This window comes from Arachis ipaensis, chromosome B4 (genome assembly GCF_059453495.1).
Source record: "Arachis ipaensis isolate K30076 ecotype BB chromosome B4, ASM5945349v1, whole genome shotgun sequence".
Lineage (NCBI taxonomy): Eukaryota > Viridiplantae > Streptophyta > Magnoliopsida > Fabales > Fabaceae > Arachis > Arachis ipaensis.
Window position 1 is genome coordinate 51909146 of NC_142439.1, and position 72089 is coordinate 51981234.

At 39.2% G+C, this 72089-nt stretch overlaps 2 non-coding genes across 2 annotated transcripts; both read right to left on the minus strand.

Moving 5' to 3' along the window:
- Window positions 1-41976: 41976 nt before the first annotated feature.
- LOC148567555 (small nucleolar RNA R71) lies at window positions 41977-42080 on the minus strand. The gene has a single exon (XR_015881659.1). It is a non-coding gene; the product is annotated as a small nucleolar RNA R71 (small nucleolar RNA).
- Window positions 42081-54664: 12584 nt separating this feature from the next.
- LOC148567556 (small nucleolar RNA R71) lies at window positions 54665-54768 on the minus strand. The gene has a single exon (XR_015882789.1). It is a non-coding gene; the product is annotated as a small nucleolar RNA R71 (small nucleolar RNA).
- Window positions 54769-72089: the final 17321 nt, after the last annotated feature.

Genomic DNA, 72089 nt, shown 5'->3' on the forward strand with positions numbered 1-72089 from the left:
TTCTTAGCCCCATAGCCATTGTTCTAATTGTTGCTTGAGGATGAGCAAGCATTCTAAGTTTGGCAAGGGAAAGAGGAAGAATAGAGAAAAAAAGACAACAATAATGAAGATGAACTACAAGGTTGTAGAGTTTTTTTTCCTCTCATTTGTTTCCAGCACTTAAATTGCATGATTGTCTTCATCTTTTCTATTTACATGTGTGTATGAATAAAGCATAGCTTGAATATTGATTTATAACATGTTACCATGACATTATGACTACCAACTTGAGTTTTGTGAATTAAAAGCAGTAAAGTATCATGATCATAAACAAACAAGGCATTAAAGAAGAGTTTAGCATGTGCATACAAGTTTTGGAAAGCTAGTATGATTAATTATTGCTCAATTGCATTGGATTTTATTTAATTGAAGTTTTCATCTAGGACATTTTGTGAAATCTTTTGAAAATCATGAAAACTTTGAAGAAGCAAATACAATTAAAGAAAGAAAAGAAAAAGGGAAAGAATGAGAAAGCTGAAGGCTCTGAGTACCAATGGCAATTTATTTGTTAAGTACTTGTGGTGTTTATGTATCAAGCCAAATGCTTGAAAACAAAACACTTAGAAGTCAAGGCTAGGCTCAAGTGCAAAAGCACTCCCTCAAAGCTCAAGGTTCTGAGCATCAATGATTAGAGAGTCAAGAAATGAAAAGAAAAATGAGCTTAAGGAAGTCCTCTAATCAAATGCTTGTGGTGCTTATGTATCAAGTGGTAATACTTAAAAACAAAGCATTTAGAAGTCGTAGCTTTGTTATCAACTCATGGGGCAAAGCACCCAAAAGGAGAAGCTAAATAAGAAAATCAAAAACTTGTTTCAAGGAAGAAATATAAGAGAAAGATTTCATAAATTGAGCTAGATGGAAGCATCAATCATTTACATTTCTTTTGTGATTGTAGCATGCTTAGAAAACTAGCTTACCATGAAAATTGAGTTGCTACTCTTCTTACCTTGGATTGTCAATCTTTAATGCATGATTCTTTTCTTGCTTGGGGACAAGCAAGGTTTAAGTTTGGTGTTGTGATGACATGTCACCATGTCATGTTTTTCGATGCTTTTTCATACAAGAAATTGATGATTTGTGCTTAAATATTGAATGATTTTGTGCTTAAATGGTATATTTTCTTGATCTTTTAATTTTATAAATCTTGTAGGAAATAAGAAGAAAAAGAAGCAAAGAAGCACAAAATAAGCTAAAAAAGGAGAAAAAAAGAGCTTTGGGGAACACTTTGAAGTTGGAGCACACTTTGGAGCCTTAGGCCACGCTTTTAAAAGCGTGGTCCATGACCAAATAAAAGGAAAATAGGCAATCAGCACAAAGCTCAGCTCACTTGGAGAGCTGAGCGCTACAAGAGTGCAAAATGAGCTTGGAAAGCAAAATTTTGGCTAAGTTAAAATCTGGGCGCTCACAACATGACCATGCCTCCTTCAAAGGGCTATAACTTGAGCTACAGATGTCTGATTGATGTGCTTTTAGTTGCGTTGGAAAGTCGACATTCAGAGCTTTCCAACGATGTATGGAAACCCATATTTGGCTTGAAATTGAGGCACGAACGAAATGCATCTTTAAGGGTTAAAAATAAGCAAAAAAATCAGCAAATGCTTCCACCAAGGTTCGAAGGGGGAGACACAAGGAAAACAAGGAAAGCAAGCAAGGAGCGCTCAGTTCACTTTGTGAGCTGAGCTTTATCAGGCTCCCACTCAAGAAAATGCAAGGAAAAGGCTCACAAGAATGCCTCCACCAAGGTTTAAACTTGGGACCTCCCCTTGGAAGTACCAATGCTCAGCTCACTTGGAGAGCTGAGCGCTACTCCTTGGTGCAAAGCAAGCATCATGACACGGTCCAGGAGCACACAGCGCGCAACAAATTTGGCACCAAGGCACCAATGCTCAGCTCACTTTGTGAGCTGAGCTTTCCCCTGATGCCTCCCCCAAGCAACAGCACGCTACGCAAGGCCTCCCCACACTAAATCTCAAAGCTCAGCTCACTTTGTGAGCTGAGCATCCTCCTGGGAGAAATTTTCACATGGGCCAAAATTCAATTAAAATTCTCTTTGAACACAATTCTTCATCAATTGAACCAAGGCCATCCAGACCCACTCTTTCTCAAATCCAAAGCAATCTAAGCCCATTATCATCACTCAAAGGCACAAGGATCAATTAGATTAGGAATTTCATTTAATTGTAATTTGTTTTTCATTTCATTTTTATTTTCATTTTGTAAAGCCTATATAAGGCATCATTTTCATCTTTGTTAGGGAGCTCGATTAGAAAAGAGGCTAGCTCCAATAGGGAATTTTGCACTCTTTAGTTTTCATTTTGCTTTCTATCTTAGTTTTCTTCTCTGTTTTGAATTTTTGGATTGAGATTGGAAGGAATTCTGTTTTCATTCTCCATCTACAATTTCTCTTGTTCTTCTTTTGCAATTTACTCTTCCATTTTCATTTTGCAATTGTTCTTGTTGGATCAAGGAAGGATTTGAGATCTAGACTTGTTTTCTAGTCTCTTCCACTCCTGAGATCTTGAAGCACTTTTAAATTGCTGCAAATTAAGCACTGCTTTTCGGTTTTAAATTCTTCAAGAAATTTCCCTTTTCTGTTTAGATCTGTTGCATGATCTTGCACCTTTTACTTCTATGTTTGATTGCTATTTACACTTTCCTGTTGAATTTTAATTTTCAGCACCCACTCCCCTTTATATTTCATGCAATTTACATTTCTTGTCATTTAAGATTCTTGCAATTTACATTTCTTGCTCTTTAAGTTTCTGTCCAATATTACTTTTTGCACTTTAATTCTTCTTGTCATTTACTTTCTGTTGTTTCAATTGTCACTCAAATCACTCAATGTTTGCTTGACTAAACTAATCACCCACTAAAAATGCTTGATCCATCAATCCCTGTGGGATCGACCTCACTCTAAGTGAGTTTTACTACTTGATGCGACCTGGTACACTTGCCGGTGAGTTTTAGGTGTTTTGGAAAATTTAGTTTTCCACTAAAATACCATCACCATGATCTTTGAAAAAGCTCTGTATGACCTTGGTTCAGGGATAAACCTCATACCCCTCTTTGTAATAGAAAAACTGGGAATCTTTGGGGTGCAAACTACTAAAATCTCATTAGAGATAGCAGACAATTCAAGAAAACAGGCTTATGGACAAGTAGAGGACGTGTTAGTAAAGGTTGAAGGCCTTTACATCCCTGCTGACTTCATAGTCCTAGATACTGGGAAGGATGAGGATGAATCCACCATCCTTGGAAGACCCTTCCTAGCCACAGCAAGAGCTGTGATTGATGTTGACAGAGGCGAATTAGTCCTTCAATTGAATGAGGACTCCCTTGAGTTTAAAACTCAAGGACATCCTTCTGTAAACATGGAAAAGAGGCACAGTAAGCTTCTCTCAAAACAGAGTCAACAAGAGCCCCCACAGTCAAACTCTAAGTTTGGTGTTGGGAGGCCACAACCAAACTCTAAGTTTGGTGATGAACTCCCATATCCAAACTCTAAGTTTGGTGTTGGGGAGTATCAACAATGCTCTGAACATCTGTGAGGCTCCATGAGAGCCCACTGTCAAGCTATTGACATTAAAGAAGCGCTTGTTGGAAGGTAACCCAATTTTTATTTATTTAATTTTAATTTATTTTTATTGTTATTTCATGTTTATTATGTTCATGATCATGTGGAGTCACAAAATAAATATAAAAATTGAAAACGGAATCAAAAACTGCAGAAGAAAAATCACACCCTGGAGGAGGATCTCACTGGCGTTCAACGCCAGAACAGAGCATGTTTCTGGCGTTGAACGCCAAAAACAAGCAGCATCCTGGCGTCCAGACGCCAGAAATGCACAGTGAAGAAGAGCTGGCGCTGAACGCCAGAAGCAAGCATCTGGCTGGCATTCAACGCCAGAAATATGCTGCATCTGGGCACTGAACGCCCAGAACAAGCATCAATTCGGCGTTTAAATGCCAGAATTGCATGCAAAGGCATTTTACATGCCTAATGGGTGCAGGGATGTAAATCCTTGACACCTCAGGATCTGTGGACACCACAGGATCATCTCAGGATCTGTGAATCTCACAAGATCCCCATTCATGGTCATCCCTTCTGTTTTCCATTCACCACTCACATCCATACACATATCCCTCCATCTCCTCCATATCTTCTTCTTCTTCTATTCTTTCTTCTTTTTCTCGAGGGCGAGCAATATTCTAAGTTTGGTGTGGTAAAAGCATAAGCTTTTTGTTTTTCCATTACCATTAATGGCACCTAAGGCCAGAGAAACCTCAAGAAAGAGAAAAGGGAAGGCAAGTGCTTCCACCTCTGAGCCATGGGAGATGAAAAGATTCATCTCACAAGCCCATCACTTAGAAAAGGATGGAGCAAATAAGAGAGCCTATTCATGGAGCTCAAGACACACGTGAGGAAGCTCACCATCAAGAAATCCCTGAGATACCTCAAGGGATGCACTTTCCTCCACAGAATTTTTGGGAGCAAATCAACACCTCCCTAGGAGAATTAAGTTCCAACATGGGACAACTAAGGGTGGAACATCAAGAGCACTCCATCATCCTTCATGAAATTAGAGAAGATCAAAAAGCAATGAGGGAGGAGCAACAAAGACAAGGAAGAGACATAGAAGAGCTCAAGGACATCATTGGTTCCTCAAGGAGAAAATGCCACCATCACTAAGGTGGATTCATTCCTTGTTCTTAAATTCTCTGTTTTTCATTTTCTTTATGTTAAGTGCTTATCCATGTTTGTGTCTTATTACATGATCATTAGTAATTAGTAACTATGTCTTAAAGTTATGAATGTCCTATGAATCCATCACCTCTCTTAAATAAAAAAATGTTTTAATTCAAAAGAACAAGAAGTACATGAGTTTCAAATTTATCTTTGAACTTAGTTTAATTATATTGATGTGGTGACAATACTTTTTGTTTTCTGAATGAATGCTTGAACAGTGCATATGTCTTTTGAAGTTGTTGTTTAAGAATGTTAAATATGTTGGCTCTTGAAAGAATGATGACAAGGAGACATGTTATTTGATAATCTGAAAAATCATAAAAATGATTCTTGAAGCAAGAAAAAGCAGCAAAGAACAAAGCTTGCAGAAAAAAAAGAAGAAAAAGCAAGCAGAAAAAGCCAAAAGCTCTTAAAACCAAAAGGCAAGAGCAAAAAGCCAATAGCCCTTAAAACCAAAAGGCAAGGGTAAATAAAAAGGATCCCAAGGCTTTGAGCATCAGTGGATAGGAGGGCCTAAAGGAATAAAATCCTGGCCTAAGCGGCTAAACCAAGCTGTCCCTAACCATGTGCTTGTGGCATGAAGGTGTCAAGTGAAAACTTGAGACTGAGCGGTTAAAGTCAAAGTCCAAAGCAAAAGAAGAGTGTGCTTAAGAACCCTGGACACCTCTAATTGGGGACTTTAGCAAAGCTGAGTCACAATCTGAAAAGGTTCACCCAGTTATGTGTCTGTGGCATTTATGTATCCGGTGGTAATACTGGAAAACAAAGTGCTTAGGGCCACGGCCAAGACTCATAAAGTAGCTGTGTTCAAGAATCAACATACTGAACTAGGGGAATCAATAACACTATCTGAACTCTGAGTTCCTATAGATGCCAATCATTCTGAACCTCAATGGATAAAGTGAGATGCCAAAACTATTCAAGAGGCAAAAAGCTACAAGTCCCGCTCATCTGATTGGAGCTATGTTTCATTGATAGTTTGGAATTTATAGTATATTCTCTTCTTTTTATCCTATTTGATTTTTAGTTGCTTGGGGACAAGCAACAATTTAAGTTTGGTGTTGTGATGAGCGGATAATTTATACGCTTTTTGGCATTGTTTTTAGTATGTTTTTAGTAGGATCTAGTTACTTTTAGGGATGTTTTCATTAGTTTTTATGTTAAATTCACATTTCTGGACTTTACTATGAGTTTGTGTGTTTTTCTATGATTTCAGGTATTTTCTGGCTGAAATTGAGGGACTTGAGCAAAAATCAGATTCAGAGGTTAAAGAAGGACTGCTGATGCTGTTGGATTCTGACCTCCCTGCACTCAAAGTGGATTTTTTGGAGCTACAGAACTCAACATGGCGCGCTATCAATTGAAATGGAAAGTAGACATCCAGGGCTTTCCAGCAATATATAATAGTCCATACTTTGGCCGAGTTTAGACGACGCAAAAGGGTGTTGAACGCCAGTTCTATGCTGCAGTCTGGAGTTAAACGCCAGAAACACGTCACGAACCAGAGTTGAACGCCAGAAATACGTTACAACCTGGCGTTCAACTCCAGAAAGAGCCTCTGCACGTGTAACATTCAAGCTCAGCCCAAGCACACACCAAAGTAGGCCCCGAAAGTGGATTTCTGCATTTAAACTTAATTCTGTAAACCCTAGTTACTAGTTTAGTATAAATAGGACTGTTTACTATTGTATTTAGCTATCTTGGGATGTCTGGTTCTTAGATCATGGGGGCTGGCCTCTCGGCCATGCCTGAACCTTCACTTATGTATTTTCAACGGTAGAGTTTCTACACTCCATAGATTAAGGTGTGGAGCTCTGCTGTTCCTCATGAATTAATGTAAAGTACTACTGTTTTTCTATTCAATTCAACTTATTCCGCTTCTAAGATATTCATTCGCACTTCAACATGAATGTGATGAACGTGACAATCATCATCATTCCCCCACGAACGCGTGCCTGACAACCACTTCTGTTCCACCTTAGATTGGATGATTATCTCTTGGATCTCTTAATCAGAATCTTCGTGGTTTAAGCTAGATTGATGGCGGCATTCATGAGAGTCCGGAAAGTCTAAACCTTGTCTGTGGTATTCCGAGTAGGATTCTGGGATTGAATGACTGTGACGAACTTCAAACTCGCGAGTGCTGGGCGTAGTGACAGACGCAAAAGGAGGGTGAATCCTATTCCAGTATGATCGAGAACCTCAGATGATTAGCCGTGCTGTGACAGAGCATTTGGACCATTTTCACAAGAGGATAGGATGCAGCCATTGACCACGGTGATGCCTCCAGATGATTAGCCATGTAGTGACAGCGCATCGGACCGTTTTCCAGAGAGGATGAAAAGTAGCCATTGACAATGGTGATGTCCTTACATAAAGCCAGCCATAGAAAGGAGTAAGACTGATTGGATGAAGACAGTAGGAAAGCAGAAGTTCAAAGGAACGAACGCATCTCCATACGCTTATCTGAAATTCTCACCAATGATATACATAAGTATTTCTATCTTTATTTTCTGTCTATTCATTATTTATTTTCGAAAACTCCATAACTATTTTATATTCACCTGACTGAGATTTACAAGGTGACCATAGCTTGCTTCATACCAACAATCTCCGTGGGATCGACCCTTACTCACGTAAGGTTTTATTACTTGGACGACCCAGTGCACTTGTTGGTTAGTTGTATCGAAGTTGTGAATGAAAAAAAATTTATTAAGACGTGCGTACAGAGTTTTTGGCGCCGTTGCCTGAGATCACAATTTTTTGCACCAGCGTCGCTGCAATTTTCTCCATTCCGCGCGCTCGTGTGAGCCATGCGCGCGCGTCGGTGTTCGCTGGTTATCTCCTTAGTTTCTTGTGTTCCTTCTATTTTTGCAAGCTTCCTCTCCATTCTCTAAGCCATTCCTGCCCTATGAAGCCTAAAACACTTAACACACGGATCACGACATCGAATAGTATAAGGGGAGAATTAAAATATACTAATTAAAGTTCTCTAGGAAGCAAGTTTTCAACCATAAAACAATACTAGGAAGGAAAATGTAAAATCTTGCAATTAGTATGAATAAGTGGGTAAAGACTTGATGAAACCACTCAACAAAACATAAGATAAACCATAAAATAGTGGTTTATCAACCTCCCCACACTTAAACATTAGCATGTCCTCATGCTTAGCTTAAGGAGATAAATCAAATGAGTAGAGAAAAGTAAGACTCTTGTGTAACAACCCTGATTTTCGAATATGCAAGATCTTTTCCGAAGGAACGAAATCCTCCGGAAGATCAGTAAGGGGAGAACCTCTGATATATCATCAAGTATCTCTATCCTCATTTTTATTATGTCATCTTTTAAGATAGAACCTTTTCTGAGGCACGCTCGATAACGTAGTCACGAAAAACCAAGTTTTTGAACCGTATCGGTTAAGAGTTTTGATTCTGTTTTTCATAAATAATCTCAGTTTGACGAACCGGACTCGATTCATGAGAGGAGAGAGATAATAGTATAATATTATCATTATATTAGTATTAGAAGCTTCCTGAATAATATTATAAGGTTACCTGGTCTGTTTTAGTTAAAAACAGGAAATCAGTTTAACCGGGTTCACAGTTTACTGGTGCAGCATAGCACCGGCACTCTCTGATGACTTTATCAATGCTAAGGCCTCAACATACATGTTCTATTCTCATAATAAATATGTTACTAGTGTTATTTATGCTAGTAGCTCAGAAAATAATTTTTAGAGATGTTTTTACAAGTGTTCCGATACATCTAGTTTTAGTAGTTATACACTTGAGATATTTTAATATTATTTTAACCCACCTCCAAGCCAACCAATCAAAACTCACCTTATACCCCCAATACCCCCAAGGCTGCCTCATTTTCTCATTGTGGCCGAAATTGAAAGGAGAGAAAAGAGAGAAAACTTCATGAACACTTAATCTTCAAAGCTTGATTTCTTCTGAACTAAAACTCAAATCAAAATTCTGATTTCACCAAAATGATCCTCTCTTCTTCCTCTACATAACCATATAACATATCAAGGCTGGAAATAAGGTGAGATGGCTGTCTCCCTCCCTCTTCAATTCGGTTTTCAAGGAAAACCATGCAAAACATGTGTTTTCTTGATGTTTTTCCTTAGGAATCATGCTTAACTTGACTTGAGGGCCAAGAAACGTGAATTTACAGCAAGTCTAAGGTTAGAAATCACTTCCTAACATGCTGAGTGAGATTTGGTTAGTTGAGAGTTTTTGGATTTAAAGTTGTTCTTGATGTGATTTAGGAGGAAAAAGTACTTAAGGACCACCTGAAAGTCTAACCGAATTAGGAGCAGCAAAACCAGGTAGGGTGTCACGAAATTAATCTTGATTATTTGTGTTTGAGTTGTGTGAATGTTGTATAAATTGGCTGTGCTAAAAATTGGTTGCATATATGATTGATTCTTGGTGAAAATTTGGTGAAATTTTGATGAAATTTTATGAAATTCAAGCTTTAAAGTTCATGTTCTTGGGCAGCTGGAAAAACGAAACCCTAAGCTTAAATTGAGGTTCAATTTGTGTTGAAATCATGTAGAAAAGATGGGGTTTTAGTGGCTGCTAATTTATTATGAATTATAGTAAAAATCGGTTGCTGAAAAGACTGAAAAACGGGTAAAAACAGAGAAAGAATCTGACAAATTTATGAAGAACATGAAGAACACTTTGAGTGTGATGAAGAACAATGAAGAACACCTTTTTGATCCATAAAAGGGCAAGGAAGTAAATATTTTGGTGTTTGGGGGGTTATTTTGTAATTTCTGAAAGTTAGGGTGGTAAAAGTAGAAATATTAAAAGTTACGGGTGGTAAAAAGTGAATTTTAAAGGTTAAAAGTAAAAGTAAGTTAATTTTCGAAAATTTAATGATAAAATAATAAAAAAATAAAAAAATATTAAATAATAATATTTAATTAAAAATATATTTTAATAAAAATAATAAAATAATGCGAAAAATGCAGTTTTCTGTAAAAGCTTTAGAAAGACAACTTTTAGCGCAGAATCTCATAATTACCTTCATAAAACACTTAGGGAGTGGTAATAACATGTTAGTGAGGCAAAGATAAAATAAAGACAAAAATTTGAAGAAAAGATAAAAGTCAAAGAAAAAGTCTGTAAAGTTTTAATGACAGAAAAACAGACAGAGATTAGTGAACGAACTAGGGCAACATAGTTAGTTCTTGAGTTCCGACTAGGGTTAGGTATAATATGAAAAGTTAAACTGTTTCAGTATAGACTTAATGAACCTATACTTGGAACAGACTAACTATTCATACCGAAATTTACATAAGCTTTAAATACATATGTTAAGCAGAGAAATTAAAGGAGAGTAAAGAAACACAGAGAACAGAGTAACAAGAGAAGAATAAAGGGATACAGAGAAAAGAGTAATCAGAGCAAAGTAAAAAGACAAAAAGAAAAGAGTAATGTGATAAAGAGAAATGGTTTGAGTTAAGATGTTGTAAAAGTAAAAGCTGTAGAGTTTGTATAGCATGATTGAACAGAGAAAGAAAGAGGTACTGCATAAGAATGTGAAAGTGATAATGAATAATGAGAATGTTAATGAATGATGATAATGAGAATGATTATGTAAGAATCTGCTGCAGAGAGGCAGTCAGATAGATGGTGGTACGACCACTGAGAATGCTTTCCTGGGATACCTTGCTATAATGCTTTGCTGTAAGACAGAGGTTGCTTACAGTGAGTGTGTTGTTGCTCCTGTAAGACAGAGGTTGCTTATAGTGAGTATGTTGTTGCTCTTGTAAGACAGAGGTTGCTTACAGTGAGTCTGTTGGGCGTATATCGGCTAATAAGTGCCGCCCTGCAAGACAAAGGTTGCTTGCAGTGGATATTGCCAACAGGAAAGCCTTATCTAGACAGAGGTTGCTGGGTAACGTCGGGAGCGGGTATGTAACCGACAGATGAGCTCATTACCTGCACTAGGGCTAGACATGCATCATACTTGGTTGCGCATTTACTCTGTTATGGTTGTTGTTTGAATGTATGATTTCTTTGTTTGTATTCTATTCACTGTGTCTATGTTTTATTTTCTTGTATTCTCTTGTTTTTGTTTTGCTTTCTATTTTCTCTGTTTTCTCTAGTTTTCTGCTTCTTCTGTTTACTGCTTCTCGGTATTCTGCTATTTGTCTGCTAAACAACACAGAATTAATGAACGTAACTAATAACCCCGGTCCTACTAAGAACTCCCCAGTTCTTACCCCTTCTCTCTCCCTTCCCCCTTCAGATGGAAGCATGAGTACCCTTCCGTAGTTTTCTGATGACTGTTCTGCAAAGAGGATTCCGCTCTAGGTAGTCTTCTGAGTCTAGAGTGAACTCCGTTGCCTGTTTATATGTATATAATGTGAGGCCGGCCAACGTCTGCACCCTACTTATCTTCAAACTTTAACCTAAGTCCTCCGTACGATGTTGCTGTTATATGGCCACTCGATGAAGTACTTGAGAGACGCTCTTTGATGACATATGATCGTGCAGAGGATTAGTAGACGACCTTCCACCTTTTGATGACGATCCACCTGACTTGAGTTTTGAAGACCTAGAACGTACTTTCCCTCGCTTTAGTAGTTTTGAGGGACTAGGTGAGTATAGAGTCTAGGCTAGCCTGGGCGCCAGCTTAGGGACTTCTTGAACAGGTCAGGACCTGGGATATTGTATGTATATATATGTATATAGTTATTATCTAGCTATGTCTAGGGGTGTTCTAACTAAAAGTCTATACTCTAATAAAGGCTGGATCACCGAATATTGTCAACTGCTTGTGATGTATTTATGTGTGGTTTTTTATAATTGTTTTATATATTATCAGTTGTGAATTGATTATGAATGATACTGTTTGTTAATCCAAATATTTTTTTAAAAAAAGTACCTCGTAAAATAACTACGCTTTTAACAACGAATCAGGCTCATATAATAAATAATTGATAATAATTAGGTAGACAAGTTGGTAGCGCTCAGTTTCTAGTATGATCATGACGTACCAGAAATTGGGTCGTTACATCATGCAATGCAATTCAACCTATGTGTATGAATGCAACTATATGATAAAATAATTTTGTCTACTTAGTTAAAATAAACAAGTTCTTCAAGACAAAAATAACTCAAAATTCACTAATTCAAATTATACAGTAAAAATAAGTAAACTCGTAGGAAGACAGCTCATGAAAGCAGGAAACATAGAATTAAGCTTTGAACCCTTACTGATGGTGTATATGCACTCTAGTCACTCTAGTGTATAAGGTAATCACTCTATTCTTCTCTAATCATGCTTTCTAAACCTTGTTTTTCACCTAACCAATCAACAAATATTTAATGTACCAATGCAAACATCATGAGGTCTTTTCAAGGTTGTAATGGGGCCAAGGTAAAGGTGAGGGTATATATATGGCTAAGTGAGCTATAAATTGAATCCTTGATTATCCTAAGCTATCACCTAACATACATACTCTATTTTCTTCTTAAATCATCCTTAGCTACCCAAAATTTTCCTACTTTTGTTTTACATACTCATGCATAAACTTTTCTCTTAACTTGTATCACACATACATTGATTTTTAATGAACTTAATTTAGCATTGGGGTAATTTTGTCCCCTTATTCATTTATTTAATTACCTAATTATTTGAATATTTTTGGATTTTTTTATTTTTTTATTTTTTTTTAAACAAACAGTAAAATAAACATAGCTTATCAATGCACATGGATTTTATAATTTTTCTAGTTTCACATGAGTAGGTACCCAAATTCCCAATATTTTATCAAATTAAAAACATAACACATTCCCTTGTTAACCAATGTTCCCACAGTTTTCCATACTTAATTGATACACAATTTCTATCTTAAGCTAACCAAAGATTCAATTTGGGGAATTACTTGTTTTTCTGCTTAAGGTTAGTAATGTGGTAAAATATAGAACAAATGGGATTAAAAGGCTCAAATTGGCTAACAACGGTAAATGGAAGGGTAGGCTATTTAGGGTAAGTGAGTTAATAAAATAATGGCCTCAATCATATGCATGCATATAACACATTAAACATTGGACATATAGGATGGAACAAAATATAGATCACAATCATAGAGAAGCAAACACACAAGAATAAAAAATTTTATGGTTAAATAATGTAACCATTTCATTAAGCTCAAGTCTCACAGGTTGTGTGTTCTAGGTTTTAACTTATGTTCCAAATACAACTTCTAAACAAGTTTAACACAAGAGTTTTGATTTAAATTAGTGAAATTTTTCAAAAATAGGGTCTTAAAAAGAAACTTATTGATTTTCAACCAATTAGAACATGCATGTAAATAACCTATTACTATGCAATTTTTATCCTATCCTAACAAAAGAAAAATAAATATCCTATTTTATTGGTACTAAGAAAGAGTAAATACCTCCGAAAGTCAGGTACTGACCGACCTCCCTACACTTAAAGCTTGGCACTGTCCTCAGTGCCATTAGTTAGGAACAAAGGGGGGCTAGTAGCAGCATCTCCACAATCGGGACCGTCATGGCTCCCTGTGCTAGTAAAGGAAGTGAAGTTCGGGGTGTCTGGTTCTTCTTTAGGTGGGTGGTTACCAACAAGGAGCTCCTTGAGGTATGTGAATCGGCGCTTGTTACAGCGCTCTCTTTGCTTTCCTTTCCAGTCAAGCCGATTTAATCTCTCAATTATCTAATGGAGCAGTTGGTTTGTTGAAGGTGCTTGTGATGTGAAAGGAGAGGGAATGTCTTTGGCCGGTTTTGCAGGCCGGCTAGCAGTGGCTACTGGAGGTCTGATATACTTCCCGTTAGGGACGACTTGATCATCTCGTGGAATCATGGTCTTGGTATCCCCAGCTTTGTAGGAGACTCTGGCTACTGAGACTATATCTGAAACCAAGGCAGGAAAAGATAGGTTGCCCGTAATCTGTACGTGTCCCATAGCATGCCGAATGTGTCTTCATAAATTGAAGTGTTGGTCAGTAAGGATACACCAGAGTGGAACAACCATGTCTGCAGTGAAGGAGGACTCATGAGTGCTCGAAAAAACGTAATAGGACATAATCTGTACCCATACTCGAGCCTCCAAGGTGAGTGCTGAAGCCAATATGCTCTTGGGTTGAGATCGATGGTATCCATAGATCCATCTGCTGCGAGGTTGTGCTATAACTCTGAGAACGGCGTCCCAGTCAAATTGGTATGTCTGGTGTTTGAATGAGGCTTCTTGAAATGCGTCCAATCCTTCTGGAGCAGGGGGAGATCTAAAGCTCGTTGAATGGCCTCTTCTATTATGTGAACTTGCTTCTAACGGACATAGACAGACTGCATGGTTGGTATGTGAAAATTGGAGTAGAATTTAACTACCCATGAAAGATTAACCTGCCGTGGCTGTCTCCGTAGGAATCCCATTGTCTTCGCTCAATGCAGGGCTCAACAACTTCAACAATGTTGGTCGGGAGGATGAGAAGGTGCTCATTGTTGTAGTTTTTCTCATCCAGGATGGGGAACATCTGCTCACAGTAGCGGTTAGTGAATCGCGCAGTGTCCTTTGCTGGAAAAGATTTTTCTTTTTCATCGACCTTAATGATCCTCTTGATTTGTTTTATTGAGGGCTTTACTGCTGTTGAAGATGGCTCTACCACTAGTGCTCTTTTTGTTCCTTTCCTTGCTGGTGGTTTGGGAGTAGCTTTCTCTTTACCCTCCTTGGTGGCCATCCTGAAAAGGGAAAAAGAAAGTAATAAGTAAAGCTAAGGATTCAAGCAAGGAAGAGGATGGTATAGGTGATAATCAATGCACGGTAAAGAAGGATATCGTTACCACATGGTCATGACTACATGTGAAAAGTTCATCAATGGAAATATAGCAAGTGCATGTGATGGCAACTAAATGCAAGATGTTTATTGGCATGGTGGCAAAGGCATGAGTAGCATAGATCAGGCATTAAATGCTCAATTTGATTATCAAGTCTGTTAAACTAACAACCTGTTTGTATTGACAATTATATTTTAAGAATAAAATATGAAAAGGGGTTTTGTGAAAAACAGGCATTAGAGTAGTAGATAGACTAATATAAAAATAATGCACAATGCCATACGGGCTTTTTCACAAACACATAGCATGCATGGTGAATATGTTATTGAAAGTATTAAATTGAACATGCAAGCAACCCTTTAAGAAGTAATATTAATTGTCAAACAATTTCACAATAACTCACAAGCAAAATATAGAAGTAAATAATCACCCAATTAAATTTCTAACACCAATTAAAGGAATAAAGAGAAAAGAAAAAGAAAGAAAAGAAAATATAGATAATGAAAGTGAAAAGAAAAAGAGGAAGAAAACATAAAAAAATAATAAAGGAAAAGTAAAAAGTAAGGAAAGAAAGAAAAGAACCTTGATAATAGATGTGAAAAATAAGGAAGGAGAAAGTAAAAAAAATGAGAAAGAATAAAGAAGGAAGAAGGGAGAAGAAAGAAATAAGAAGGGAAAGAAAAGATTTAGATTTGGGAAAGAAAAGATAAGATAATAGGCGCTTATCTGGATAAGCTGTGCGTCGCATGTGACGCGGACGCGTGGGTCACACGATCATGTGGTGTGTGATAAGTTCAGGTGATGCGGACGTGTGGGTCACGCGATCGCGTGGCCTGATCTGTGCTATTGGTGCGAGTGCAGCCTTGCGTCCGCACAACTCTCTGTTTCATACGTATTTTACCAAAAATCTGGGTGACGCGTTCGCGTGGGTGACGCGATCGCATGAATGTCCATACTTTGAAGACGACGTGGATGCGTGGGGCACGCGTTTGCGTGATAGGGCTTGTGCATGATGATGACAAGTCATCTTAGCCTAGTTTCACTAGCCTTTTTCTTTTGTTTTCAATTGAATTATGCACTTTCTTGAGCCATAAGCAAGCCAATTGGGTAGATTTTCATGCTTCCTTGATTCAATCAACCATAGATGAATTAATGCAATTTCATGAGGTTTTATGCTATAATTGTCACATATTATGAAAGAATGAATATCTCATGATTTTGAGCATAGCTTTGATGTGTTTGGTTGATTAATGATAGGTGAAGAAAGCTTGGAGAAAGGTTGAAGCAAGAAGGAATGGCTAGGAGGAAGAGAGGACAAAAAGTTTGAGCAAAAGTTTGCCTCAAACTTTAGCTCAAACTTTTGGATTAATTGAAAACGAACCAGGGAGCAAAAAGCTTGACCAAATGTTTGCCTCAAACTTTTGGGCAAACTTTTGGGCAAAAAGCTGGAGCAAAATTTGCCTCAAACCTTTGTGCAAACTTTTGGGCAAAAAGCTGGAGTAAAGGTTTGCCTCAAACTTTTGTGCAAACTTTTGGGCAAAAAGCTGGAGCAAAAGTTTGCCTCAAACTTTTTGGCAAACTTTTGGCATCACAAATCAACACCCTGGAGAGCAAAAGTTTGTGCCAATGTTTGCCTCAAACTTTTTGGCAAACGTTGGCGCATGAATAACACACCCTGGAGAGCAAAAGTTTGCGCCAACGTTTGCCTCTAACTTTTTGGCAAACGTTGGCGCCATGAGTGTGCAAGGGGAGGCCAACGTTTGAGCAAAAGTTTGACCCCAAACTTTTGCCCGAACGTTGGTATCAGCAAAATAGGGTGGCTGATGTGAAAAGTTTGAGTAAAAGTTTGCCTCAAACTTTTACTCAAACTTTTACTCAAGCTTTCATGATTCCAAACCCGGTTCAATTCGGTTCTTCTCCAAACTCCAAGAGCAATCAACCAAGGCCTCTATCAACCCAATTCCATCAAGAGCAAAGGCCCAATTGAAGGCTTGAAGACCATTTGAAGAAAGTGTATAAATAGCATAGGATTTAAGTTTTTCGGGGAGCTTCCCTTTTAGTTTTGGAGGGGAGCTTTCCCTTTTAGTTTTCAGAGAGAGTTTTCGGAGAGCTTTTGGTGTTGAGTGAATTTTAATTTCTAAGTCTCGGGGAAGGAGAATTGAATTCCCTTCCTCTTAGTTTTCTTGCTTTCAATTTCAATTACAATTGTCTTGGATCTTGGGTTGGAGAATTGAAGGAAATCTGTTTCAATCTCACCTTGGGATCTTGTTTAATTCTCTGCTTAATTGAATTTCAGTTTCGGTTAATTGCTTCTGTCTTCTACTTTCTCTGCAATTTACAATTTACAATTCTTCGTTTCCTTTGCAATTGTTCTTGTTGGATCTAGGAAGGCATTGAGATCTAGACTTGGTTATCTAGTCTCTTGGGTCCTGAGATCCGGATTTCCCATTTTCAATTCTCTGTTTACTGCTTTCAAGCTCATTTACATTTCTGTTTTAAGATCCGGTTCAATTCAAGTCATCCTTTACTTCTCTACTTGTTGCAATTTTACTTTTCCTTGTTTAATTTCTGCAAATCCAATTCCCAATTCCCTTTACAATTCAAGCCATTACATTTCTTGCACTTTAAGATTCTGTAAATTTACATTTCTTGCGTTCTAAGTTTCTACCATTTAATTTCTTGTTCTTTAAGATTCAGCACTTTAAATTTCAGTTCTCTTTAAATTCAATGCAATTTACCCATTCCCTTTACTTTCCATGCAATCTAAATTCTGCAAATCACAAATCACTCAACCAAATCTTGATTCGCTTGACTAAATCAACCACTAAACTAAAATTGCTCAATCCTTCAATCCCTGTGGGATCGACCTCACTCCCGTGAGTTTTTATTACTTGATGCGACCCGGTGCACTTGCCGGTAAGTTTTGTGTCGGATCGTTTTCCGCACATCAAGTTTTTGGCGCCGTTGCCGGGGATTGATTAGATTGACAATGATTGAGTGAGGTGGTGATCTAGATCAAGCACTTTTTCTTTATTTTTCTCTAATTTTGACTAACCCACTAACTGTTTGAATTTTTGCTTAAGCTAACTAAAACTTCATTCTAGCAGTAGATTGAAGTGTCACTAGTTTGAGTGTTTCTTATGATCTGGTTGTATGTCAAGTACAAGAAGAACCACACCCACCTTTCATGAACAAGACGAAAGAACTCTTAGGAGGTTAAGAAGAGCTGAAAGAGGGAAAAATATTGTTGGAGAAGAGGAATCAGAAGAAGAATTCCAAGATATGGAGGAACATTCAACCAATCCACCTGGTGGAGCAGACAATAACAACAACAACCCACCTCAGAGGAGAGTTTTGGCCTCCTATACCTTTGCAAATGCTAGAAATTGTGGAAGCAGCATTCTCACCCCTAATGTCAATGCAAATAACTTTGAATTGAAGCCACAACTCATTACATTGGTCCAAAACAACTGCTCGTTTGGGGGAGGGCCATTGGAGGATCCAAATCAACATCTATCTACCTTCTTAAGGATTTGTGACACTGTCAAGTCCAATGGCGTGAATCCTGAGACCTACAAGCTTCTGTTGTTCCCGTTCTCATTAAGGGACAAGGCCGCACAATGGCTTGAAACTTTTCCTCAAGGAAGCATCACTAGCTGGGATGATTTGGTGACTAAATTTCTAGCCAAATTCTATCCACCTCAAAGAGTCATCAGGCTGAAAACTGAGGTGCAAATATTCACACAATTGGATGCTGAAAATCTGTATGAAGCATGGGAGAGATACAAGGCTCTGCTGAGGAAATGTCCACCAGAAATGTTCACTGAGTGGGACAAGCTACAAAACTTCTATGAAGGACTCACTCTAAAGGCTCAAGAATCACTTGACCACTCAGCTGGAGGATCATTGCAACTGATGAAAACAGCAGAAGAAGCTCAAAATCTTATTGACATGGTGGCCAACAATCAATATTTCTTTGCTCACCAAAGAAATCGCCAACCATCACAAAGGAGAGGAGTAATGGAGCTAGAAGGAGTGGACTCAATCTTGGCTCAAAACAAGATGATGCAGCAGCAAATTCAACAACAATTTGAGCAAATGGCCAAGAGGATTGATAGCCTCCAAGTTGCAGCAGTTAACACAAGCCAACCATCATCCACATGGGGGCAAAATGAAGAAACTCAAGAAGAACAACAACAAGAGCAAGTGCAGTATATGCATAACCAAGGACCAAATGAAGTGTATGGTGATACATACAATCCATCCTGGAAGAACCACCCAAACCTCAGATGGGGAGATAATCACACCAAAAACCAACAACCATGGCAGAGGAACTCGAACCAAAACAACCCAAGAAACAACCAAAACCACAACCAGCAGCAAACTAACCAGAACCCCTACAGAAAACCTCAAAACAACTACCCCAACCCCAACCAGTACCAATCCAATAACCAACCCACCAACCAAAATGCCTACCATCCACCACCCACATCTCATAACCCACCTCAAGTGTCACCTGAATCTCAAAGACTCACTAACTTGGAGACCTTGATGGATAAAATGTTGAAACACCAGGAAATGACAACCAAGAACCATGAAGCCTCCATAAAGAGCCTAGAGAGGCAGATAGGGCAAATCTCCAAGAAGATCTCTATTGAGAGACCTTCAAGCTCTCTGCCGAGTGACACAATTCCAAATCCTAAGGAAGAATGCAAGGCAATACAATTAAGGAGTGGGAGAACATTGATGAGCAATAATGACACTACAAAGAAGCAAGCAGAGAGCAGCAAAAGGCCAATAGAAGATGAGGAGCAAACAAAAGCAGATGAAACCAAGGATCAAGTTGTGATGCCAAACAAGAGCATTGAGAAACTCAAAGAGAAGGACAACCAACCACACGGTTCAAAAGAAGTAACACAGGGACAGCAGCAAATAGGAAAGAGCATCACACCTCCACTGCCATATCCCCAGAGGTTCAACAAAGAAACTAAAGACCAACATTTTCATAAGTTCCTTGAGACTTTCAAAAAGCTGGAAATCAATATTCCCTTGGCTGAAGCACTTGAGCAAATGCCTCTGTATGCCAAGTTTTTGAAGGAGCTTATCAACAAGAAAAGAAGTTGGCTTGAGAAGGAAACCGTGTTACTCACCGAGGAATGCAGTGCTTTGATTTAAAGGGGCATTCCACCAAAACTCAAGGATCCAGGAAGCTTTGTAGTCTCATGCACCATTGGCAGAATAATTCTCAACAAAGCTCTCTGTGACCTTGGTGCCAGCATCAACTTAATGCCTCTCTCAATGATGAGAAAACTTGCTATAGAAGAGCTTAAACCCACCAGGATGTCATTGGACATGGCTGATAGATCAATCAAAACACCCACTGGAATTGTGGAGAATCTGTTGGTGAAGGTTGGGGAGTTTATTTTCCTAGCAGATTTTATGATTTTGGATACTGAAGAGGAAGGAAACAATTCAATCATTCTGGGAAGGCCATTTCTAGCCACAGCAAGAGCCACTATTGATGTAGAAAAAGGAGAAATGATCTTCAGGGTCCACAATGAAAAAATGGTCATAAACGTCTTCAAGTCAATGCAACACATTCCCGAGCAAGAGGATTATGTGAGAGTGGACATGATAGAGAGTTTGGTGGAAGAAATGCTGGAAGAAAGTCCTCAAGAGCAAGAAGGAAATCAAGGGGCAACAGAGGAACAAGTAGCTGAGACTTCTATTAAGCAAGATGAAAAACAAGACAAGAAGGAAGAAGTACGAAAACAAGAACTAAAACCATTACCCACCCATCTTAAATATGCATTCCTTGGTACATCGGAGAGCTTCCCAGTGATCATTAATTCATCCCTGACAAAGAAGGAAGAAGGAGAACTTCTTGATGTACTCAAAGCTCACAAAGATGCTTTAGGATGGACCATTGACGACCTGAAGGGAATCAGCCCTGCAGTGTGTATGCATAAGATCCTCTTGGAAGATAATTCCAAACCAGTGGTTCAACCACAAAGAAGGCTAAATCCCACAATGAAGGAAGTTTTCCAGAAGGAAGTAATGAAGTTGTGGAATGCAGGGATAATCTTCCCAATATCTGACAGCCCATGGGTAAGCCCGGTTCAAGTTGTACCAAAGAAAGGAGGAATGACGGTCATCACTAATGAGAAGAATGAGTTGATCCCTACTAGAACAGTGACTGGGTGGAGGATGTGCATAGACTATAGAAGATTGAATGATGCCACCAGGAAGGACCATTTCCCTCTCCCATTCATTGATCAGATGCTGGAAAGATTGGCCGGCCATGCCTAGTATTGCTTTTTGGACGGATATTCTGGGTATAATCAAATCGTGGTGGACCCCAAGGACCAAGAGAAGACTGCCTTTACATGTCCATTTGGAGTCTTTGCATACCGGAGGATGCCCTTTGGGCTTTTCAACGCCCCTGCCACATTTCAAAGGTGTATGCTCTCCATTTTCTCTGATATGGTCGAAAAGTGTTTAGAAGTCTTCATGGATGACTTCTCTGTTTTTGGTGATAATTTTAATGCTTGCCTAAACCATTTAACCCTTGTTTTGAAATGGTGCCAAGAAACTAATTTAGTTTTGAACTGGGAGAAATGCCATTTCATGGTACCCGAAGGGATTGTTCTTGGCCATAAAGTTTCAAGAAAAGGGATAGAGGTTGATAAGGCAAAGGTTGAAATCATAGAAAAACTCCCTCCACCAATTAATGTGAAATCTGTTAGAAGTTTCTTGGGGCATGCTGGATTCTACAGAAGGTTTATCAAGGATTTTTCAAAAATAGCCAAACCTTTGAGTAATCTGTTAGTGCTTGATAACCCTTTTATCTTTGATGAAAACTGCCAACATGCCTTTAAAACTTTGAAAAACAGACTCACAACAGCACCAATCATCACACCTCCAGATTGGGAGTTACCTTTTGAACTCATGTGTGATGCAAGTGACCTTGCAATTGGTGCTGTACTTGGGCAAAAGAAGGGAAACTTACATCATGTCATATACTATGCAAGTAAAGTGTTGAATGAGGCCCAAAAAAATTACACCACAACAGAGAAGGAGTTGCTAGCTGTAGTTTATGCATTTGATAAGTTTAGATCATACTTGATAGGGTCCAAAGTTGTGGTTTATACTGACCATGCTGCACTTAAGTATTTGATGTCAAAACAGGATGCTAAACCTAGACTTATCAGGTGGATATTACTCCTACAAGAGTTTGACATTGAGGTAAGAGACAGGAAGGGCACTGAAAATCGGGTTGCTGATCATTTGTCGAGACTACCACATGAAGCAATTCAAAAAACCTCTCAACCCGTGAATGAAAGCTTCCCAGATGAGCACCTGTTGCAGATCCAACAAGCACCTTGGTTTGCTGACATAGCAAACTACAAAGTGGGAAGGAAGATACCTCAAGAGTTCTCTAAGCAACAAGTGAAGAAGTTAATCCATGAGGGAAAGAAATTCTTATGGGATGAACCCTTCCTGTTCAAGAGATGTTCTGATGGAGTAATTAGAAGGTGTGTCCCTGAGAGTGAAATGAGGGATATCCTGTGGCACTGCCATGGTTCAGCTTATGGTGGACACTTTGGCCCAGAGAAAACAGATGCAAAGATATTGCAGAGCGGCTTCTATTGGCCAACTATCTTCAAGGATGCCAGAGAATATATTCACCAATGTAATGAATGCCAGAAAGCAGGAGGATTAATAAGAAGGAATGAGATGCCTCAAAACTTCATCTTGGAACTGGAATTATTTGATCTATGGGGAATTGATTTCATGGGACCTTTTCCCCCTTCCTATTCTTTTAGATATATCCTAGTAGCAGTGGAGTACGTCTCAAAGTGGGTGGAAGCCATAGGCACAACCACCTGTGATGCACAGATTGTCCTCCAATTCCTTAAAAAGCACATTTTCACAAGATATGGAGTGCCCAAGGGTCTTGTTAGTGATGGTGGTAGTCACTTTTGCAACAAACAGATGGAGAAACTCCTCTACAAATACGGAGTAATCCATAAAGTGGCCACACCTTACCACCCTCAGACTAATGGCCAGGCTGAACTAGCAAATAGGGAATTAAAGAAGATCCTAGAGAAAACAGTGGGAAGCACAAGAAAAGATTGGGCTAGGAAGCTAGAAGATGCATTATGGGCATATAGGACAGCTTTCAAAACTCCTATTGGCAAGTCACCCTTTCAGCTATTGTATGGCAAATCCTGCCACCTCCCTGTAGAGCTTGAACACAGAGCTTTTTGGGCCACTAAACTCCTCAACCTTGATTCCCAAGCTGCAGGAGAAAAAAGGTTGTTGCAACTAAATGAGTTAGATGAATTCAGGATAGAAGCTTATGAGAGTGCTAAGATATATAAGGAAAGAGCTAAGAGGTGGCATGACAAGAAGATCACAAAGAAGGAATTCAAGCCAGGACAGCAAGTGCTCCTGTATAATTCAAGGCTTAAGATTTTCCCTGGCAAACTGAAGTCAAAGTGGACTGGTCCATACTTGGTAACAAAGGTTTTTTCTTATGGGAGTATTGAACTGCTAGATGAAGCAACAAAGAATCAATTCACAGCAAATGGTCACAGAGCAAAGCTGTATTTGGGAGGACAATGGGATAAGGAAAAAGAGGTCCAGAACCTACAGCCTTCTTGAAAGGAATTGAAAGATGTCAAGCTAGTGACAATAAAAGAGCGCTTGTTGGGAGGCAACCCAACCTGAGGTAGTTTTCTTTTCATAGCTTTTTCAATAAAAATGTTGAATAATTAATATGTATTACAAGGAGCTAAGTTTGGTATTGCACACCAAAAACAACTTAAGGGAGAATGGAGGATTCTAAGTTTGGTGTTCCACCAAAACCTCATTCAAAAGCACATTCTAACTTTCTGCACATTGCTAGTTCCAAGCAATCAAACAGATTATTCAACCACTTAACTGCTTTTTAGTCTTAACTTCATAACCTTTAGCAAGGATACAAGATTCTGCCTAGAGTTAACCTGCTGTATCTAGAGAAGTGGCAAGAAATTAAGTTTGGTGTTCCCACACCAAATTAAATCCACAAGCCACACTCAATTCATGCATACTAACTGGTCATCTAAGGGCTTGAGAAGCAAGCAACTCTTGAGAATTGTGCAGGGAATTCACCACCATTTGAAGACACTATGCATCATAACTCAAAAGGGCACAACAGAAGGAAGGACAAAGGAACTGCAAACCAATAGGTTGTATTTACACTTAACTCTTGATGTTGAAAAATGTTTTGACTTGTGTTTTGTTAAAGTGTTCATCTAATACAAGTAGAATCACTCTTAAAATAAGTAAGCTAGTCTATGTGTGTGCTTGTGTGTTTACTTTCACTGAACAAAAAGCATGTTTTGTCCCCTGCATTTTCAATTCAATAAAAGAAATGTTTGAATGTGAAGTGAGATAGTTCTCTGTTAGACAGAAGTACAATAAAAGTAAGTGGTGGTATGTATGTGTGATTGTATGATAGCTCGCTTTTAGTGAATAAGAGAACTAGGATGTCTCCCTCTAAGTAGAAAGTGGCCTACTGTCTATGAATCTCAATCAAATAAAAATCCTTGGTTAGAAAGAAAAACAAAAAGAAAGAAAAAAGGGGAGAAAAAGAAATAGCCAAAGAGTGGCAGAACAAAAGAAAACAAAAAGAAACATAGCTGGACAGCAATAGCTTGAACCTTAGAATATATGCCTGTGGTGTCTTTGTATTAGGATCTGCTTGGACTACTAAGTTCTTTGGAGTGCATCAACACTCGGTGACTTGGGTTAACTAACCCGGGATCATCAGCTGAAAGTCCACTATCAAGAGCAACCTAACTACAAGGCATTTAGTAGCCCAAAGAGGTGCTGGGCATCAATGTTTTAAGAAGGAATGTGAGCCAAGTGTCTATAGTGAATAATGTGTCAAGTATAAAGAAAAGAAAATGAACTTGCTACACATGACACTCAAATAAAGCTTATGAATAAAATAATAGCCAAGGATAAAGAAATAATGAGAGGTCATAGCAGTATGTTACTTGAAGCTTGAAGGAGACTTTCTAGGCTTAAGAGTCAATAAGAGGTGAGTGTTTACATATCCACATAAAACCCCATGAACTACCAATAACACTCTACTAGCATGAACATCCTCTTCCATTTCATTCTTTCTTCTCAATAAATCATTTCTTGCTTGGGGACAAGCAAGCTTTAAGTTTGGTGTTGTGATGACAAGTCATCTTAGCCTAGTTTCACTAGCCTTTTTCTTTTGTTTTCAATTGAATTATGCACTTTCTTGAGTCAAAAGCAAGCCAATTGGGTAGATTTTCATGCTTCCTTTGATTTAATCAACCATAGATGAATTAATGCAATTTCATGAGGTTTTATGCTATAATTGTCACATATTATGAAAGAATGAATATCTCATGATTTTGAGCATAGCTTTGATGTGTTTGGTTGATTAATGATAGGTGAAGAAAGCTTAGAGAAAGGTTGAAGCAAGAAGGAATGGCTAGGAGGAAGAGAGGACAAAAAGTTTGAGCAAAAGTTTGCCTCAAACTTTAGCTCAAACTTTTGGATTAATTGAAAACGAACCATGGAGCAAAAAGCTTGACCAAAAGTTTGCCTCAAACTTTTGGGCAAACTTTTGGGCAAAAAGCTGGAGCAAAAGTTTGCCTCAAACTTTTGTGCAAACTTTTGGGCAAAAAGCTGGAGCAAAAGTTTGCCTCAAACTTTTTGGCAAACTTTTAGCATCACAAATCAACACCCTGGAGAGCAAAAGTTTGCGCCAACGTTTGCCTCAAACTTTTTGGCAAACGTTGGCGCATGAATAACACACCTTGGAGAGCAAAAGTTTGCGCCAACGTTTGCCTCTAACTTTTTGGCAAACGTTGGCGCCATGAGTGTGCAAGGGGAGGCCAATGTTTGAGCAAAAGTTTGACCCCAAACTTTTGCCCAAACATTGGTATCAGCAAAATAGGGTGGCTGATGTGAAAAGTTTGAGTAAAAGTTTGCCTCAAACTTTTACTCAAACTTTTACTCAAGCTTTCATGATTCCAAACCCGGTTCAATTCGGTTCTTCTCCAAACTCCAAGAGCAATCAACCAAGGCCTCTATCAACCCAATTCCATCAAGAGCAAAGGCCCAATTGAAGGCTTGAAGACCATTTGAAGAAAGTGTATAAATAGCATAGGATTTAAGTTTTTCGGGGAGCTTCCCTTTTAGTTTTGGAGGAGAGCTTTCCCTTTTAGTTTTCAGAGAGAGTTTTCGGAGAGCCTTTGGTGTTGAGTGAATTTTAATTTTTAAGTCTCGGGGAAGGAGAATTGAATTCCCTTCCTCTTAGTTTTCTTGCTTTCAATTTCAATTACAATTGTCTTGGATCTTGGGTTGGAGAATTGAAGGAAATCTGTTTCAATCTCACCTTGGGATCTTGTTTAATTCTCTGCTTAATTGAATTTCAGTTTCGGTTAATTGCTTCTGTCTTCTACTTTCTCTGCAATTTACAATTTACAATTCTTCGTTTCCTTTGCAATTGTTCTTGTTGGATCTAGGAAGGCATTGAGATCTAGACTTGGTTATCTAGTCTCTTGGGTCCTGAGATCCGGATTTCCCATTTTCAATTCTCTGTTTACTGCTTTCAAGCTCATTTACATTTCTGTTTTAAGATCCTGTTCAATTCAAGTCATCCTTTACTTCTCTACTTGTTGCAATTTTACTTTTCCTTGCTTAATTTCTGCAAATCCAATTCCCAATTCCCTTTACAATTCAAGCCATTTACATTTCTTGCACTTTAAGATTCTGCAAATTTACATTTCTTGCGTTCTAAGTTTCTGCCATTTAATTTCTTGTTCTTTAAGATTCAGCACTTTAAATTTCAGTTCTCTTTAAATTCAATGCAATTTACCCATTCCCTTTACTTTCCATGCAATCTAAATTCTGCAAATCACAAATCACTCAACCAAATCTTGATTCGCTTGACTAAATCAACCACTAAACTAAAATTGCTCAATCCTTCAATCCCTGTGGGATCGAACTCACTCCCATGAGTTTTTATTACTTGATGCGACCCGGTGCACTTGCCGGTAAGTTTTGTGTCGGATCGTTTTCCGCACATCACTTGATGCACGGAAACTTGTCTCTCAACAAATTTCCCTTCGACAAGTATACTGAATTGTCATCAAGTAAAAACTCACACTAGAGTGAGGTCAAATCCCACAGGGATTGATTGGTCAAGCAACTTTAATTAGAGAAATATTCTAGTTGAGCTTAGCAGAATTTGAGTTGAGTAATTACAGAAAGTTAAATGGCGGGAAAGTAAATAACAAAAAATGTAAGTGCTGGAAATAAATGGCGGAATGTAAATGGCATAAAGTAAATTGCAGAATCTTAAATTGGGATTTGGGGAGATGAGCAGAAAAGTAAATAGCAGAAAATAAAGAGAATAGGTAAGATCAGAAATGAGAGATTCATTGGGCTTAGGAGATGTTGCATTCTCCGGATCAAGTTCATTCTCATCTCTTCCTCAATCAATGCATTCATTGATCTCCTTGGCAATCTTAAGTGATTGGATCCCAATTCCTTGGCAACCCAATCTCTCTAAGCTTGAACAATTGCCTAATTCCTTGATTTAATTGCTCAAGAGAAGAGATGAAGTAAGGTCACTGATTATACCACATGTATTTCCAAATCAAAGTATTGGTAGAATTATATGTCACTATATCCATCCAAACCCCAATTTGGTCCAACATGAGAAAGCAATTCTAGCATGATCTCCTCATCCCTTTTCTAAAGCTCAGAGAAGATCTAATTATGGAGAGTTTCTTTTCCAAGACAACTAACCAATTGGATTAAGATCGAAAGCTTTTGGTGCGCAGAAATTGTGATCGTTAATTCCTTGGTAACGGCGCCAAAAACTTGGTATGCACGTTCATAATCTTAGTTCTTTGTCACAACTTCGCACAACTAACCAGCAAGCGCACTGAGTCGTCCAAGTAATAAACCTTACGTGAGTAAGGGTCAATCCCATGGATATTGTCGGCTTGAAGCAAGCTATGGTCACCTTGTAAATCTCAGTCAGGCGGATTCAAATGGTTATTGAGTTTTAATAATTAAAAGATAAAAAAAACGTAAAATAGGATAGAAATACTTATGTAATTCATTGGTGAGAATTTCAGATAAGCGTATAGAGATGCTTTTGTTCCTCCTAAACCTCTACTTTCCTGCTGTCTTCATCCAATCATTCCTACTCCTTTCCATGGCAAGCGTTATGTAGGGCATCATTGTCTTCAATGGCTACATCCCATCCTCAGAGTAAAAATGGTCCAAAATGCGCTGTCCCCGCACGGCTGTTCATCTGTCGGTTCTCGATCATATTGGAATAGGATTCAGTAATCCTTTTGCGTCTGTCACTACGCCCAGCACTCGCGAGTTTGAAGCTCGTCACAACCATCCCTTCCCGAATCCTACTTGGAATACCACAGACAATGTTTAGACTTTCCAGATCTCAAGAATGGCCGCCAATAATTCTAGCCTATACCACGAAGACTCTGATCTCATGGAATGGAGAGCTCGGTTGTCAGGCAAGGCACTCATGCGTCATGAACCAGGAGGCTAAGAGATATGCACTTAAGCTATTGAAAGTAGAACGGAAGTGGTTGTCAGGCACGTGTTCATAGGTGAGAATGATGAAGAGTGTCACGGATCATCACCTTCCTCAGGTTGAAGAACAAGTGTGTAACAACCCCGATTTTCGAGTACGCGAGATCTTTTCTGAAAGTAAGGAGAACTCCGAAAGATTAGTAAGGGGAAAACCTTTGATATATCATCAAGTATCTCAATCCTCATTGTCATTATGTTATCTTTAAGTTAGAACCTTTTCCGAGGCAAGCTCGATAACGCGGTCACGAAGAACCTAGTTTTTGAACCGTATCGGTTAGGAGTTTTGATTCGGTTTTTCCTAAATAGTCTCAGTTTGACAAACCAGACTCGATTTATGAGAGAAGAGAGATAATAGAATGATATTATCATTATATTAGTATTAAAATCTTCTTGAATGATATTATAAGGTTACCTGGTCAGTTTTAGTTAAAAACAGAAAATCGGTTTAACCGGGTTCACAGTTTACTGGTGCAGCTTAGCACTAGCACTCTCTGATGATTTTAGCAATGCTAAGGACTCATTATACATGTCTTATTCTCATAATAAATATATTACTAGTGTTATTTATGCTAGTAGCTCAGAAAATAATTTTTAGAGATATTTTTGCAAGTGTTCCGATACATATAGTTTTAGTAGTTATACACCTGAGATATTTTAATATTATTTTAATCCACCTCCAAGCCAACCGATCACAACTCACCCTACACCCCAAAGACCCCCAAGGCTGGCTCATTTTCACCTTGTGGCCGAAAATAGGAAGAGAGAAAAAGAGAGAAAAGTTCTTAGTTCCAAATCTTCAAAGCTTGATTTCTGCTGAACTAAAACTCAAATCAAAAATTCAATCCAACCAAAATGATCCTCTCTTCTTTCTCTACATGATCATATGACTTATCAAGGCTGGAATTAAGGTGAGTTGGCTGCACCATCTCTCTTTTGATTCGGTTTCAAGGAAACATGCTTAAACATGTGTTTTCTTGATGTTCAACCTTAGGAATCATGCTTAACTTGACTTGAGGGCCAAGCAACGTGAACTTACAGCAAGTCTAAGGTTAGAAATCACTTCCTAACATGCTGAGTGAGATTTGGTTAGTTGAGGGTTTTTGATTTTAAATTGTCCTTGATGTGATTTAGGAGGAAAAAGTGCTAAAGGACCACCTGAAAGTCTAACTGAATTAGGAGCAGCAAAACCAGGTAGGGTGTCACGAAATTAATCTTGATTATTTGAGTTTGAGTTGTGTGAATGTTGTATGATTTGGCTGTGCTAAAAATTGGTTGCATATATGGTTGATTCTTGGTGAAAATTTGGTGAAATTTTATGAAATTTGATGAAATTCTAGCTTTAAAGTTCATGTTCTTAGGGCAGCTGGAAAAACGAAACCCTAAGCTTAAATTGAGGTTGAATTTGTGTTGAAATCATGTAGAAAAGATGGGGTTTTAGTGGCTACTAATTTATTATGAATTATGGTAAAAATCGGTTGCTGAAAAGACTGAAAAACGGGTAAAAACAGAGAAAGAATCTGAAGAATTTATGAAGAACATGAAGAACACTTTGAGTGTGATGAAGAACAATGAAGAACAGGCTTTAGATCCTTAAAAGGGCAAGGAAGTAAAATTTTTGGTGTTTAAGGGGTTATTTGGTAATTTCTGAAAGTTAGGGTGGTAAAAGTAGAAATATTAAAAGTTACGGGTGGTAAAAAGTGAATTTTAAAAGTTAAAAGTAAAAGGTAAGGTAATTTTCGAAAATTAATGATAAAATAATAAATAAATAATAAAATATTAAATAATAATATTTAATTAAAAATAATAAAATAATGCGGAAAAGGCAATTTTCTGTAAAAGCTTTAGAAAGACAACTTTATGCGCAGAATCTCATAATTACCTTCATAAAACACTTAGGAAGTGGTAAAAACATATTAGTGAGGCAAAGATAAATAAAAGATAAAAAGTTGAAGAAAAGATAAAAATCGAAGAAAAAGTCTGTAAAGTTTTAATGACAGAAAAACAGACAGAGACTAGTGAACGAACTAGGGCAACATAGTTAGTCCTTGAATTGCAAATAGGGTTAGGTATTATATGAAAAGTTAAACTGTTTTAGTATAGACTTAATGAACATATACTTGGGGCAGGCTAACTAATCATACCGAAATTTACATAAGCTTTAAATACATACGTTAAACAGAGGAAGCAGAATAAAGTAAGGAAGCGCAGAGAAAAGAACAAACAGAGCAGAATAAAGAGACAAAGCGAAAAGAGTAATATGATAAAGAGCAGAGGACCTATTGAGAGGTCATTTGTTGCATTTAGGCAACCTCAGAGATATCTATATGTTCATCTGCTGCATTGTGGCAGTCAGATAGATAATGGTGCGACCACTGAGAAACGCTTTCCTGCGGTACAGATCCATATTTTATTTCCGTAAGGCAGAGGGGTTATTTCCTGCTACAGAGTACCGTGACCACCTGTTCCATTTCTGTAGTGGCAGAGGAGTTATTTCCTGTATACAGAAGGTGTTTTGGTATACATCCCTACAGTGGCAGATGTGTTATTTCCTGCGTGCAGTGGACCCTGTGGTGGCAGAGGTGTTATTTCCTGTACACAGGGGTATTGCCAACAGGAAAGCCATATCCGGCTGGTAATGCTGGGTTACGTCGGGAGCGGGTAGAAACCGACAAATGAGCTCATTACCTGCACTAGGACTAGACATGCATCATTCTTATCTGCGCATTATTCTCTGTTGCATTCCTACTTGTGTGTGATCTATTTCTTTATATTTGTTTGCTTGAGTGCTATGTCTGTGCTTTATCTTCTTGTATTCTCCTACTTGTGTTCTGTTCTTTGTTTTTCTATCTATTTTTAACTTTTGTTCACTACTTTACTGTATTCTATTACCCATCTACTAATCGAGATCGAATAAATGAATGTAACTAATAATCCCGACCCTACTAAGGACTCCGCAGTTCTTACCCCTTCTCTCCCTTCCTCCCCCTCAGATGGAGACGGGCATGATATTCTATGAGTTCGAGGACCCTTACGTCTACAAGGATCCGGTACATCACAATTACTTCGTCATGGGATTGAAGCCTCGTATTAGACGATATGTGTTACCTAATCGAGCCTTTCAACATCCTTTGTCTAGCCCGCATTTTGATCCCGATGCTCCTTACGACTTTCCCTTATCCTGGTTACATCCTGACGCACCTGTACATCCTTTTCCTGATGGTCCCAAACCCCCTATACCAGCTCAACCTTTGAATGAGGCGGTACCTGAGCCTATCATTCCTGATGAGCTTGAGTTAGCTGGTGACTACGTACCTGTGATACCACCAGAGTGGGATTTTCCCCTGAGCCGATCCCTGACTTTCCACAGCCTGATGAGCCGGCACTACCGGACGGTGGAGTGGCTCCTATAAACGCGAACGGACCTGTGCTCGCGAATGGTTTGTACATAGTGACAGCAGTGTTTCTGGTAGATCTGATGGTATAGTTTTAGCTGCAGATGATGAGGAAGAGGAGGGTCTTGAGATAGAGATAGAGCAGGATGAGGAGATGGACAAGCCTCACGACGATTCTCCAAACGGCCACGTGTAGATATAGCTTGACAGCCGTAGGGGCATTCTTTTGATGACACTCTAGACTAACATTATTTGATAGTTAGTCTCTCACTTGTGTTACTACACCCGAGAGCTAGGAGCTATATAGTGGTTAGGCTAGCCTGGGCGCCAGTTTAGCGGCTTTTTGTATAGGCCAGGCCCTGGGAGTGTCATTTATATATTAGCTACGTCGGATGACAAGGATGTAAACTGAGTTAATCTTTTGTGAACGCTATATGTTTTGTTATAGTATACATGATGTATAATATCAGCTGTATTTCTGTGTTTCTTTATGCCGCTTTTCTATTACACTCAATGTATGCTTGTTTATTTTACCTGAACATCCGCAACAAAAAAAAAGTTACTCGTAAAATTGGCAACGTTCTAACAAAGAAAAGGCTCATATATTAAGTAATAGTTAATAATTAGGAAGAACAAGTTGGTAACACTTAGCTTCTTGTATGACCATGGCATACTGGGAGTTGGGTCGTTACAATTTGGTATCAGAGCAGTTCGTTCCCAATAGAGCCTGGGAAGTGGACTGACTATGCTTCATTGCATACTCTGCTTGTGTGTCTCATGTTGTTAGGGTATCTTCAAGATACATTTGGCATGAATGTCTATGAGTGCTCATTTTGGGAATGTTCGTGCCTAACTTGAAATATTAAGACTGATCACCTTAATGTTGATTGTTTGGTGTGGATAGGACCATAATGACTGCGAATAGACAAAGTTTAATCGAGTTTCGAATGACGAATCAATGCGAGGCACAGCTATCCTCATAGCTGTTATGATCTCCATGGTTATGGTTATGTCAGATTTGGATGCTCTAAGGAACGAACGCTTATTTTACTTGTGAGGAATCTGGACACAAATCTAGGATCTACCCAAGAAAATTTGCTAGAAATCCAATACGAACCCAGCAACAAGGCCGAGTGTTTGCTATGACTGCTAATGATGCTATGCAATCAGACGCCCTGATCCAAGGTCAGTGTTACGTCAAGAATCGATTTCTAACTGTACTGTATGATTCGGGTGCATCGCATTCCTTTATCTCTTTAACTGTTGCTCGTGAGTTGGGACTAGATTTCTCTGAGTTGAACTTTGATTTAATTGTCCATACCCCTGCATCCCAAAATGCTTTGACTAGTTTAGTGTGCCTGCAAGTACCATTCACTATTAGGAATAGAACTTTTATACATGATCTAATCTGTTTTCCTCTATGTGGTTTAGAAGTTATTCTAGGATTAGATTGGTTGTCCAAGTATCATGTTTTCCTTGATTGCTATGAAAGAACTGCTGTTATTCCATCGGATAATTTAGATATTAAACCATTTCTGTCTCATACTTTATATCTGAATTCTGTAAGAGTTACATTAGACGGGAGTGATTGTGAGGGGTACGTTCTGTTAGCGGCGAGCTCGAGTGACAGTAAACTAAGCTTTGAACAAATTCGAGTGGTGAAGGAATTTCCTGATGTTTTCCTGGATGATATACCTGAGTTTCCTCCTCAGCGAGAGATAGAATTCAGCACTGAACTAGTACCTGAAACCGGACTGATTTCCATAGCACCGTACCGGATGTCACCACTGGAACTTGCGGAATTAAAGAAGCAGTTGGATGAGCTACTTGGAAAGAAATTTATTCGTCCCAGTGCATCACCTTAGGGAGCTCCGGTGTTGCTAGTAAAGAAGAAGGATGGTGGAATGAGACTCTGCGTAGATTATCGACAGCTAAATAAAGTCACTATCAAGAACAAGTATCCACTTCCACGGATAGATGATTTGATGGATCAGTTGAAAGGTGCAACTGTGTTCTCGAAGATTGATTTGCGATCGGGCTACCACCAGATTCGAGTGAAAGAGTCAGATATACCAAAGACTGCATTTAGAACTCGATATGGTCACTATGAGTATACGGTTATGTCATTTGGACTAACTAATGCTCCTGCGATTTTCATGGATTACATGAATCGTATTTTCCGTCCGTACCTTGATCAGTTCGTAGTAGTTTTCATAGATGATATTCTCATCTATTCGAAGACAGAAAGAGAGCATGAAGAGCATCTAAGGACTGTATTGCAGATACTGAGGACTCGAAAATTATATGCTAAACTATCAAAATGCAAATTCTGGACAGAGAAGGTAGCATTTTTGGGACATGTTATATCACAGGGAGGAATTGCAGTGGATCCTTCAAAAATTGAAGCAGTAGTGCAATGGGAACCACCTACGACTGTTACAGAAGTTCGGAGTTTTCTTGGAGTTGCTGGCTATTACCGGAGGTTCATCAAAGGATTTTCACAGATAACCTTACCTTTGACTTACCTTACACGAAAGGAAGTTCCATTTATCTGGACGGCTGAGTGTGATAGAAGCTTCAAGATGCTTAAGGAAAAGCTAACAACTGCACCTGTACTAGTACTACCCGATCCGCAGAAACCTTTTGAAGTATACCGTGATGCCTCTCATAAAAGACTTGGTTGTGTGCTGATGCAAGACGAAAATATGGTGGCTTATGCTTCCCGGTAGCTGAGACCTCATGAACAAAATTATCCGACGCATGACTTGGAATTGGCTGCAGTAGTGTTTGCTCTGAAGATCTGGAGGCACTATTCTAATGGCGCTTAACTAGAAGTTTTCTCTGACTACAAAAGTTTAAAGTATATCTTTGACCAGAAGGATCTTAATATGCGACAGCGAAGGTGGATGGAGTTCCTGAAGGACTATGATTTTAAGTTAAGTTATCACCCAGGAAAAGCGAACGTGGTGGTAGACGCCTTGAGCAGGAAGAATTTGAGTATCTCTTGGATGATGATAAAGGAAGAGAAGCTACTTGCGAAATTTGAGGACCTTAAGTTAGCTATGACTGAGACGTTAAGTGGAGTCTGTTTGGCACAGTTGCATATAACACCAGATTTTAAGATTAGGATTCAGCAAGCACAAGCACGGGACTCAGAAATGATGACAATGCTGAGACGGATGAAAGTAGAAAAACCATAAGCTGTAAGACTAGATCGTAGCAGTCTCTGGAGATACAAGGACAGAATTTGTGTACCTAGCTCTGGAGATTTGCGGCAAAAGATTCTTGCAGAAGCCCATCAAAGTAGATTTTCTATGCATCCTGGAGTGACAAAGATGTATCAAGATTTGAAACAAATATTCTGGTTGCCGGGCTTAAAGAAAGAGGTAGCTGATTATGTCTCAAAATGTTTAACCTGCCAAAGAGTGAAGGTGGAACATCAGAAGCCGTCAGGAACCCTGCAACCCTTAGAAATACCACAATGGAAATGGGAGCAGATCACTATGGATTTTGTCACGGGATTGCCAAGGACCTCAACAGGACACGATGCAATTTGGGTAATTGTGGACAGGTTGACAAAATCAGCGACTTCCTTCCGATTCGATTTGATTATACTTTAGAAAGGCTGGCACGGATATATATTCAAGAAATCATACGATTGCACGGGATACCTTCGTCAATTGTTTCAGATCGAGATCCGAGGTTTACTTCCAGATTCTGGGGAGCTTTCCAGAAAGCGGTGGGAACAGAATTGCACATGAGCACAGCATACCACCCTCAAACAGATGGACAATTAGAGCGAACAATCCAGACATTAGAAGACATGCTAAGATCTTGTGTGATGGATAACCAAGGCAGTTGGGATAAATATTTACCGTTGGTCGAGTTTGTCTACAACAACAGTTACCAACAAAGTATCGGGATGGCACCATATGAAGCTCTCTACGGAAGGAGATGTCAGACACCATTATGTTGGAATGACGACGGAGAAGCTAGTGTCTTAGGTCCAGACTTAGTGCAAGAAACTACTGAGAAGATAAAGGGAATCCGTCAGAAGATCTAGACAGCACAAAGCCATCAAAAGAGCTATGCCAATAATAGACGTAGACCCTTAGAGTTTAGTGAGGGAGACCATGTTTTTCTTAAAGTAACCCCGACTATTGGAATAGGTAGAGCCCTTAAGACTAAAAAGCTTAACCCTCGATACATAGGACCTTTCCAAATACTTAAGAGTCAGTCTAGTAGCTTATCAAGTAGCCCTTCCTCCATATCTGTCAAACCTTCATGATGTTTTTCATGTCTCGCAACTTAAGAAATATATCTCCGACGAGAGTCACATTTTACAACCAGAGACAGTACAGTTACGAAATGATTTGACATATCAAGCATCACCAGTTCAGATCGTAGAAAGAAGTGATAAGTAATTGAGAGGCAAGACTGTTCGCTTAGTCAAAGTAGGTTGGGGACAAAGAGGAGAAGAAGAGCAAAATTGGGAACTGGAAGATAAGATGAAAGCTGATTACCCGCATCTATTCTCAGGTAACTGAAATTTTGAGGGCAAAATTTTCTTTTAGGAGGGTAGAATGTAACAACCCCGATTTTCGAGTACGCGAGATCTTTTCTGAAAGTACAGAGAACTCCGGAAGATCAGTAAGGGAAAAACCTTTGATATATCATCAAGTATCTCAATCCTCATTGTCATTATGTTATCTTTAAGTTAGAACTTTTTCTGAGGCAAGCTCGATAACGCCGGTTAGGAGTTTTGATTCGGTTTTTTGTAAATAGTCTCAGTTTGACAAACCGGAATCGATTTATGAGAGAAGAGAGATAATAGGATGATATTATGATTATATTCGTATTAGAAGCTTCTTGAATGATGTTATAAGGTTACCTGGTCAGTTTTAGTTAAAAACAGAAAATCGGTTTAACCAGGTTCATAGTTTACTGGTGCAGCTTAGCACTAGCACTCTCTGATGACTTTAGCAATGCTAAGGCCTCATTATACATGTCTTATTCTCATAATAAATATGTTACTAGTGTCATTTATGCTAGTAGCTCAGAAAATAATTTTTAGAGATATTTTTGCAAGTGTTCCGATACATCTAGTTTTAGTAGTTATACACTTGAGATATTTTAATATTATTTTAATCCACCTCCAAGCCAACCAATCACAACTCACCCTACACCCCCAAAACCCCCAAGGCTGGCTAATTTTCACCTTGTGGACGAGAATAGGAAGAGAGAAAAAGAGAGAAATGTTCTTAGTTCTAAATCTTCAAAGCTTGATTTCTGCTGAACTAAAACTCAAATCAAAATTCCAATCCAACCAAAATGATCCTCTCTTCTTTCTCTACATGATCATATGACTTATCAAGGCTGGAATTAAGGTGAGTTGGCTGCACCATCTCTCTTTTGATTCGGTTTCAAGGAAACATGCTTAAACATGTGTTTTCTTGATGTTCTACCTTAGGAATCATGCTTAACTTGACTTGAGGGCCAAGAAACGTGAACTTCTAGCAAGTCTAAGGTTAGAAATCACTTCCTAACATGCTGAGTGAGATTTGGTTAGTTGAGGGTTTTTGGATTTAAAGTTGTCCTTGATGTGATTTAGGAGGAAAAAGTGCTAAAGGACCACCTGAAAGTCTAACTGAATTAGGAGCAGCAAAACTAGGTAGGGTGTCACGAAATTAATCTTGATTATTTGTGTTTGAGTTGTGTGAATGTTGTATGATTTGGCTATGCTAAAAATTGGTTGCATATATGATTGATTCTTGGTGAAAATTTGGTGAAATTTTGATGAAATTTGATGAAATTCAAGCTTTAAAGTTCATGTTCTTGGGGCAGCTGGAAAAACTAAACCCTAAGCTTAAATTGAGGTTCAATTCGTGTTGAAATCATGTATAAAAGATGGGGTTTTAGTGGCTGCTAATTTATTATGAATTATGGTAAAAATCGGTTGCTGAAAAGACTGAAAAACGGATAAAAACAGAGAAAGAATCTGAAGAATTTATGAAGAACATGAAGAACACTTTGAGTGTGATGAAGAACAATGAAGAATAGACTTTAGATCCTTAAAAGGGCAAGGAAGTAAAATTTTTGGTGTTTAAGGGGTTATTTGATAATTTCTGAAAGTTAGGGTGGTAAAAGTAGAAATATTAAAAGTTATGGGTGGTAAAAAGTGAGTTTTAAAAGTTAAAAGTAAAAGGTAAGGTAATTTTCGAAAATTAATGATAAAATAATAAATAAATAATAAAATATTAAATAATAATATTTAATAAAAATAATAAAATAATGCGGAAAAGGCAGTTTTCTGTAAAAGTTTTAGAAAGACAACTTTAAGCGCAGAATCTCATAATTACCTTCATAAAACACATAGGGAGTGGTAAAAACATATTAGTGAGGAAAAGATAAATAAAAGATAAAAAGTTGAAGAAAAGATAAAAATCGAAGATAAAGTCTGTAAAGTTTTAATGACAGAAAAACAGACAGAGACTAGTGAACGAACTAAGGCAACATAGTTAGTCCTTGAATTGCAAATAGCGTTAGGTATTATATGAAAAGTTAAACTGTTTCAGTATAGACTTAATGAACCTATACTTGGGGCAGGCTAACTAATCATACCGAAATTTACATAAGTTTTAAATACATACGTTAAACAGAGGAAGCAGAATAAAGTAAGTGGTGCACGAAATTGTGATTCACACTTTTCACAACTCCGCACAACTAACCGGCAAGTGCACTGGGTCGTCCAAGTAATACCTTACGTGAGTAAGGGTCGATCCCACGGAGATTGTTGGCTTGAAGTAATCTATGGTTATCTTGTAAATCTTAGTCAGGAAATCAATTATGATTATTAGTTTGAATTGCGAAAAATAAGAGAGCATGAAATAAATACTTGTTATGCAGTAATGGAGAATATGTTGGAGTTTTGGAGATGCTTTGTCTTCTGAATCTCTGCTTTCCCCCTGTCATTAGCTTTCCTCCTATGGCAAGCTGTGTGTTGGTGGATCACCGTTGTCAACTGATGCCAGGGCATCTTGGCTAGTTTCACTGACCTTTTCTTTACTGTTTTTAGGTTAGTTTCATGCATTCTCTTAAGAAATAAGCTAGTTTTGGGTAGATATTCACTTACACCTTGATTCAAGCATACATTGTGCATTTTACATTATTTCATGAGGATTTTGCATGAGTTTAGTGTCAAATTGTATGCTGCATTACCCGTGACTTGTACTAGAACTTTAATGCACTCTATTGCTTGATTTCAGGACCAAAGAAAGCAAGGAATGGGAGGTAACTTGCAAAGTTAATGAGAAAAGTGATTGCCAATAACGCTCTCGAAGCCATCATTGACCATGTTAAGAGTCACGTTAACTAAGTTAACGTGAACTCTAACGTGGAGAGGGGAAGTTGAGCCAACGTTAGTGACACTTAACATTGTCACTAACGTTGGCAAATGCTCACAAGTGGCCACGTTAGAGTCCACGTTAACTTAGTTAACGTGACCTCTAACGTTAAAAGGGGGAAGAAACGCCAGCGTTAGCGACATTCAACATTGTCACTAACGTTGGCCTAAGGAGAAACATACCACGTTAACCCCCACGTTAACTTGGTTAACGTGGGAGCTAACGTAAGAAGCAAGAGTGGTCGACAACGTTAGTGACACCCAACATTGTCACTAACGTTGGAAGCAACCACATAACCCCCCAAGGAGCCACGTTAACTTCCACGTTAACTTAGTTAACAAGGAGGCTAACGTGTGAAAAAGAGGATGATGGCCAACGTTAGTGACACTCAACATTGTCACAAACGTTGGAAGGAGCCACACAAGCCACTAAGAGCCACGTTAACTCCCACGTTAACTTAGTTAACGTGGAAGCTAATGTTGATGAGTGAATGATGAGCTAACGTTAGTGACACCCAACATTGTCACTAACGTTGGGGATGGCTAAGCATGGCCACGTTAGAAGCCACGTTAACCGAGTTAATGTGGACTCTAACATGAGACATAGGGGCACCTTGGAACGTTAGTGACAATGTTGAGTGTCACTAACGTTCTCGAAGGATGGCAAGCCCACGTTAAAGAGCCACGTTAACTAAGTTAACGTGGGCTCTAACGTGGGAACAAAGGGGGCTTTTCAAAGTTATTGGGAATGTTAAGTCTCAATAACGTGTGCGAAGGACTTAGAGACAACGTTAGTGGCAACGTTTGTGCCACTAACGTTGAAGTTAACGTGGCTTTTACTTAGGAACGTTAGTGAGAAAGTTGATTGTCACTAACGTTCTCGAACTCATATTTTCACTAAACGTTAACACCCTAACGTCCTGAGCTAAAGTCTCTGCCCACTTCACACTTTCTCTCTGCAAATAAAGCCAAGCCCAAATGAAGAAGAAAACTGCTTCAAACTCAAGATCCAAAGGCCCAAGACTTGAAGAGCCAACCAGAAGCTGAGAGAAGTAGTATATATAGGAGTAGCTTTGAATTGTTTAGGGGGGTTCAAAAAGTTGGAAAAGAGAACTACTCTCTGTATTTTACTTTCTCTGCATTTTCTAGTTTTCTGATGTATTCTCCATCTTTGTTTTCATTTTCTAGAGCTATGAACAACTAAACCCCTTTCATTGGGTTAGGAAGCTCTGTTGTAATTTGATGGATCAATACTAATTTTCATTATTCTTCTTCTATCTTTTCTCTTGATTTTACTTGAAAGCTTTCGATCTTCATCCAATTGGGTTGTTATCTTGGAAAAGAAGCTATTCAAACTTGGATCTCTTTTGAACCTTGAAAGAGGAATGAAGAGATCAAGCTAGAAATGCTTTCTCATGCTGGACCAAATAGGGTTTGGATGGGTATGTGACTATAACCCTCTCAATACTTGATTTGGGAAATGCATGTGGTATAATCAGTGACCATACTTCATCTCTTCTCATGAGCAATTGACCAAGGAATTGGCTATTGATCAAGATTTGAGAGATTGAATTTGTGATACAATCAATTAAGATTGCCAAGGAGATCAATGAGTGCATTGATTGAGGAAGAGATGAAAATGAACTTGATCCGGAGGATTGCAATATCTCCTAAGCCCAATGAACTCCCCATCTCTGATCTTACCCATTCTCTTTAATTTCTGCCATTTACTTTTATGAGCAAATCCCCCATTCCCATTTACAATTCTGCAATTTACTTTCAGTCATTTACTTCCAGTCCTTTAATTTTAGCATTTACTTTTTTGTTATTTACATTCCCGCAATTTTATTTTCTACAACTCTCAACCCAAATTCTGGATTCGCTCAACTAGAACATTCTTCTAATTAAAGTTGCTTGATCCATCAATCCCTGTGGGATTCGACCTCACTCTATTGTGAGTTTTTACTTGACGACAAATTCGGTACACTTGCCGAAGGAAATTTATTGAGAGACAGTTTCCACCCGCATCAAGTTTATGGCGCCGTTGCCGGGGATTGATTGTGCATCAACAATGATTAAATTGGAAGATCACTAGATTGAGCATTTTTATTTTGTGAATTTCATTTTCTGTTTGAGTGAGTTGCTTTCTGTTTTAGTTAAACTTCTTCCCTCCCCCCTCTACTCTTTTGTTTTTCTTTGTTATTTTCAATTCTATTTGATAACCCACTAACTGTTTGATATATTGCATCACCCACAACTAACAGTAATTCTGACAAAAATACTTTCTGCACCTATCTTTTCTTGCTTGCACTTGATGGTTGTATGACAGGGAGAAGAAGCGGGGCTTCAACTTCCTTCGATTCTGAACCTGAGAGGACCTTCCTTAGATTAAGGAGGGAGGCAAGAGGAAAGAAAGTGGTTGGTGCTGAGAAAGAGGAGGAATTCTTTGAACCAAACCTGGAAGACAACATGGAAAACCATTATGAAGAAGAGGATCACAACCATGGGGGAGGAGGTAGAGCAAATCATGCTGGTGAGGATAGAAGAGTTTTGGGCTCTTACATCAATCCAAACCCAGGCAATTGTGGAAGTAGCATCCAAAAGCCAACAATCCATGCCAACAACTTTGAACTTAAACCACAGCTCATCACCCTTGTTCAGAACAACTGTTCGTTTGGAGGAGGTGTTCAAGAAGACCCCAATCAACATCTAACCACCTTTCTGAGGATATGTGACACAGTGAAGTCTAATGGTGTTCATCTTGACACCTATAGACTGCTCTTGTTTCCATTCTCACTTAAGGATAAAGCAGCCAAATGGCTGGAGTCTTTCCCAAAGGAGAGCTTGACAACTTGGGAGGATGTGGTGAACAAATTCTTAGCAAGATTTTACCCTCCTCAACGAATCAATAGGCTGAGAGTTGAGGTTCAAACTTTCAGGCAACAAGATGGTGAGACTCTATATGAAGCATGGGAGAGGTTTAAAGACCTAACAAGGAGGTGTCCACCTGACATGTTCAACAAATGGGTGTAGCTGCACATTTTCTATGAAGGGCTCTCTTATGAGTCAAAGAAGGCCGTAGACCATTCATCCGGAGGATCTTTGAACAAGAAGAAGACTATTGAGGAAGCCATAGATGTTATTGAAACAGTAGCAGAGAACGACTACTTCTATGCTTCCGAAAGAGGGAACACAAGAGGAGTAATGGAGCTAAACAATGTAGATGCTCTGTTGGCCCAAAACAAGCTCATTACCCAGCAGCTGGCTGACCTCACCAAGAAGATGGAGAGGAACCAAGTAGCAGCAATCTCCACTTCATCAACAACCCAAGAAGGAGTAAATGAAGAAGCAGAGGGTAGTCAGGAGCAAGCCAACTACATTGGGAATTCACCAAGGCAAAACTATGATCCATACTCAAAGACCTACAACCCTGGATGGAGAAACCACCCAAACTTTGGGTGGGGAAGTCAGCAAGATCAAAACCAAGACCAGAGACGTTACAACTCCAACAACAATTCAGCTCCCCAACAATTCACACAGAGGACATCTCAACACCCCCACAACAACACTTCTCCACACGCCTATCAAAACCAAAACAGCACATCTGCTCCGAATCACCCATCAATTGATGACAAGCTCTCTAAGATTGAAACCTTACTTGAAGAAATATGCCAAGAGATTCAAGAAAATAAGGTGTTCAAAGAGGAGGTGCGAGCCAATATTAAGAACCAGGGAGAGACCATTAGGAAGCTGGAATTCCAAGTGGGATGTTTAGCTGAGAAGATTCCCAAACCTACTGATAGCTTCCCAAGTGACACGGAGAAAAACCCCAAAGGAGAAGCAAAGAAAGTAAGATGGGAAGATTGCAAAATGGTCACTACAAGTGATCAAAAGACTGAAGACAAGCAAGGGAAACTTTTCGAACAACCTGAAGACAACTCAACAAAGGAGGAGGATAGAGATCACCAAGAACCAGAAATCTCACAACAAGAGCTGCTGAAGCTCTATGCACCCTTCCCTCAACTGCTCAATGGTGCTGTGGGAAAGAGAATATACTCAAGGTTCCTAGACTTGTTTGTATCTCTGCATGTAAACATACCATTCATCAAGGCAATTCAACAAATGCCTGCATTCATCAAGTATATGAAGGAACTTCTTCCCAGGAAAAGCTCACTCAAAGGAGGCCAGACTATAGTGATGAACAAGGAATGTAGTGCCCTTATTCAACCTGAGTTACCTACAAAAAGAAGAGACCCAGGGAGTTTTCACATCCCTTGTGCCATAGGTGAAACTATGTTCGATAGAGCACTATGTGATTTGGGGGCCAGCATCAACTTACTGCCCTTATCCCTGGTGAAGAAGCTGCAGATCAATGAGATAATGCCCACAGATGTAATCATCAGACTGGCTGACAAAACTCAAAAGCAAGCAACAGAAGTGGTGGAAAATGTGTTGCTAAAAGTTGGGAAATACTTTCTCCCAACAGACTTTGTCATCCTGGACATGGAAGAGAGTCACACTCACCCAATCATATTGGGAAGACCATTCCTAGCTACGGCCAGAGCACTTATCGATGTAGAGAAAGGGGAGCTAATATTGAGAATCCATGATGAACGACTCAGCTTCAATGTTTTCAAACTCTCACAAGAAACAGATCAAGAGGACAAGGAACTAAGCACAAATGATAATAAAACACAGAAAGAGGAAACAAGCACTGAAGCACAGCCAGTTCATTCTAAGATCCCCTTAATTGACAAACAAGGAAAACAGCAATTGCCACAGCTCAAAGAAAAGTTGGAGGAACCTAAACCTCTAGAGGCAGGTAAATACAGCATCACAACTCCTTTAGAAAAAGAGGTCACCGAGGGCAAGGCAACCTCAAAAGAAACAAAGAAGAAGGTACCAAGGAGGTGGAGGAACAAGAAGATCCCTACGGAAGACTTCTCTCCAGGGGATAGAGTTGTCTCAGCTTACTTCCCAGATATTCCCCCTAATCTCCCAACTGTACCATCTCAGTTACCTAAGGTCTTCACTATCAACAGAGTTCTTTCCCTGGAACATGTAGAAATCATTGATCCAACCAATGGATATAAGTCCACAGCAAGAGGGGAGGACTTTAAGCACTACCAACCACCTTGATGAGGGAAAAACGTCAAGCTAATGACGCTAAAGAAGCGCTTCATGGGAGGCAACCCATGTTTTATATGTTTTTAGAAAATAGTGAAAAAAAGCAATGTTTATGAATTTCAACCCAAACTTGAAAACACTTGGTGAAATCTTTATCATGCAGTATATAGTGAAGAACAAGTTTGGTGTTCAAAGTAGAACTCTTGGAGCTTTGAACAAAACTTTTCATCACAGTGCTCCAAACTAAGTTTGGTGTCACCCCAAGGTGCCATCAATCTGCCTATAAGGATACACAAGTAGTTGGCTAGTTGAAATTCATAAATATAAAAACTATTTTTTTTCTCTTTATTATTCTAGCCGTAGAGTTTGATTTTTTTTCCTTATTTTAATTCTTATAGGAAAAAGGAAAAGAGCATTGAAGGGGATTGATTGGACAATTAAATGGGGGGAGATTCCGCCACTTAATGAAGAACACTACACACATGTCTCAAGAGGGAACGCATGGGGAAACGTTGCCATGCAACATTGGAGACGGAAGACCCTTGAAGACCGAACCAATCACTCTCATTAAGTGATGATCCTTGTCCTTCCTTCATACACAACCCCAACCGTCCATCAAGCAACAATCCTTGCAATCCACACCTTCCATCCACTCGTGATCTCCCTATATAAGTGAACCTTAGTGCATGCTCATTCCTCACACTCAAATTCCCATTCTCCACACTTCATACTTTCGGCTTGCTCAACCCCCCTCATCACACTCTGTCCTAGCCAACCTATTCCTCATCTATCCGTATCCTCCAACCCCCTCAAAACAGCAACTCAATTCGTGGCATCATGAAGCTCAAAGAGGCAAAAGAGGAAGGAACCCATGGAGAGTGTTCCTTTCGATGAGAAGAGATTCAAAACTGCCTTTCATGAACGTGAATTCAAACGGATAAGGGCCAGAAAGATATTGCCAGAGTTAATCTTCCAAATCAATGCAAATGAGTCACCACAAATTCTGGAGAAAATCGAACAGAGGGGGTGGCAATTGCTCACAAGTCCAGAGGGGAAGATCAATGAAACCTCATCAAAGAATTTTATGCAAATGTAGTAAGAGAAGATAAAACCAAGGCCCCAACCTTCAAAAGTTACGTGAGAGAAAAGGAGGTGGACTTCAGCCCAAATGCCATAACGAGAGCTCTTCACCTGAAATCACCTCATTTTGATGAAGACAGTTATCAGGCAAAGTTAAGTAGAAGCCCTGATAATGATGAGCTCTTAGAGATAGTGTCAGACATCTGTGTTATAGCAGCTGACTGGGAGAGGTACACAGATGGGAGACCCAAGTTCATCAAGAGGGGAGACCTGAGCCCTGAAGCCAAGGGGTAGTTCGAACTTGTAAGGAGGTCCATTCTACCAGCTGCAAATAATTCAGAGGTAAACATCAATCGAGCTACTATGGTGCATTGCTTAATACAGGGTGGGGAAATCAATGTGAATGAGCTCATCACCGAGGGGATTCAAGATTCGGCTGAGAAGGTTGATTCAGGTGCCAGGCTTTGGTACCCCAGCACCATTCTCCGCTTATGCAACAAGGCCAAGGTAGTATTTGAGGACAGCAATCCAGACTGGGTGAACACAGGGAGGCCAGTTACACTCGAGCGATTGGTTTATACTACACCTGCTCAGCAACAAAGAAGGCCACAAATAGGGAAACCAAAAGAAAAAGAAAGAGTTCACCAAAAGGGACCTCATCAGGAAGAATATCAACAAGGAGAGTATTATGATCCAGCCAACTTGAACATGAGTCACCTTCTAAAAGCCATTGAGGATCTGGGGATGAGAGATATGGAAGGACAAGAGCAAATACTGAACCTTCAATCCAACTGGCTGAGCCAACAGGAAGCATGGCAAAAATAACAAATGGAGCAGCAGCAGGAACACTACTCCCAGCTCACTCAAGCCATCAACCAAGTGAATGAGAGGCAAGAGCTTCAAAAGAAGCACTTGCAAGAACTCAACCAGCGGCAAATAGCCCAAATGAAAACTTTCAATGAGTTCAGTGTACTCAATGAAGGAAGGCAACTACATAGGGAGGAGTTCTATGTAAACACTCAAGGAATGTTGAATTACATGTCTAATCATTTGCATCATCTTCACTATGCCATTCCCACATATAATGAGGTCCAAAAAGAATTGGTAGTGCAAGAAGAAGGGAAGGTGAAACAGCAGAAAGAAGCACTAAAGAAGAAGATGGAAGATACTGGCTTCTGGAAGAAGCTGCTTGGAAAAGGCAAGGGAAGTGGAAGTACAAGCACTCAAGAGAGACACAATGAGGACAAGCAAGGATGGGAGCATGGGCATCCACATGAATGACAGGTGGTGGAGTTCTTTTTGGTCCATCGTTTTCTATGCTTTAAATAAGGAAGATCTTGTATGAAATAGAACATGCTTCCATGTTAGTTTGAATCTTTTTAAATTCTGTCTTTTAAGTTTTCTTTCTGAATAGGTCTCTGTGTGCTAGTCTTTATATCACTGCATCCTTACTTTACTTACTTGTATGCTTGTTCCTTTTGAATCAAATGAAGATAGAATGTTTATGTTTCAAAAGACCAGAATGGAGTTCATACTATGGAGTACATTCATGAGTTTGTGGTATGATCATAAGTTAGCTAATTTGGTTCAACCATAAGGTGGGATGACAACTATCTGGCCTGAATACTTTGCTTTGAATATACTCATGAGACTAAGTATATGACAAGATCCTAATAAGAGAAAGAGAAAAGAATAATGAAAGTGGAAAAACAAAAGAAAAAAGAGTAAGCAATAAGGCTAGGCACCAATGGTTTTGATCTTAAGATATGTGTCTGTGGTGTTCTGTGTGAGGGATCTACTTGGATGAATAAGCTCTTAGGGGTGCTTTATCACTTGATAACTTGGGTTAACTAACCCGGGATTATCAGCTGAAAGTCCATTATCAAGAGTAACCCTCACTACAGAGCACTTAGTAACCTAAAGAGGTGCTGGACACCAAGGTCTCAAGAAGGAAAATAAATGAACTATATGCCTGTGGTGTGTATGTATGGGGGAGAGACTTGAGGGAGTAAGTCCTTAGGGGTGCTTCAACACCTAGCACCTTGAACCAACTGGTTCGGGAGTGTTGGCTGAAAGCTTATCTTAAAAAGTTGCTCCCTTACAGAGCACTTAGCCTAAGAACACCAATAAGCTCTGAAATGACAATAAAGAGATCAATGAATAAAAGTCTCATGGGATGTAAGCAAAGTGAGTGTTTTAGGACATGATAAAGGTCTGAAAGCCAGTAAAGGAATGAACCTAAGTTGCTATGCATGAAACCACCATAAAATCAGTGATATGACTTCCACAAGAATGACTCATTGCTCTTGGCATTCCATTCATCATTCTCTTGTTCCAGTACCTGCTTAGGGACAAGCAAGCTTTAAGTTTGGTGTTGTGATGCCAGGGCATCTTGGCCAGTTTCACTGACCTTTTCTTTACTGTTTTTAGGTTAGTTTCATGCATTCTCTTAGGAAATAAGCTAGTTTTGGGTAGATATTCACTTACACCTTGATTCAAGCATACATTGTGCATTTTACATTATTTCATGAGGATTTTAAATGAGTTTAGTGACAAATTGTATGCTGCATTACCCATGACTTGTACTAGAACTTTGATGCACTCTATTGCTTGATTTCAGGACCAAAGGAAGCAAGGAATGGGAGGTAACTTGCAAAGTTAATGAGAAAAGTGATTGCCAATAACGCTCTCAAAGCCATCATTGACCACGTTAAGAGTCACGTTAACTAAGTTAACGTGAACTCTAACGTGGAGAGGGGAAGTTGAGCCAACGTTAGTGACACTTAACATTGTCACTAACGTTGGCAAATGCTCACAAGTAGCCACGTTAGAGTCCACGTTAACTTAGTTAACGTGACCTCTAACGTTAAAAGGGGGAAGAAACACCAACGTTAGTGACATTCAACATTGTCACTGATGACAAGTCATCTTAGCCTAGTTTCACTAGTCCTTTTCTCTTGTTTTCATTTAGTTTTATGCACTTTCTTGCATTATAAATTAGCCATTTGAATTGGAATTGCATGGTTTCCTTAAATCAATCAACCACCTTTTAATTGATACAAAATCATGAGGTTCAAGCTAACTTTAGTTGATAATTAATTGATTTATAAACCTTGTGAATTTTGTGATACTTTGATTGGTTGTTTTGATTACTTGTAGGTGAAGAAAGGAAATAAAAGGTGTGCCAACATTATGGAAGAAGGTTGCAAGAATGGGTTTGAGAAAATGGAATTCACGTTTGAGCTAACGTTTGCTTCAAACGTCAACCCAAACGTGAGTAGCAGTTGAAGAACACCCTGGGAAAAGCCAACGTTTGCGCCAACGTTTGCCTCAAACGTTGAGGTCAAACATTGGCTGAAGATGGAAGCTCCTGGAAGGCAACGTTTGCGCTAACGTTTGCCTCAAACGTGAGGTCAAACGTTGGTGCCAAAGAGAAGAGAAATGGCATCCCTGGAGGCAGCAACGTTTGAGCCAACGTTTGCCTCAAACGTGAGGTCAAACGTTGGCTCCAAAAAGAAGAGAGTTGGAGCTCCTGGGCATGGCAACGTTTGAGCCAACGTTTGACTCAAACGTGAGGTCAAACGTTGGCACCAAACAGCATGAAGGGGCATACTTCAAACAAGAATAACTTGAGTTGTAGATGTCCAATTGAGGTGATTCCAAGTGGGTTAGAAAGCTGACATTCAGAGCTTTCCAACCATATATAATAGTCGCTATTGGGCACAAAATTGGCAACGCGACAAGAGGACAAAGTAGCCCCCAAGAAGCATACAAGAAGGGAGGTCCACGTTTGAGCTCACATTTGACCTCAAACGTTGAGCCAAACGTGGAAGACAGCACACGGCCTAGCTGCATAATGCCTCACTCAAGTAACGTTTGAGTCAACGTTTGCCTCAAACGTTGGCTCAAACGTGAATGGTTCATGGCCTGGTTCACTAATGGATTTCCTCCCAACACCAAGAGCAATCAACAGAGGCCACTATCAACCCAATTCCATCAAGGCTAAAGGCCCAATTCAAGGCTTAATGATCATTTGAAGAAAGTGTATAAATAGCTTAGGATTTGAAGTTTTAGAGAGCTTTCTTTTTAGAATTTTTAATACTTACAGTTGAAAGCTTTTCTTTTTAGAATTTTTAATACTTACAGTTGAGAGCTTCCCTTTTAGAATTTTTAATACTTGCAGTAGGGAGCTTTCTTTTTAGAATTTTTAATACTTACAGTTGAGAGCTTTTGGGTTTTGAGCTATTTGGAGATTCTGAGTCTTGGGGAAGGAGAATTGAATTCTCTTCCTCTTAGTTTTCTTGTTTTACATTTCATCTACACTTGTTTTGAATCTTGGGTTGGAGAATTGAGGAAATTCTGTCTCAATCTCACCTTGAGATTTTCTTCTGTTTGATTTACTGCATCATTGAGAAGTTGCGATTCCATTTCTTTTCTTCTACTGCTGCATCTTAAATTTTCTTGCAATTAAATTCTGAATTTGGATCTAGGAAGGCATTGAGATCTAGACTTGGTTATCTAGTCTCTTGAGTCCTGAGATCTACATCTTTAAATTTAAATTTCCTTGTTTCATTTCTACACCAAGCTTGTTCTCATTGTCATTTGAGATCCGGTTTAATTGAATCCATCTTTTACTTTTCTGTTCATCGCAAATTTACTTTTCCTGGTCTAACTTCTGCAAATCCAATTCCCACTCCCCTTTATAATTCAAGCCATTTACATTCCTTGCACTTTAAGATTCTGCAATTTACATTTCTTGCGTTCTAAGTTTCTGCCAATTTAATTTCTTGTTCTTTAAGATTCAGCACTTTTATTTTCCGTTCTCTTTAATTTTCTGCAATCTACCCCTCTCCCTTTACTTTTCATGCAATTTAATTTCTGTTAATCACAAATCACTCAAACAACACTTGATTCGCTTGACTAAATCAACCACTAAACTAAAATTGCTCAATCCTTCAATCCCTGTGGGATCGACCTCACTCACCTGAGTTATTATTACTTGATGCGACCCGGTGCACTTGCCGGTGAGTTTTGTGTCGGATCGTTTTCCGCCCATCAAGTTTTTGGCGCCGTTGCCGGGGATTGAAATAGATTGACAATGATTACGTGAAGTGGAGATCTAGATCAAGCACTTTTTCTTTTCTGATTCTTTAATCTTGGACTAACCCACTAACTGTTCAAATTTTTGCTTAAACTAAACTTCATTCTAGCAATAGATTGAAGTGTTATTGTTGGTGTTTCTTTTGATTTGTTTGTATGTCAGGTACATGGAGATCCATTCCTGTTTTATCTGAAGCTGACCAGAGAACTCTTAGAAGATTAAGAAGAGCTGAAAGAGGGAAAAATATTGTTGGAGAAGAAGAATCTGAGGAAGAATATCACGAGATGGAAGGAGATACATCTAATCCAGGAGAAGGAGTTAACAATCACCCACAACAGAGGAGAGTATTTTCCTCCTACACCTTTGCAAATGCTAGACATTGTGGAAGCAGCATTCTCACCCCTAATGTCAATGCAAATAACTTTGAACTGAAGCCACAACTCATCACATTAGTCCAAAACAACTGCTCGTTTGGGGAAGGACCATTGGAGGACCCAAATCAACATCTATCTACCTTTTCAAGGATTTGTGACACTGTCAAATCCAATGGTGTGAATCCTGAAACTTACAAGCTCCTGCTGTTCCCGTTTTCATTAAGGGACAAGGCCACACAATGGCTTGAAACTTTTCCCCAAGGAAGCATCACTAGTTGGGATGACTTGGTGACCAAATTTCTAACCAAATTCTACCCACCCCAAAGAGTCATCAGGCTGAAAACCGAGGTGCAGACATTCACACAATTAGATGCCGAATCCTTGTATGAAGCATGGGAGAGGTACAAAGCCTTAATCAGAAAGTGTCCCCCAGAGATGTTCAATGAATGGGACGTGCTGCAAAATTTCTATGAAGGCCTGACATTGAAATCTCAAGAGGCATTAGATCATTCTGCTGGAGGTTCACTACAACTGATGAAAACTGCTGAGGAAGCCCAGAATCTTGTTGACATGGTGGCTAATAATCAGTATTTCTTTGCGCATCAAAGGCAATGCCAACCATCACAAAGGAGAGGAGTAATGGAGTTAGTGATGCCAAGGCATCATAGGCTAGTTTCACGAGCATTTTTCTGTTAGTTTTAGTTGTTTTATGCATTTTCTTGAGCTTAAAGTAACCAAAAATGGTTAAATGAAGAACAAAGTAATGAACCATCCAAACAATATGATTTCGATGCAAATTCCATGAGTTTTAGTTATATTACTTAAATGCTATGAATGAAAGATTTCTCATGAAGTTTTGCAAGACTTTGATGCAATTGTTTGGATGATTTCAGGGAAGAAGAGGCTAAGCAAAGAAGCAACAAAATCAATAAAGGAAGCTTGAATATCACATGTGGAGTTTAAGTTCCAGTTTAAGCCTAAACTGGAGCTTAAACGCCAAAATCATGAAGGATAAGAAATGCTGGGATTGAAGTTTAACCTCCAGTTTGACCTCAAACTGGAGGTTAAACGCCAGAATGAAAAGCCTCACTTAAGGAGCATTCCACGTTTAACCTCCAGTTTGACCTCAAACTGGAGGTTAAACGCCAGAATGAGTATGCCACCCAGGGAGGAGTTCCACGTTTAACCTCCAGTTTGACCTCAAACTGGAGGTTAAACGCCAGAACCAGGAAGAGTACCAGGGGCCATTCCACGTTTAAGCGCCAGTTTGACTCAAACTGGAGCTTAAACGTGTTCGATAGTTTTTTTCACTCCAGGGTTGCTCTCTCCATCTCCACGTTTAACCTCCAGTTTGACCCCAAACTGGAGGTTAAACGTGTTCGACACCTCCAGGGCCACCATTCCAAGCTTCCACGTTTAACCTCCAGTTTGACCTCAAACTGGAGGTTAAACGTGTTCGACCTCCAGTATGCCTCCACCCTTTTCCACGTTTAACCTCCAGTTTGACCTCAAACTGGAGGTTAAACGTGTTCGACCTCCAGGGCTGCCCTTCCTATCTCCACGTTTAAGCTTCAGTTTAACCTTAAACTGAAGCTTAAACGTGTTCGACTACATGACTCTCCAGGGCTACCTTCTTCCATTTCCACGTTTAAGCTTCAGTTTAACCTTAACTGAAGCTTAAACGTGCTTCTACAAATGGCATCACTGGAAGTGTCTGGCGTTTAAGTTGCAGTTTAAGCTTAAACTACAACTTAAACGCCACTCTTGAAAAAAGGTTTCTGGGCCAAAAATATTGTGATTTAAGTTAGTCTTTGAGCACAATTATTAACTTAAACTTACTTTGGTATGAAACCCAATTGAATATCATGGTTTATGGGATTGGGCCTGAGGGATTGATGAGTTTGAAATCTCATTTATTGAGTCATGTGCCATTATTTGATTATCACTAAGTTGGCTCAATAAATGTTACAGGATTTGGATCAACAACCTCATCAAGATTATGGATCATAAACCCAAGACAAAAGGAAAGCAAGGAGAGGCCTCAAAGCCCAAGAAGCACAACTGAAGCTCAATATAGAAAGTGTATAAATAGGATAGAAGTTAAGTTAGAAGAGGACTTTTACTTTGATTTTTAGCTAGTTTCTTTTTCGTTGTAATTGAATTCAGAGCTATGATTCACTAAACCCCCTTTCATTGGGTTAGGGAGCTCTATTGTAATTCAATGAATCAATAATAGTGTATCTTCTTCTTCAATCTTTTCTCTTGAATTTTGTTAGAAAGCTTCTCGATCTAATTCCATTGAGTAGTTGTCTTGGGAAAGAGACTACTCATACTTGGAATCCTTCGGAGCCTTGGGAAAGGAATGGAGGATTCATGCTAGAGAAGCTTTCTCACAGTGGATTGGATTGGGGTTTGGATGGATATTGTGACATGTAATCCTACCAAATTGTGGTTCATGAAATTGTGTGGTATAATCAGTGATCAAGCATCATCTCTTCTTATGAACATTTAAACCAAGGGATTGGGAATTTGTTTGTTTTTAGAGAGCATTGGTGAGCCAAGGAATTGGGATCCAATCATATAAGATTGCCAAGCAAAATTCAATGAATGCATTGGTTGAGGAAGAGATTTACATGTTTTGATTCGGAGATTTCAATATCTCCTAAACCCAATGAATTCCCCATTTCTGATTTCCACTTTCTCTTTACATTCTGCAATTCAATTCTTGCAATCATCCCCATTCCCTTTTAATTTCAGCAATTTACATTCTGCTCTTTAATTCATGCAATTTAAGATTCAGCCATTTAATTTTCTTGTCATTTACTTTTCCCGCCAATTTTACATTCCGCAATTCTCATCTCAAATCTTGATTCCGCTCAACTAGAACACACTTCTAATCCGAATTGCTCACTCAACCAATCCTTGTGGGATTCGACCTCACTCTATTGTGAGTTTTTACTTGACGACGATAACCGGTGCACTTGCCGGAAGGAATTTTGCCGATCGTGCAATTTCCTAAATCGTAGCATAACACGTTTATGCGCATCAAGTTTATGGCGCCGTTGCCGGGGATTGGTTTTCGATTGACAATTCTCAAATTGGAAGCTAACTAGATTGAGCAATTTTCTCTTGCTTTGTTAATTCTGTTCTAAATACTTGTTGAATTTTAATTTCTGCACTTGGTTACATGCTTTCCTTCTTTATGCCTTTAAATTCATGCAACTAACTCACTGACTCACTAACTGTTTGAATTAATTCCTCAATTGAGCTGACCATACTCTTCCATTAACCAAGAGTATTTTACCTGTTTGTGTTTGAGCTGTGTTCTTGTATGACAGGTAGGAAAGGAGAGACATCAACTCCTCCATATACCGAACCGGAAAGGACCCTTCATAGACTTAGAAGGGAAGCAAGAGGGAAGAGAGTAGTGGGAGAAGAGGAATCTGAAGGAGAATCTGAGGACAATTTTGAGGAAGCTCTAGATCTCAACATGGATAGAGAAGTTCACAACCATGAGAGAGCTGATGGAAACAATGCCATTCCTGAGAGGAGGGTTCTTAGTTCATACATAAACCCAACCTCTGGGAATTGTGGTAGTAGCATCCAGAAACCACCCATTCAGGCCAACAATTTTGAGCTCAAGCCACAGCTAATATCATTGGTGGAAAATCATTGTTCCTTTGGAGGAAGTGCTAATGAAGACCCAAACCAACATCTCACAAAATTCCTGAGAATTTGTGACACTGTGAAGTCCAATGGAGTCCAGGAAGATGCCTATAAACTGCTCTTGTTCCCATTTTCACTTAGGGACAAGGCAGCTAAGTGGCTGGAATCATTCCCAAGGGGGAGTCTAACCACATGGGATGAGGTGGAAGGCAAGTTTCTGGCACGTTTCTACCCTCCACAAAAGGTCAATAGGCTTCGATCTGAGGTCCAGACTTTTAGACAACAAGATGGTGAAACTCTCTACGAGGCATGGGAGAGATTCAAGGACTTGACAAGGAAATGCCCACCAAACATGTTCCATGATTGGGTGCAATTGCACATCTTCTATGATGGGCTCTCTTATGAATCAAGGAAGGCTGTAGACCATTCATCAGGAGGTTCATTGAACAAGAAAAAGACCGTGGAAGAAGCCATTGAAGTGATCGAGACAGTGGCTGAGAATGAGTACTACTATGCATCAGAAAGGCACAACACTAAGGGAGTCATGGAGCTGAACCATGTCGATACAATTCTAGCCCAAAACAAGGTGTTTGCCAAGCAACTAGCAGAGCTTACCAGGCAATTAGAAACAAAGCAAGTGGCTGCAATACACACACAAGATCAAGAGGAAGTAGGCATTGAAGGAGGTGATTGGGATGAGGTTAACTATGTGGGAAACCAACAAAGGCAATCATATGATCCACACTCCAACACTTACAATCCAGGCTGGAGAAACCACCCAAACTTTGGGTGGGGAAACCAACAAACCCAACCACAAAACCACAAACCTTACAACCACAACCAACAAAACAATTCCACATACCAAAACTCCAACCAAAGATCATACCAAGCCACACAAAACACTTACCCCCAATCATCATATCATGGCCAAAATAATCAACATACCCAACCTAATCCGAACCAACAATTTCAAGATCAATTAAACCGGATGGAAGGAATGCTTGCAACCATGAGCCAAGACATAATTGAATTGAAGGCTTTTAAGGAAGAAGTAAATTCTAACTTGCAAAACCAAGGAGCTGCCATCCAGAAGCTAGAAAATCAAATTTTGTATTTGACTAAGCAAGCCCCTGGGACAAGCAGTTCTCATACTGTTAAGGCTATTGCAAGGGAGGAATGTAAGGCCATAACCCTCAGAAGTGGAAAGAATCTAAAGGAGATTTCAAAGGAAACCACAGAGGATGAAGTAAAGGAAAATGTGAAAGACAAAGAACAAGGACAATCTGTTACACCGTTTGCAACAAAAGAAAAAGAAAAAGAGGTCTTGAAGCCTTACACACCTAAAGCACCTTATCCTCAACGTTTGATGAAAAGTGAAAAGGATGGCCAATTCTCCAGGTTCTTGGAGATTTTCAAGAAGCTTCAAATCAACATTCCCTTTGCTGAAGCAATAGAGCAAATGCCACTCTATGCAAAATTCTTAAAAGAATTGATGACCAAGAAGAGGAGCTGGAGAAATGAGGAAACTGTGTTGTTAACTGAAGAATGCAGTGCCATCATTCAGCACAAATTGCCTCAGAAATTGAAGGACCCAGGCAGTTTCCAAATCCCCTGTATTATAGGAGAAGTCATGGTGGAGAAGGCCTTGTGTGATTTAGGGGCCAGCATCAATTTGATGTCGCTAACAATGATGAAAAGAATGAAGATTGAAGAGGCCAAACCAACAAGAATGGCCCTCCAATTGGCAGATCGAACTTTTAAATTCCCTCATGGGATAGTTGAGGATTTGTTGGTGAAGGTGGGAGAATTTATATTTCCTGCTGATTTTGTGGTGTTAGATATGGAGGAAGAAGCCAAAGCTTCAATAATTCTGGGAAGACCCTTCCTAGCTACTGCTGGAGCCATCATAGATGTACAAAAGGGTGAACTCACTCTTAGACTCCATGATGAGAAATTGGTGTTTAATGTATTCAAGGCAATGAGCTATCCATCAGAATCACTAAGGGAATGCATGAGGGTTGATGTAGTGGACATTGCAGTACAAGAAACTTTTGAGGAAACAATAAAGGAAGTGGCAGAGGAGGAGTTCACCAAGGATATTGAAGTTAGTGATATCAAGGATGATGACACAACTATGCTAAGCAGGCCAGAGAAAGTGAAAGAAGAAAAGGAAGCACCAAAACCTGAGCTCAAAGCATTGCCCCCTAATCTCAAGTATGCATACTTGGGTAGTGATGAGAGTCACCCTGTTATCATTAGCTCGGCCTTGAGCCAAGAACAAGAAGAAGAATTGATCAAGGTGCTGCAAACTCATCAAGATGCCATTGGATGGACTCTAGCTGATTTGAAGGGGATAAGTTCATCCATATGCATGCATAAAATCTTGTTAGAAGAAGATGCTAGACCCTCCATTCAAGCTCAAAGAAGATTGAATCCCGTCATGAAAGAAGTGGTACAAAAGGAAGTGAGGAAGTTATGGCAGGCAGGGGTAATCTACCCCATTTCTGATAGCCCATGGGTTAGTCCCATCCATGTAGTTCCCAAGAAAGGTGGCATAACGGTGGTGCCAAATGAGAAGAACGAACTCATACCCACAAGAACCGTTACTGGGTGGAGGATGTGCATAGACTACAGGAAGCTCAATGAAGCCACCAGAAAAGATCATTTCCCACTCCCATTCATGGATCAGATGCTTGAAAGGCTTGCCGGACATGCTTACTATTGTTTCTTGGATGGATATTCAGGCTACAACCAAATAGTAGTTGATCCTAGTGATCAAGAGAAAACATCATTTGTTTGTCCATATGGAGTTTTTGCTTATAGACGCATGCCCTTTGGATTGTGCAATGCACCTGCCACTTTCCAAAGATGCATGCTGTCCATCTTTTCGGACATGATTGAAAAATTTATTGAGGTCTTCATGGACGATTTTTCTGTGTTTGGGGATTCTTTTCCCAGATGCCTACACCACCTTGCCTTGGTGCTTAAGAGGTGCCAAGAGACTAATCTAGTATTAAACTGGGAAAAGTGTCATTTCATGGTCACAGAAGGAATAGTCCTTGGCCACAAAATCTCTAATAGAGGCATGGAGGTGGACAGAGCTAAGGTGGAAATCATTGAAAAACTACCTCCACCAAGTAATGTCAAGGCAGTTAGGAGCTTTTTGGGCCACGCTGGTTTTTACAGAAGGTTTATTAGAGACTTTTCTAAAATAGCCAAAGCTTTGAGTAACTTGCTTGTCTCTGATACACCCTTTGTATTTGATGGAAATTGCATGCTAGCCTTTGAACTTTTGAAGCAAAAACTTTCCTCTGCACCTATCATTGCCCCACCTGATTGGAACTTACCGTTTGAACTGATGTGTGATGCATCAGACCATGCTATTGGGGCAGTGTTAGGACAAAGGAAAGACAATTTGGTACATGTGATTTATTATGCCAGTAAAGTCTTGAATGCTAACCAAAGGAATTACACAACCACTGAAAAAGAACTCTTGGCAATAGTCTTTGCATTTGAAAAATTTAGATCTTATCTCATTGGATCTAAAGTCATTGTTTTCACTGATCATTTAGCGTTAAAATATTTACTTGCCAAACAAGAATCTAAACCGAGACTTATTAGATGGGTTCTTTTGTTGCAGGAATTTGACATTGAAATCAAAGACAAGAAGGGTGTAGAGAACAAGGTGGCAGATCATTTATCAAGGATACCATGTGAAGAAGGAAGCACACAAAGCACACATGTAAATGAGTGCTTTCCTGATGAACAACTCATGCTAATTCACAAAGCACCCTGGTTTGCAGACATAGCAAACTTCAAGGCCACTGGGAGTTTACCTTTGGAATTTAACAAACATCAAAAGAAGAAATTGGTAAATGATGCCAAATACTTCATCTGGGACGAACCATACTTGTTCAAAAAATGTTCCGATGGCATACTCAGAAGATGCATATCTGAGGAAGAAGGAAGGGAAGTTTTATGGGACTGCCATGGCTCCACTTATGGAGGGCACTTTGCAGGGGAAAGAACAGCAGCTAAGGTGTTGCAGTGTGGTTTTTATTGGCCTACTATTTTCAAAGATGCAAAAGAATTAGTGAAGCACTGCCCTGAATACCAGAAAGCTGGGAACCTGCCAAGAAGAAATGAAATGCCACAACAATTCATTCTGGAACTAGAATTGTTTGATGTATGGGGGATAGATTTCATGGGACCATTTCCCTCCTCATACTCGAATAATTACATTCTTGTGGCAGTAGATTATGTCTCCAAATGGGTTGAAGCAATAGCAACTCCAACCAATGATAATAAGGTAGTCATGAACTTCCTCAGAAAACACATTTTTTGCCGTTTTGGGGTTCCAAGAGCAATCATCAGTGATGGAGGAAGCCACTTTTGCAACAAACCATTAGAGGCATTGCTCCTAAAATATGGAGTCAAACACAGGGTAGCCACACCATACCATCCACAGACAAGTGGGCAAGCCGAAATATCTAACAGAGAACTCAAAAGAATCCTGGAAAAAACTGTGGGAACTTCAAGAAAGGACTGGTCGATTAAGCTAGATGATGCTCTTTGGGCATATAGGACAGCTTTCAAAACACCAATTGGAATGTCTCCTTACCAACTAGTATATGGAAAAGCTTGCCATCTGCCATTGGAGTTGGAGCACAAGGCATACTGGGCCTTGAAACTTCTGAACTTGGACAATAAAGCCGCTGGAGAAAGAAGGATGTTGCAAATTCAAGAATTGGAAGAATTCAGAGCGGAAGCTTATGAGAATGCCAAAATTTACAAAGAAAGAGCAAAGAAGAAGCATGACAGCAACATAGCCCCAAGGAAATTTAAAGAAGGGCAAAAAGTATTGCTCTACAATTCTAGGCTAAAGCTATTTCCAGGGAAGTTAAAATCAAGGTGGTCTGGACCATTCCTTGTCACCAAGGTCTCCAACTATGGACAAGTAGAAATCATGGAAGAAAAGTCGCAACGAACCTTCATTGTTAACGGTCAAAGACTCAAACATTACTTGGGAGATGTGGAGGAGAAGGACAAAGTTAAATATCACCTCAACTGAGGAAGCTGACCGTCAAGCTAATGACGTTAAACAAGCGCTTGTTGGGAGGCAACCCAACCTGAGGTAATACCTTTTTGCTGTTTCTTTTATTTGTTTCAATAAAAGGGGTAAAGTAGTTTCTGTGCATTGCAAAGAATTAAGTTTGGTGTTTCACACCAAACAATGAATTCATGGATCCATAAGTCAAAGGGGAATGTGTGACTCTAAGTTTGGTGTTCCACCATAAAGATCAACTGAACACAACAACCTTTGAATTATGTGAAAGGAACAACTATTCTAAGCAGTCACAGAAATGCTTAAAACCCTTAGTAGCAACATCATTCCAAGATAACTCAAGGATTCAAAGAACACAGAGAAGTAAGTGGGAGACTAAGTTTGATGTTCACACACCAACTTAAGAATCCGATACTTACCCACACATAGTTGAGCTAACCACTTAAGTGCTTGAGGAGCAAGCAACTTCATTACTCTTTGCAGGAAAGGAAACAAGAACCTTAAAGCATGAAGCAACATTTAGGAAGAAGAAGGAGAAATCAAAGTGTTTCCTGACAACAAAGAGAAAACAAGGAATTTCACAAGGTGGTATTATTCCTTGATAATTCTTTAAAAAGGTTAAACAAAAGCATGCGTGTTCTGGTTTAAACTGTAAATGTTGACTCTTTCTGGAATGTGTAGTTTTTTTTTGTTAATTGCTTTGAATAAAGTGAATGCTTAGATGTTTGGATATAACTTCACCTTCTTAAACAAGTGCCTGCCATGCTTGTTCTGTTTCCAAAAATAAAAGAAAAGCTTGAACAAAAGTAACTTGGCTAAATTAGTGACAAATCAAGTAGAATTAAGTGGTGGTATGCATGCTTGATTGTTTAGTCACATCACTAAAATTAGAGTGTAGAATTATCATTTTTTATGTAGAAGTAAAAATTGTCTATGGATCTTGATGAATAAATGTCTTTGGCCATGAAAAAGAAAGAAAAAGGAAAAGAAAAAGCCACGGAAAAAGGCAACCAAAAAGCAAAAAAAAAAATAATTGAGAAAATAAGCTAGGCACCAATGGTTTGAACTTCTGAGACAAATGCCTGTGGTGTTTATGTATTAAGGATATGCTTGGATGACTAGGTTCTGAGGAGTGTTTCAACACTTGGTAACTTGGGTTAACTAACCCGGGATTATCAACCAAAAGTCCATTATCAAGAGCAACCTCAATACAAAACATTTAGTCACACAAAGAGGTGCTGGGCACCAATGTCTCAAGAAGGAATGTGAACTAAAATGCCTAAAGTGGATATGTGTAGTGCACTGATAAGAAAAAGAAAAGGCCAAAGGCTTGTGCAACACATGACACTAAGCAAACAAGGAGCAAAAGAAGCTCTAAGAAAAAGAAAAGAAAAAACAAAAGAAAAGTGCCAAAGACATAAGAATAACAGGAGGCCATAGCAATTTTTGATGGATGCAATGAAAAAGTGATAATCCTACCTGATAAGTATGAAAAAGTGATGCTGCAACTTTCTGCATAGAACCCTTCTGATGAACTTCAAATGCTTGCTAATATAGCCAATGTAATTACTTTCTGTTCATACTGTCTTCTCAAATAACTCAGGACTTGCTTAGGGACAAGCAAGTATTAAGTTTGGTGTTGTGATGCCAAGGCATCATAGGCTAGTTTCACTAGCATTTTTCTGTTAGTTTTAGTTGTTTTATGCATTTTCTTGAGCTTAAAGTAACCAAAAATGGTTAAATGAAGAACAAAGTAATGAACCATCCAAACAATATGATTTCGATGCAAATTCCATGAGTTTTAGTTATATTACTTAAATGCTATGAATGAAAGATTTCTCATGAAGTTTTGCAAGACTTTGATGCAATTGTTTGGATGATTTCAGGGAAGAAGAGGCTAAGCAAGGAAGCAACAAAATCAATAAAGGAAGCTTGAATATCACATGTGGAGTTTAAGTTCCAGTTTAAGCCTAAACTGGAGCTTAAACGCCAAAATCATGAAGGATAAGAAATGCTGGGATTGAAGTTTAACCTCCAGTTTGACCTCAAACTGGAGGTTAAACGCCAGAATGAAAAGCCTCACTTAAGGAGCATTCCACGTTTAACCTCCAGTTTGACCTCAAACTGGAGGTTAAACGCCAGAATGAGTATGCCACCCAGGGAGGAGTTCCACGTTTAACCTCCAGTTTGACCTCAAACTGGAGGTTAAACGCCAGAACCAGGAAGAGTACCAGGGGCCATTCCACGTTTAAGCGCCAGTTTGACTCAAACTGGAGCTTAAACGTGTTCGATAGTTTTTTTCACTCCAGGGTTGCTCTCTCCATCTCCACGTTTAACCTCCAGTTTGACCCCAAACTGGAGGTTAAACGTGTTCGACACCTCCAGGGCCACCATTCCAAGCTTCCACGTTTAACCTCCAGTTTGACCTCAAACTGGAGGTTAAACGTGTTCGACCTCCAGTATGCCTCCACCCTTTTCCACGTTTAACCTCCAGTTTGACCTCAAACTGGAGGTTAAACGTGTTCGACCTCCAGGGCTGCCCTTCCTATCTCCACGTTTAAGCTTCAGTTTAACCTTAAACTGAAGCTTAAACGTGTTCGACTACATGACTCTCCAGGGCTACCTTCTTCCATTTCCACGTTTAAGCTTCAGTTTAACCTTAACTGAAGCTTAAACGTGCTTCTACAAATGGCATCACTGGAAGTGTCTGGCATTTAAGTTGCAGTTTAAGCTTAAACTACAACTTAAACGCCACTCTTGAAAAAAGGTTTCTGGGCCAAAAATATTGTGATTTAAGTTAGTCTTTGAGCACAATTATTAACTTAAACTTACTTTGGTATGAAACCCAATTGAATATCATGGTTTATGGGATTGGGCCTGAGGGATTGATGAGTTTGAAATCTCATTTATTGAGTCATGTGCCATTATTTGATTATCACTAAGTTGGCTCAATAAATGTTACAGGATTTGGATCAACAACCTCATCAAGATTATGGATCATAAACCCAAGACAAAAGGAAAGCAAGGAGAGGCCTCAAAGCCCAAGAAGCACAACTGAAGCTCAATATAGAAAGTGTATAAATAGGATAGAAGTTAAGTTAGAAGAGGACTTTTACTTTGATTTTTAGCTAGTTTCTTTTTCGTTGTAATTGAATTCAGAGCTATGATTCACTAAACCCCCTTTCATTGGGTTAGGGAGCTCTATTGTAATTCAATGAATCAATAATAGTGTATCTTCTTCTTCAATCTTTTCTCTTGAATTTTGTTAGAAAGCTTCTCGATCTAATTCCATTGAGTAGTTGTCTTGGGAAAGAGACTACTCATACTTGGAATCCTTCGGAGCCTTGGGAAAGGAATGGAGGATTCATGCTAGAGAAGCTTTCTCACAGTGGATTGGATTGGGGTTTGGATGGATATTGTGACATGTAATCCTACCAAATTGTGGTTCATGAAATTGTGTGGTATAATCAGTGATCAAGCATCATCTCTTCTTATGAACATTTAAACCAAGGGATTGGGAATTTGTTTGTTTTTAGGAGCATTGGTGAGCCAAGGAATTGGGATCCAATCATATAAGATTGCCAAGCAAAATTCAATGAATGCATTGGTTGAGGAAGAGATTTACATGTTTTGATTCGGAGATTTCAATATCTCCTAAACCCAATGAATTCCCCATTTCTGATTTCCACTTTCTCTTTACATTCTGCAATTCAATTCTTGCAATCATCCCCATTCCCTTTTAATTTCAGCAATTTACATTCTGCTCTTTAATTCATGCAATTTAAGATTCAGCCATTTAATTTTCTTGTCATTTACTTTTCCCGCCAATTTTACATTCCGCAATTCTCATCTCAAATCTTGATTCCGCTCAACTAGAAAACACTTCTAATCCGAATTGCTCACTCAACCAATCCTTGTGGGATTCGACCTCACTCTATTGTGAGTTTTTACTTGACGACGATAACCGGTGCACTTGCCGGAAGGAATTTTGCCGATCGTGCAATTTCCTAAATCGTAGCATAACACGTTTATGCGCATCAGTTAGAAGGAGTGGACTCAATCTTGGCTCAAAACAAGATGATGCAGCAGCAAATTCAACAACAATTTGAGCAAATGGCCAAGAGGATTGATAGCCTCCAAGTTGCAGCAGTTAACACAAGCCAACCATCATCCACATGGGGGCAAAATGAAGAGACTCAAGAGGAGCAGCAGCAAGAACAAGTCCAGTACATGCACAACCAAAACTCTGGACAGAATGAAGTGTATGGAGACACATACAATCCATCCTGGAAGAACTACCCGAACCTCAGATGGGGAGATAATCACAACCAGAACCAACAACCATGGCAGAGGAACCCAAACCAAAACACTTCAAGAAACCACCAAAACCACAACCAGCAGCAAACTAACCAAAACCCTTACAAAAAGCCTCAAAATAACCACCCCAACCATTACCAATCCAATAACCAACTCACAAACCAAAATACCCACCACCCACCATTCACATCTCACAACCCACCACAAGCATCACCTGAATCTCAAAGACTAACCAACTTGGAAACATTGATAGACAAAATATGGAAACACCAGGAAATGACAACCAAAAATCATGAAGCCTCCATGAAGAGCCTAGAGAGGCAAATTGGGCAAATCTCCAAACAGATTTCTGTTGAGAGACCTTCAAGCTCACTGCCGAGTGACATAATCCCAAATCCTAAGGAAGAATGCAAGGCAATACAATTAAGAAGTGGGAGAACATTGATGAGCAACAATGACACCACAAAGAAGCCAGTGGAAAGCAGCAAAAAGCCAACAGATACAGAGGAAGCCAATGATCGAAATATGGTGTCAAACAAGAACACAGAGAACCCCAAAAGAAAAGAAGACCAGCCAATCAATACACATGAGAGAGAGGAAGAAGCACAAAAAAAGGAGAAAGTCTTCATTCCTCCGCCGCCATACCCACAGAGGTTCAACAAAGAAACCAAAGATCAACACTTCCACAAATTCCTGGAAACTTTCAAGAAACTGGAAATCAACATTCCCCTGGCTGAAGCATTGGAACAGATGCCCTTATATGCCAAGTTCTTGAAGGAACTCATTAATAAGAAAAGAAGCTGGCTGGAGAAGGAGACTGTACTTCTCTCTGAAGAATGCAGTGCACTCATCAGAAAAGGACTCCCTCCCAAGTTGGAAGATCCAGGAAGTTTCTTCCTACCTTGTACCATTGGAAGTCTATTTATCAACAAGGGGATGTGCGATTTAGGAGCAAGCATAAATCTGATCCCATCCTCTTTAGTGAAAAAGCTTGGCATAGAGAAGGTGAAACCAATACAGATGTCATTGGAATTGGTAGACCAGTCAGTAGTACATCCCAAAGGAGTGATCGAAAACCTTTTAGTTAAGGTTGACAAGTTCATTTATCCTGCGGATTTTGTAATCTTGGAAACAGAAGAAGAAGGAAACAATTCGATTATCTTGGGAAGGCCATTTTTAGCTACCGCCAGAGCCATCATAGATGTAGAGCAAGGAGAACTAACTCTTAGGATGCATGAGGAAAGCATTACTCTGAAAGTGTTCCCAGAACGACAAAATTCTGAAGGAAGAAGCCAAGTCATCAATGACTGTTTCTCAAGGCAAGTAATCAACACTTCAGTAAAGCAGAAGAATGAACAGATGCAAGGAAAAGAAGGCACTCAAAAGGAAATTTGGAAGATAACCAAGAAGGAAAGTGCCACAACTAAAGCTACTGTCAAGGAGGAAAGGTTAACCAGAAAAAGGAAGAAAAATAAGAAGAAGGCTCACAAAGGGTGGAAGAATAAAAAAATCCCAACAGAAGGGCTCTCCAAAGGTGACAAAGTACAGTTAGTCTATCAACAACTGGGAGCAAGCCAACAGACTGATGATTACTATACTGTGAGCAAAATAATCTCACTAGAACATGCTGAGATAGAACATCAAGCAACAAAGAAGAAGCTCACAGTCAGAGGGGACAAATTGAGGCACTACAACCATCAACCACCATAAAAGAAAGCCCCAATGTCAAGCTAGTGACAATAAAAGAGCGCTCCATGGGAGGCAACCCATGATTTAAGATTTCTGTTATTTTAAATTCAATAAGCTATGATCATCCAGCATGATATTTTTTTTCATGAGTGCAAACATTGTTTTAAAACATATGCCAAGACTTCTAAGTTTGGTGTGCCTTCGAGCACACCAAATTAGTTTTTCAAACGATCTTAGACCATGTGCTTATTCATTCTAATAAAGCATATGACCAAACATTAAGTTTGGTGTCTGCATATGTAGAGCTTTCAAAAGAACAGCTCTTGATTAATGAAACTAAAATCATGCACCGATGATCATAGGTATATTTTTTAGGCATTCCTTATGAATAGATAACCAAGAGTGACATTAAGATTTCAAAAACACTAGTTGGAGGAAGAAATATTTTGGATTATATGGCCAAACATTAAGTTTGGTGTCCTCCAAGAAAAAAAAAAAAGAGAGAAGAGTCACGGTCAAAATGGATATAAGGAATGAGAGTTCACATAGTAATTTAATAAGCTTTCTTGCCAAGATTTGATAATGTTATCTTTGTTGTCTTGTTGTGATGGTTAGGTGGTCAAAGAATATTCAATGAAAGGGACAAGACAAGAAGGGGCATAGAATGAAGACAAAGATGCATCACATGCTTCAAGGAGTAATTCTGCACACTCTTGGAAAGAGAACGTTGAAAACCATTAAGGAAGCAAGCTTTGTCCTTATTCAACTTGCATGCACGCCGTTGATTTGCAAAGTATCTAATTGCATCCCAACCCTCCAATGTTCAATCAAATGAGTATAAAACACCACCTTCAAGCCATGCACATAAACGAAAAAGTTGCACACTCCCTGCACTCCAACTATTCAAACTCCAATTCATCCTTCATTCCTCACCATATAAGCTCGGCCTCAAATATTCCTCTGTCAAAAACACATAAAAATCTCCAACTTTCTTCACACTTTCTCTACCCTCAAAAAGATCAACCAATTGAGCAATCATGGCCTCTTTCTCAAGAACCAAACGAAGGAGAGAAAAAGAGCCTATGATTGAGGAAAGCACCCATGAATTTGATCGATGGAAATTTAGATCTTGGTACCATCAACTACAATTTGAATGGATGAGGCAGAAGAAAATATATCCAGAGGTTCCACTCCTATTGCTGGACGATGAGTGCCAAGAAATGAAAGCCAAGATTAGGAAAAGGAGGTGGGAAGAGCTCATTTCACCAATCACCAAGATTAATGCGAACATTATATGGGAATTTTATGCCAACACCCCAAGAACCGAGATGGATCAAGCTCCAACTTACAGGAGTTATGTGCGGGGAACTGAAGTAGATTTTAGCCCAAATACTATCATGAAAGTATTGAAACTAAGGGCAGCTCATTTTGATAAGCCAGGATACCATCAAAGGTTAAATGAAGAACAGGACTATGATGAGATTGCCAGTGAGATTAGTGTAGTCAATACAGAATGGGTAGGAACTACTAAAAACAAGTACAAGTACTTGAGAAGGGAAGATCTCACCCCTGAAGCGAAGTGTTGGTATGAGCTAATGAAGAGATCAATCCTAGGCACAGTAAACAACTCGGAGGTCAATAAGAAGAGAGCTATCATGTTATATTGCATAATCATGGGAGGTGAAGTGAAAGTCCATGAGATCATTGCAAATGACATCCAAAGGTTAGCAGAGAAAAATTCGGCCGAAGGGTGGCTGCACTACCCGAGCACCATTATGCGTTTATGCATGAGAGCCAAAGTGCCAATGGAGGAGGCAAACCCAACATGGTTGCACCCGGGCATGCCTATAACCATTGAAAGAATGATGATTGTTACTGAAGCACAGCAAAGCCGAAGACTACCAAGAAGAAGGCAAAGGAATGAACCAATGGAGGAAGAAGGGCTACAAGAGGAGGAGGAACAACAACACATTCCACCACACAACACTCTGGATATGACTCAGATGCAGGAAGCAATTGGAAGATTATCACAACAGTATATGAGAATTCAAGAAAGGCAAGAGGAATACCATTCACAGTACATGAAAAACCAACAAGAGCAAGAGGAATGGCAGCTGAGGATGATGAACAAACAAAGTGAGTTTGAGTCAAAATTCTTCGTGATGCAAGAGGAGCATGCTTTTCAAGCTCACGAATCATTTGGAAAGTTGGCCCAAATGCAAGCTGAAAATATGAGGGCTCTGAAAGAGTTCACAACCCTCCAAGAGGCAAGATATGAAGTCCAAGCCGACTACAACATAAATAGTCAAATTAAATTGAACTACATCGGAGAGCATCTGCACAACATGGATCCAGCGTTTCCAACTTTCGATGAGTACTTCAAAGGGAAAAGTGAGATTGAAGTAAGTAATGCTATGAGGCTTGAAGATAGAGTAGAAGAACCGATGAATAGAGCTGGATTCTAGCATGGACAACAGACAACAAACATGGAAACAGGAAACACCAACAACCAAACATATGAAAGAAGAAAGAAAAAGCACGATAAATGAAAGGTGGACCTGCTCCATGCATCTTTTCTGTTTAAAGTAGTTTTTGCATCATGTTTATTTTTCTTAAAATAAGTAAACTAGTCTAAGTGTGTGCCTGTGTGGTTACTTTCACTTAACTAATGCATGCTTTGTCCCCTGCATCTTTTCAATTCAATAAAAGAAATGTTTGAAACATGAAGTAAGATGGTTCATTGTTAGCTAGAAGTCAAATAATAGTAAGTGGTGGCATATATGTGTGATTGTGTGGCAACTCACTAGCAGTGAATAAAAGGAATAGATTGTTCTCTCTTTAAGAAGAAAGCAGCTCACTGTCTATGAATCTCAATCAAATAAAAGTCCTTGTGTGAAAAGAAAAACAAAAAGAGAAAAGAAAAAGCCAAAAATGGCAACAGAACAAAAGAAAAATAAAAAGAAACAAAGCTAGACACCAATAGCTTGAACCTTAGAATATATGCCTGTGGTGTCTTTGTATTGGGATCTGCTTGGATTATTAAGTTCTTTGGAGTGCATCAACACTTGGTGACTTGGGTTAACTAACCCGGGATCATCAACTGAAAGTCCACTATCAAGAGCAACCTAACTACAAGGAATTTAGTAACCCAAAGAGGTACTGGGCATCAATGTTCTAAGAAGGAATGTGAGCCAAGTGTCTATAGTGAATAATGTGTCAAGCATAAGTAAAGAAAAGAGCTTGTTACACATGACACTGAACTAAAGCTTATAGAAAAATAGTAACCAATGACAAAGGAATAATGAGAGGTCATAGCAGTATATTGCTTGATGCTTAAAGGAAACTTTCTAGGCCTAATTGTCAATAAAAAGTGGATAAGTTACATATCTGCATAAAACCCCATGAACTATCAATAATATTCTTCTAACATGAGCATTCTCTTTTGTTTTCATTCTTTCTTCTTAATAATTCTTTTCTTGCTTGGGGACAAGCAAGCTTTAAGTTTGGTGTTGTGATGACAAGTCATCTTAGCCTAGTTTCACTAGTCTTTTTCTCTTGTTTTTATTTAGTTTTAAGCACTTTCTTGCATTATAAATTAGCCATTTGAATTGGAATTGCATGGTTTCCTTAAATCAATCAACCACCTTTTAATTGATACAAAATCATGAGGTTCAAGCTAACTTTAGTTGATAATTAATTGATTTATAAACCTTGTGAATTTTGTGATACTTTGATTGGTTGTTTTGATTACTTGTAGGTGAAGAAAGGAAACAAAAGGTGTGCCAACATTATGGAAGAAGGTTGCAAGAATGGGTTTGAGAAAATGGAATTCACGTTTGAGCTAACGTTTGCCTCAAACGTCAACCCAAACGTGAGTAGCAGTTGAAGAACACCCTGGGGAAAAGCCAACGTTTGCGCCAACATTTGCCTCAAACGTTCAGGTCAAACATTGGCTGAAGATGGAAGCTCCTGGAAGTAAACGTTTGCGCCAACGTTTGCCTCAAACGTGAGGTCAAACGTTGGCGCCAAAGAGAAGAGAAATGGCATCCCTGGAGGTAGCAACGTTTGAGCCAACGTTTGCCTCAAACGTGAGGTCAAACGTTGGCTCCAAAAAGAAGAGAGTTGGAGCTCCTGGGCACAGCAACGTTTGAGCCAACGTTTGACTCAAACGTGAGGTCAAACGTTGGCACCAAATAGCATGAAGGGGCATACTTCAAACAAGAATAACTTGAGTTGTAGATGTCCAATTGAGGTGATTCCAAGTGGGTTAGAAAGATGACATTCAGAGCTTTCCAACCATATATAATAGTCTCTATTGGACACAAAATTGGCAACGCGACAAGAGGACAAAGTAGCCCCCAAGAAGCATACAAGAAGGGAGGTCCACGTTTGAGCTCACGTTTGACCTCAAACGTTGAGCCAAACGTGGAAGACAGCACACGGCCTAGCTGCATAATGCCTCACTCAAGTAACGTTTGAGTCAACGTTTGCCTCAAACGTTGGCTCAAACGTGAATGGTTCATGGCCTGGTTCACTAATGGATTTCCTCCCAACACCAAGAGCAATCAACAGAGGCCACTATCAACCCAATTCCATCAAGGCTAAAGGCCCAATTCAAGGCTTAATGATCATTTGAAGAAAGTGTATAAATAGCTTAGGATTTGAAGTTTTAGAGAGCTTTCTTTTTAGAATTTTTAATACTTACAGTTGAAAGCTTTTCTTTTTAGAATTTTTAATACTTACAGTTGAGAGCTTCCCTTTTAGAATTTTTAATACTTGCAGTAGGGAGCTTTCTTTTTAGAATTTTTAATACTTACAGTTGAGAGCTTTTGGGTTTTGAGCTATTTGGAGATTCTGAGTCTTGGGGAAGGAGAATTGAATTCTCTTCCTCTTAGTTTTCTTGTTTTACATTTCATCTACACTTGTTTTGAATCTTGGGTTGGAGAATTGAGGAAATTCTGTCTCAATCTCACCTTGAGATTTTCTTCTGTTTGATTTACTGCATCATTGAGAAGTTGCGATTCCATTTCTTTTCTTCTACTGCTGCATCTTAAATTTTCTTGCAATTAAATTCTGAATTTGGATCTAGGAAGGCATTGAGATCTAGACTTGGTTATCTAGTCTCTTCAGTCCTGAGATCTACATCTTTAAATTTAAATTTCCTTGTTTCATTTCTACACCAAGCTTGTTCTCATTGTCATTTGAGATCCGGTTTAATTAAATCCATCTTTTACTTTTCTGTTCATCGCAAATTTACTTTTCCTGGTCTAACTTCTGCAAATCCAATTCCCACTCCCCTTTATAATTCAAGCCATTTACATTCCTTGCACTTTAAGATTCTGCAATTTACATTTCTTGCGTTCTAAGTTTCTGCCAATTTAATTTCTTGTTCTTTAAGATTCAGCACTTTTATTTTCCGTTCTCTTTAATTTTCTGCAATCTACCCCTCTCCCTTTACTTTTCATGCAATTTAATTTCTGTTAATCACAAATCACTCAACCAACACTTGATTTTCTTGACTAAATCAACCACTAAACTAAAATTGCTCAATCCTTCAATTCCTGTGGGATCGACCTCACTCACGTGAGTTTTTATTACTTGATGCGACCCGGTGCACTTGCTGGTGAGTTTTGTGTCGGATCGTTTTCCGCCCATCAGTCACTAACGTTGGCCTAAGGAGAAACATTCCACGTTAACCCCCACGTTAACTTGGTTAACGTGGGAGCTAACGTAAGAAGCAAGAGTGGTCGACAACGTTAGTGACACCCAACATTGTCACTAACGTTGGAAGCAACCACATAACCCCCCAAGGAGCCACGTTAACTTCCACGTTAACTAAGTTAACGTGGAGGCTAACATGTGAAAAAGAGGATGATGGCCAACTTTAGTGACACTCAATATTGTCACTAACGTTGGAAGGAGCCACACAAGCCACTAAGAGCCACGTTAACTTAGTTAACGTGGAAGCTAACGTTGATGAGTGAATGATGAGCCAACGTTAGTGACACCTAACATTGTCACTAACATTGGGGATGGCTAAGCATGGCCACGTTAGAAGCCATGTTAACCTAGTTAACATGGACTCTAACGTGAGACATAGGGGCACCTTGGAACGTTAGTGACAATGTTGAGTGTCACTAACGTTCTCGAAGGATGGCAAGCCCATGTTAAAGAGCCACGTTAACTAAGTTAACGTGGGGTCTAACATGGGAACAAAGGGGGCTTTTCAAAGTTATTGGGAATGTTAAGTCTCAATAACGTGTGCGAAGGACTTAGAGGCAACGTTAGTGGCAACGTTTGTGCCACTAACATTGAAGTTAACGTGGCTTTTACTTAGGAACGTTAGTGAGAAAGTTGATTGTCACTAACGTTCTCGAACTCATATTTTCACTAAACGTTAACACCCTAACGTCCCGAGCTAAAGTCTCTGCCCACTTCACACTTTCTCTCTGCAAATAAAGCCAAGCCCAAATGAAGAAGAGAACTGCTTCAAACTCAAGATCCAAAGGCCCAAGACTTGAAGAGCCAACCAGAAGCTGAGAGAAGTAGTATATATAGGAGTAGCTTTGAATTGTTTAGGGGGTTCAAAAAGTTGGAAAAGAGA